We start from the raw sequence: 72,089 nt of genomic DNA, 5'->3' as shown, positions 1-72,089 counted from the left end.
AAATAGTACTCAATAAAGAAGCTCGGGGACTCATATTCGCCATAAATATATAAATGCCTTGGTTCAAAACCTCGCAAATATATAAATACGAAAGAGTCACCGAAAGACTCGGGGCTAGACGAACAGAGAAATATAATGATTGCTTTACAATATAGTCATGGATTACAAAGAAGAAGTATCTACAAGAGGAAAATAACTAGTCTTGATTCAATATGTCATCAAGAGTAACTCTGTTTTCTTCAGAGCAGCACCAAGAAAATCGGCATAATGGCCATCGGCAAAAAAGTCGGCGTCCATCCGAAGAAGGTCCTCAATCATTTCTTCGGCTATAGGCGTAACCTTCGTGTTAATCCTGTCAACACCAACTCTTCGACGTTGTACCTTTTGATGAACTTTTACGACAACTTGGGTAAGGTCAAGATTTGAGTGGCAGATCTGGAGCATGATAAGAGCAAATGCGGCGCCACTACCGCTTGAGCTTTGACAAAATCATGGATATCGCGAGCATCCTTGAATCTTTCCATCAATTCAGGGAGAGTTTTTGGTTGGACGTTCCGAGGAAACATGGAGTTGTAAACCATGGACAAGGTCTTGGTACAGAAGTCAAGGAAATCGCGAGTTTGAGAGGTGCGATCTTGGAATCTGACAATTTGTCGGGTCCTCTCTGGGGTAGCCCAAAACAAAGAACCATGGTCCAGTTAAAGGTTAACAAGGAGGTTGGTGCTAGCATTTACCCTCTCTTCCTCTACAGCAGCATCGCAAAGGAACCTATCAAAACAACGAAGGGGAAACCTTTAAGAGACATAGCATGAGGATGAAAGATATCGGAGGATGAAGCAAGCATACCCGACATATCTCGCACCGGCTTCATTCATTAATTCGAGCATGAAATTCTCTCGAGTGGTTGCCTTTTCAGCCTCGGAAGCAGCAATTTCCTTAGCAGCCACGGCCTCGCGAGCTTGTCAAGAGCAATTTTTCGGCTTCGGATGACTTACGAGATTGTTCCATCATCACAAGTGTTTGCTTCTTCGCATACCGAAGCTGCCGTCGAAGCTCATCCAGTTCTTGCGACAAGGTATCGTCGACAGTGCGATGTCAAGAAAAGTTCTCCTCGCGCGAGAAGAAGAAGGCGAAACATCGGAAGGAGCGGAAGATGGAGTATAGTTATCAAATATCAACTGAAATTTAAACAAGACAACATCAAACAACAAGCAAAGATAGAGTTTTCATTGATCTCTCGGAATAATTACAAAGGCATTACAGTGGAGCTAAGGAAGTACGTGTCGCCAAATGGCTACTTTGGCGATAAGAGCAAAAGAAACATAGAAAGAAAAATAAAGAGGCATGCAACTAGACCTCCGGCCTTGATGAGCTAGGAGTCGACGCTGGATTGATCCCGAGATAGGCCAAGATCTTCTTCGTGTTGGGCTTGGCTGCCTTAATCAACGACCTCCATCTTGATTGCTCTATCTGCTCGGTGTCGCCAACTTTCATCCAGTCAATAGTCTGTCGACTGTCAGCAACCAACGCGACAGTGTTCTCAACGGCAACCTTCATATTCTCTTGGCGCATCTTCAGTCCAAGGTCTTCCGGTGTATTGAACATCTTGGCAAGGTTGAGGAAAGTCGCAGGCTCCTCTTTCTTCGGGAAGAAGTAGGGGAACAATGCCGACAACACTGCGCTAGCATTCGACACACCTTCACGAATCTCGGATCCATGAAGCTCCAGATAGGAAAGTGCGTCAAGGACAGGGTCATTGACAGGATTCGTCAGATCAAAATCCTGGTTTGTTTGGGCTGTCAAGGAAACAAAGCATTAGTGAAAAGACAAGAAACAACGATTCTCATAAAAATAGGAGGGATCAGCAAAATTACTGAAAGTGCGGCGACTCTGAGTTTTCAGGCGCTTGAGGATTCCTTCTTCACGAGAAGCTTAGCAGCTTTGTGCTCATCCAAGGCAGCCGTAGCATCCTCAAGTTTTTTCTCAGCTTCCTCGACACCAGCAGCTTTCGCCTTGGCTTCATCAGCTTCGGCCTTGGCTTTGCTAGCAGCGAGTTCGGCTTTCTTGCGAGCCGCCTCACTTTGCTCAAGTTTTCGAGCAAGTGCGTTGGCGCGTTCGTTGGCCTCTGCAAGTTTCTCTGTCGAGATATGGAAAAGAGAGAGAAGAAAGATCAAAATCGCGAAAAGCAACAGGAGTAAAAAATCAAGGAAAAACAGCAAGTACAAAAGTCGTTACCTTCGACTCTATTAGCATATTCACGGTATCCAATAAATTGGGAACCGATGCGGAGAAGATCTTTGATCATAGGCTGTTCAAGGTGAACACAGCAAGAGAAACATCGGCATGAAAAAGAGAAAATGTGTGAAAAAACAAAATAAGGAAAATATAGATGTCGACAAGCTTACATCATCTAAGAGCAGAGTCGACGAACTGCCCAACTGAGGGGCAGGTTCAACAATCTTTTCAACCCTTGTCCTTTTTGGTGAAGGAGCAAGGGGGCTTGATGGTGGAGTAGTGGTGACGACGTTTTGTTGAGGAGGCGAGTTTTCTTCTCCTTCAACTAGCGTGTCTGAAGCAAGTACAGTACGTGACGTGCTTGTCCGAGGAGCCACGTCGCAGTTGGTACTTCTTCCTCGTCATCACTGTTGATCAAAAAATCGGCAGCATAAAAAGCAAGACAAGATAAATATTTCGAGTAAAAAAAAAAAAAAAAAAAAAAAAAAAAAAAAGGGGAGAAATAAAGACGACTTACGAGCTGACGAGGGATTCAACATAAGGATCGTAAGCTGCCTTCGGATGAGAAGGAACAACTTCTTCAGCCTTAGAAGTGCCGGAATCCTCGGCATCAGTCCTTTTCCTTTTGTTCCTTGGAGAAACAGTAGGAGGAAGGGATTGCGTCGATTCACTGGCTTCAGACTCAACTTCTTTTTCGTGAGAAGCCGCAGATTTGTGAGAACCCGCGACTTCACTTTCAGGAATAGAAGAACCTTGAGTATCTTCGGCAATGATGGCCTGTTCTTCGACTTCTCCATCCTCAGGAAGAGGAGGAAGGGAAGCCATAGTAGGATGGTTCTGCAAGAAAATAGCGACAAAAGAAAATTAGCGAGATACCAATACAATGAGATGCAAGGAAAAGTTTGGAGCAAGACAGAAACTCGAGAAGACAAAATACCTCGGGAAGAGGATTGGAAGCACTGTATGGTTCTACTCGACAAGAGGAGGGAATAGGATCCTTCTTGGCTAGTCGAGAAACTCTTCGAACCAATTTCTCCAAGTCCTTTACGTAAAGATCGTTGGAGATTCTGTTGGCGTCGTTTTTGCCAGAGTACGTCCAAAGGGGATTTTTGCGAGCCTGAAGAGGCTGCACTCTAATCCTAAGGAAGTAGGCAGTGATTTGAACACCAGACAGCTCTTTGCCTCGAGTGTTTTGAAGCTGATGAATACGAGACATGAGTGCCTCTGTCGCCTTTTTCTCTTCCTCAGAAGCTTCGGCATCCCAGGAGCGGCGGCGCTGAATTCTGGCATTTCCGTCGAAAGGAACTATGTTGTGTTCAACGGAGTTGGCGCTTTCTTCGTGAATGTAGAGCCACTTTTTGCGCCATCCTTGGACAGAATCAGGAAATTTGACGTCGAAATAATCGACATCGCATTTAACACAGATAACAACGCCACCTATGTTATAAGTGACGTTGTGGGAGCCATTGCGGCGGAGGCAGAAAATGCGTTTCCACAGAGCCCAATTGGGAGGGATTCCGAGGAAGCATTCGCAAAGTGTGATGAAAATAGAAATGTGAAGGATGGAATTGGGGGTCAACTGGTGCAGTTGAATCCCATAAACAAAGAGAAGGCCGCGGAGAAAATCGTGAATTGGGGTCGAAAGACCACGGATAAGGTGATCAACAAAACTAACCCGGTACTCCATTGGAGGCTTGGGGTAGCTTTCTTCGCTAGGAAAGCGGATGGCGTCTTCCTTCTTCATGAGGCCAAGCCTCTTCAGCGTGTTGATGTCCTGGTTGGAGATTTTAGATCTCTCCCACTCAAGATCCTCGGCCATCTTGGATTCCGAGTACCGTGGCGAGTGAGTCGCGTGCGCGGTGGCATCAACGGCAATGGGCGAGCAATGCTCGTGAGTGCGGATGATCGTAGAGAGTTGGGCGCAAGGGAAGCTTTTGCGAAGAGGAATGATGAGCGGCGCAAGCGAGGGGATGAACGGAGGTTGAAGAAAGGTTTATATAAGAATCGGGTGAAGCAAAGGCGCCGTTGGATGAAGAAATCGTGTGGTGAAAAAAGATCTCCTAGATACAAGGGTAAAAAGGTATTTTTACCGAGATAGGCGTTACCGTACGTGCGCCGAAAAAGCGGAGGACGTGTGTCCCCCACTTGCACGACGTGTCAACGTGGTGGAAGCAATGGACCCACAGGGCAGAAAAATCACGACTATTCAACAGGGATGAAGTAAATTTGGTTAAGGGAAGCATGTCGACAAGGAAAATAAAAGAAGATTGGCGACAGGGAGAATTATTAAATACTTCGGGAGCCTTTGATCAAATACAAGTTTTTGCCCAAATGCTCGGGGCTACTTCGACAAAAAGTAAAATTTCGAGTATGGCAATATAGAAATTGCGGGAGCCTACAACCAAGCACAAGTCCTTGGCTGTAGCCTCGGGCTACTCCCATCGGGAGCGCTGTTCGCGCACCCGAGAGATAAAAAAAGAAGAGAGAGATCATATTGGGAAATAATGACAATATAGCGACAAGGTGGACTAAAATGTCGAGCCTACAACCAAGCACAAGTTCTTGGTTGCAGCCTCGGGGGCTACTCCCATCGGGAACGCTGTTCGCGTGCCCGATGAAATTAACAAAGGAAAAATAGAAAAGCAAGAGAGTATATTTCGAGTTATAATTAACTCTACATATACTCCCATCGGGAGAACAATATAAGTCAAAATTGACTCGATAAAATGTGCCATTCCAACAGCCGGAAAAGCACTCGACAATATATTCTCAGAACGCCGAAGTTGCGATCAATTTCTGAATGCCGCAAATTTGCGAAGGTAAGACCCCAGATCCGTTCTGCTGGGCGTGGCATCGCCAAAGACTGCGCTCTGCTACCTTTATCCGTATCAACAGATACGAAGAAAAATCCTAACGGACGCGTTAGGTACCCGATAAATTTGACTGGGACTCGACAGAATGGTAAGACCTTAAGCGGCACCTGTCGAAGTTTACACCAGTATCCCGAGATCATGTCCAGGGACGTGATCTTGAAGTAGGTTTTTGCGGATTGCCACTAGAGCAGTTAACTAGTACCTGATCCGTCAGATGAACTAGCCCCAATTACCATTATCCCTGTACAATATAGAATTTTATGTGAAGAAATATAAAAAAGTTGAAGCTTTCGAATAAAAATAAACAGTGGAGATTTTCCCTGATTCTACGATTCAAGCAAAATCTCGGGGGCTACTGACATAGGCATCCCAAATGGGCCTGCCGAAGATAGTACCCGGTTTATCAAGGCCCACTACCCGAAGAATAAGAAGATTCGGGAGCCCAAGATATATCAAGGAAAGTCAAGAGTTGTAATAGGAAGTGTTATTTGTAATCTGGCGGGATGAGTTAGAAACCGTCCCGGACTCTGTAACTTGTACAGCACGAATCCCTCGGCTCCACCTCCTATATAAAGGGGGAGTCGAGGGACGAAGAAAGAATCGAATCATTGTCTACAAACCTTAGTTTTCATAATCGTCGAGTACTTTTCGGCTGAAACCTTCGAGATCTACTTACCCTCTACTTCCAACTAAACCCTAGCCTACAATCCATAGGCATTGACAAGTTGATACCTTGTCACCGAGCAATAACCAATAGCGGGATCTGGAGATCCATAATGGCTCCCACATATTCAACGATGACTTAGTGATCGATTGAACCATTTACATACGATGCAGATTCCCTTTGTCACACGATATTTTACTTGTCCGAGGTTCGATCATTGGTATCTCCATACCTTGTTCAACCTCGTTACCAACAAGTACTCTTTACTCGTACCGTGGTATGTCATCTCTTATGATCCAATCATATGCTTGCAAGCTAATCAGACGACATTCCACCGAGAGGGCCCAGAGTATATCTATCCGTCATCAGGATGGACAAATCCCACTATTGATCCATATGCCTCAACTCACACTTTCCGAATACTTAATCCCATCTTTATAACCACCCATTTACGCAATGGCGTTTGATGTAATCAAAGTACCCTTCCGGTGTAAGTGATTTACATGATCTCATGGTCGAAGGATTTAGGCAACTATGTATCGAAAGCTTATAGCAAATTGAACTTAATGACTTGATCTTATGCTATACTTATTTGGGTGTGTGTCCATTATATCATTCACCTAATGACATAACCTTGTTATTAATAACATCCAATGGTCATGATCACGAAACCATGATCATCCATTAATCAACAAGCTAGTTATACAAGAGGCTTACTAGGGACTCCTTGTTGTTTACATAACACACATGTATCAATGTTTCGGTTAATACAATTATATCATGGGATGTAAACATTTATCATGAACACTAAGATATAACAATAACTAATTTATTATTGCCTCTTGGGCATATCTCCAACACGCCGCCCGCGTTCAGGCGCCAGCCTCCGGGCGCGCGAAAGTCCGGCGGCGCGGGGTAGCCCGCCGCGTGCAGTAGCCTCCCCTCCCATTGGTGGAGAGAGCGATGGACGAAGCCGTTGTTCGCCGTACCGTCGACGGAGTTCGCCATTGTTCGCTCGTGAGATTGGGGGAGAGAGGTGGTGAGAATAGGGAGACGGCGTGGTGAATGCGGCCAGACGTGGTAGTTCCGCGATAAATAGAGGGCGACGCACGTGAAACCGAGGCGACGACATTAACCCGCCGCGTGGAAGCTCCGTGTCCGGCGGCAGGCTTTACAGCGCGTGGAAGACGATGCGATGAGGACGACGATCGGTCTTTTCTCGCCGACAAGTTGGGGCCACCAGCCGCGCGGGAAGTTTTCTCGGTGTTTCCCGCGCTTTCGTTTCGTCCAGACTCCCCGTGCGCTCCCCGGGGGGGGGGGGCGGAGATGATCTAGGCTCCCCGGATGGATGAAAGCCCAAATCCAGACGAAAACAAGGATCCGGGGGCGCGACTGGGCCGTTTTCGTTCATCCGGATGAAAAAAAGTCGTCCTAGGAGCCTTCCCGGGGAGATGGCTGGAGATGCTCTTAGGGCCAGACGCTCGTTCCCACCCGACAAACGGCAGGACACACGATGTTTGACACATGTCGAGTAGGAACCGCGTGCTCACGTATACATGTGATCACCGGGCTTCATCCCTTTTGCAAAAAGACTATAGTTTCTGTAAAGCGGCTATGGATTTTGCATACAACATCGAATGAAACAAAGTTATATGGAAAAGCATATAAAGAAAAATTTACATCTGAATTCAACGGTTTACTGTTGTTCATATTTTTTTAGAATGCTCAAAGTCGAAAGGGAAAATAGAGTTTTCGTCGCCAAAAAAAATCGAAGCAGCCTAACTTCGGCCACCTACCCCACTAACTCCACCATATCCCCATCCACCCATCCCTTATCTCTCTCTCTCACTAGCCTCTCTTCTTCATCCATCTCTCTCACCCGAGCTCAAAGGCCCCTATCGAGCTCCTCCGCTGCACATGGAGCTCTGCAGCGCTCCTGCCTCCTCTTTGGCAACCCGACGCCGCCTTCCTCGGCCGTCCTAGCTCTGATCCCCATTCCCTGTCCCCTCCCTCCCATGCTCATGATCATCGATGCCCCTACCTCCTCTTCTCCAGGTCACCGCCTCCTCTTCTCCCGATACCTGAACTCCTCCCCCGGCGCACCTACCTCCTCTGCTACCGGTCGCCCAGGCTACCCCTTTCCATTAAGTGTTGGATCTCCTCTACGCTATGGGGCGAAGATCTACTTCCACCAAAATTCTAGCATATACTCCCTCCATCTAAATTTAGGTGTTTTAACTTTACCTAGATATGGATGTATCTCTAACTAAAATATATTCGTATCTAAATAAAATTGAGACACCTATTTTTAGACGAATGTAGTAAAACAATTCAAGAAGCCATTACAAGCACGAAACGCCAATAAAAAGACACACTATGTGATAACATCCACACAATCGAACGAATAGAAAAAGAGCTATATGTAAGTGGCTTACCTCTAGCACACGGAAATGGTGGCTGGTGCGTCATGAACTATAATTTACCCATGGCGCACCGTTAAAAGTGGTGTGCCACGGGTACTTGATACGTCTCCGACGTATCGATAATTTCTTATGTTCCATGCCACATTATTGATGATATCTACATGTTTTATGCATACTTTATGTCGTATTTATGCATTTTCCGGCACTAACCTATTAACGAGATGCCGAAGAGCCAGTTGTTGTTTTCTGCTGTTTTTTGTTTCAGAAATCCTACAAAGGAAATATTCTCGGAATTGGACGAAATCAACGCCCAGGGGCCTATTTTTCCACGAAGCTTCCAGAAGACCGAAGGAGAGACGAAGTGGGGCCACGAGGCGCCGCCACAACAGGGCGGCGCGGCCTGGGCCTTGGCCGCGCGGCCCTGGCGTGTGGGGCCCTCGTGTGGCCCCCTGACCTGCCCTTCCGCCTACTTAAAGCCTCCGTCGCGAAACCCCCAGTACCGAGAGCCACGATACGGAAAACCTTACTGAGACGCCGCCGCCGCCAATCCCATCTCGGGGGATTCAGGAGATCGCCTCCGGCACCCTTCCGGAGAGGGGAATCATCTCCCGGAGGACTCTTCACCGCCATGGTCGCCTCCGGAGTGATGAGTGAGTAGTTCACCCCTGGACTATGGGTCCATAGCAGTAGCTAGATGGTCGTCTTCTCCTTATGTGCTTCATTGTCGGATCTTGTGAGCTGCCTAACATGATCAAGATCATCTATCTGTGATGCTATATGTTGTGTTTGTCGGGATCCGATGGATAGAGAATACTATGTTATGTTGATTATCAATCTATTACCTATGTGTTGTTTATGATCTTGCATGCTCTCCGTTATTAGTAGAGGCTCCGGCCAAGTTTTTACTCTTAACTCCAAGAGGGAGTATTTATGCTCGATAGTGGGTTCATGCCTCCATTAAATCTGGGACAGTGACAGAAAGTTCTAAGGTTGTGGATGTGCTGTTGCCACTAGGGATAAAACATTGATGCTATGTCCGAGGATGTAGTTATTGATTACATTACGCACCATACTTAATGCAATTGTCTGTTGTTTGCAACTTAATACTGGAAGGGGTTCGGATGATAACCTGAAGGTAGACTTTTTAGGCATAGATGCATGCTGGATAGCGGTCTATGTACTTTGTCGTAATGCCCAATTAAATCTCACTATACTTATCATATCATGTATGTGCATTGTCATGCTCTCTCTATTTGTCAATTGCCCGACTGTAATTTGTTCACCCAACATGCTATTTATCTTATGGGAGAGACACCTCTAGTGAACTGTGGACCCCGGTCCATTCTTTTACATTAAATACAATCTACTACAATACTTGTTCTACTGTTTTCTGCAAACAATCATCATCCACACTATACATCTAATCCTTTGTTACAGCAAGCCGGTGAGATTGACAACCTCACTGTTTCGTTGGGGCAAAGTACTTTGGTTGTGTTGTGCAGGTTCCACGTTGGCGCCGGAATCCCTGGTGTTGCGCCGCACTACATCCCGCCGCCATCAACCTTCAACGTGCTTCTTGGCTCCTCCTGGTTCGATAAACCTTGGTTTCTTTCTGAGGGAAAACTTGCTACTGTGTGCATCATACCTTCCTCTTGGGGTTCCCAACGAACGTGTGTGTTACACGCCATCAAGCAATATTTTTTGGCGCTGTTGCCGAGGAGATCAAGACACGCTGCAAGGGGAGTCTCCACAATCCAATCTCTTTACTTTGTTTTTGTCTTGCTTTATTTTATTTACTTTCTTGTTTGCTGCATTATATCAAAACACAAAAAAATTAGTTGCTAGCTTTACTTTATTTACTGTCTTGTTCTCCATATCAAAAACACACAAAAAAAAATTAGTTACTTGCATTTTACTTTTGCTACCATGTCTAGTTCTGCACCTGTTACTTCTTCACCTGAGGAATTAGTCTTCACTTTTAAACAAGGGGATGAGGAGAGTTTTAAAGATGCTTGGTCCAGAATTTTTACTTCTTATCGTAAAGCTGAACCTCAAATGACTCTAAGTTTGCTCCTTAGTAATTTTTATTTTGGTCTTATGATTCGCTATAGATATGCCTTGGATGCTGTAGTGGGAGGAGATTTCCTTCATTGCAATGGGGATCAAGCTTTTAATGCCATAAAGAAGTTGGTTGCATCACATGATTCAGCTAATAACTTTGATTCAGCCCTTATTAGCATTTATAATAGATTAAACACTCTTGAGACAAGTGCATCTCGCTTGAATGAAAATTATAGATATGTTCGTAACCGTCTTGATCAAGTTTTAGTGAACTCTGAACCTTCATTATGGGATCCTACTATTAAAATTGTTATCGGTGACCAAACTCTTCATGCCAATTGTGATATTATGTCTGAATTTTGCTTAATGCCTAAGAGTATTCATGAATCTTTGAAACTTTGGGGATTCGTTGAAGGGGGAGAAGGAATAACTCTTATTGATAACTCTGTTATAATTCCTAAAGGAATAGCTGCGGGTGTGCATACAACCGTTCTTGGGAGAACAATATCCATTGATTATCTTGTTATTGAATGTGCAGGAACAGGACAAATCACACTCGGAAGATCCCTGCTGAAACTATTGGGAGCCGTCATAGATATGGGAGAAGGCACCCTAAAATTCACCTCTACATATACTCCCATCGGGAGAGCAATATAAGTCATCTTTGACTCAATAAAATGTGCCATTCCAACAGCCGAATAAGCACTCGACAATATATTCTCAGAACGCCAAAGTTGCGATCAATCTCTGAATGCCGCAAAACTTTGCGAAGATAAGACCCAGATCCGTTCTGTGAGGCGTGGCGCCGTCTTTGACGTCGGTCTGCTACTTTTATCCGTATCAACAGATACGAAGAAAAATCCTAACGGACGCGTTAGGTACCCGATAAATATAATTGGGACTCGACAGAATGGTAAGACCTTAAGCGGCACCTGTCGAAGTTTACACCAGTATCCCGAGATCATGTCTAGGGACGTGATTTTGAAGTAGGTTTTTGCGGATTGCCACTAGAGCAGTTAACTAGTACCTGATCCGTCAGATGAACTAGCCCCAACTACCATTATCCCTGTACAATATAGAAATTTATGTGAAGAAATATAGAAAAGTTTTAAGTTGTCGAGTAAAAATAAACAGTGGAGATTTTCCCTGACTCTACGATTCAAGCAAAATCTCGGGGGCTACTGACAGAGGCATCCCTAATTGGCCTGCCGATGATAGTACCCGGGGTTTACTGAAGGCCCACTACCCGAAGAATAAGAAGACTCGGAAGCCCAAGATATTGTTAAGGAAAGCTAGAGTTGTAATAGGAAGCATTATTTGTAATCTTGCGGGAGGAGTTAGAAACCTTCCCGGACTCTGTAACTTGTACAATACGAATCCCTCGGCTCCGCCTCCTATATAAGGGGGAGTCGAGGGACACAGAAAGGATCGAATCTACTGTCAACACAACCTTAGTTTTATATTCGTCGAGTACTTTTCGGCTGAAACCTTCGAGATCTACTTGCCATCTACATCCAACTAAACCCTAGTCTACAATCCGTAGGCATTGACAAGTTGATACCTTGTCACTCGGGGGTAGACATATATTCCCTAAATCAAAGAGTAAGAAAAAGAACAAGAAAGGTAAGGGTAAAGCCCAAGGTAATGTTGATGCTTCATCTCTCGATAACACTTGATATACACTTTTTGCGCCTACCTGAAAGGCGTTAAAGAAAAGCGCTTATGGGAGACAACCCATGTTTTTACTACAGTACTTTTATTTTATATTTAAGTCTTGGAAGTTGTTTACTACTGTAGCAACCTCTCCTTATCTTAGTTTTGTGCATTGTTGTGCCAAGTAAAGTCTTTGATAGTAAGGTTCATACTAGATTTGGATTACTGCGCAGAAACAGATTTCTTTGCTGTCACGAATCTGGGTCTAATTCTCTGTAGGTAACTCAGAAAATTATGCCAATTTATGTGAGTGGTCCTCAGATATGTACGCAACTTTCATTCAATTTCGGCATTTTCATTTGAGCAAGTCTGGTGCCACTTTAAAATTCGTCTTTACGAACTGTTCTGTTTTGACAGATTCTGCCTTTTATTTCGCATTGCCTCTTTTGCTGTGTTGGATGGATTTCTTTGTTCCATTAACGTCCATTAGCTTTGTGCAATGTCCAGAAGTGTTAAGAATGATTGTGTCACCTCTGAACATGTGAATTTTTGATTATGCACTAACCCTCTAATGAGTTTGTTTTGAGTTTGGTGTGGAGGAAGTTTTCAAGGGTCAAGAGAGGAGGATGATATACTATGATCAAGAAGAGTGAAGAGTCTAAGCTTGAGGATGCCCCGGTGGTTCATCCCTGCATATTTCAAGAAGACTCAAGCATCTAAGCTTGGGGATGCCCAAGGCATCCCCTTCTTCATCGACAACTTATCAGGTTCCTCCCTTGAAACTATATTTTTTTCGGTCACATCTTATGTACTTTACTTGGAGCGTCTGTGTGCTTTTATTTTTGTTTGTGTTTGAATAAATACATGCTTGCGTGGGAGAGAGACACGCTCCGCTGTTGCATATGAACACATGTGTTCTTAGATTTTAATGTTCATGGCGAAGGTTGAAACTGCTTCGTTCATTGTTATATGGTTGGAAACGGAAAATGCTACATGTAGTAATTGGTAAAATGTCTTGGATAATGTGATACTTGGCAATTGTTGTGCTCATGTTTAAGCTCTTGCATCATATACTTTGCACCTATTAATGAAGAAATACATAGAGCTTGCTAAAATTTGGTTTGCATATTTGGTCTCTCTAAAGTCTAGATAATTTCTAGTATTGAGTTTTGAACAACAAGGAAGACGGTGTAGAGTCTTATAATGTTTACAATATGTCTTTTATGTAAGTTTTGCTGCACTGGTTCATCCTTGTGTTTGTTTCAAATAACCTTGCTAACCTAAACCTTGTATCGAGAGGGAATACTTCTCATGCATCCAAAATCCTTGAGCCAACCACTATGCCATTTGTCTCCACCATACCTACCTACTACATGGTATTTCTCCGCCATTCCAAAGTAAATTGCTTGAGTGCTACCTTTAAATTTCCATCATTCGCCTTTGCAATATATAGCTCATGGGACAAAATAGCCTTAAAAACTATTGTGGTATTGAATATGTACTTATGCACTTTATCTCTTATTAAGTTGCTTGTTGTGCGATAACCATGCTCCTGGGGACGCCATCAACTCTTTGTTGAATATCATGTGAGTTGCTATGCATGTTCGTCTTGTCTGAAGTAAGGGAGATTTACCACTCATTAAATGGTTAGAGCATGCATAATGTTAGAGAAGAACATTGGGCCGCTAACTAAAGCCATGATCCTTGGTGGAAGTTTCAGTTTTGGACATATATCCTCAATCTCATATGAGAACATTAATTGTTTCTACATGCTTATGCATTAAAGAGGAGTCCATTATCTGTTGTCTATGTTGTCCCGATATGGATGTCTAAGTTGAGAATAATCAAAATCGAGAAATCCAAATGCGAGCTTTCTCCTTAGACCTTTGTACAGGCAGCATAGAGGTACCCCTTTGTGACACTTGGTTAAAACATGTGTATTGCGATGATAATCCTGGTAATCCGAGCTAATTAGGACAAGGTGCGGGCACTATTAGTATACTATGCATGAGGCTTGCAACTTCTAAGATATAATTTACATGATACATATGCTTTATTACTACCGTTGACAAAATTGTTTCATGTTTTCAAAATAAAAGCTCTAGCACAAATATAGCAATCGATGCTTTCCTCTTTGAAGGACCTTTCTTTTACTTTTATGTTGAGTCAGTTCACCTATCTCTCTCCACCTCAAGAAGCAAACACTTGTGTGAACTGTGCATTGATTCCTACATACTTGCATATTGCACTTGTTATATTACTTTACATTGACAATATCCATGAGATATACATGTTATAAGTTGAAAGCAACCGCTGAAACTTAATCTTCCTTTGTGTTGCTTCAATACTTTTACTTTGATTTATTGCTTTATGAGTTAACTCTTATGCAAGACTTATTGATGCTTGTCTTGAAAGTACTATTCATGAAAAGTCTTTGCTTTATGATTCATTTGTTTACTCATGTCATTACCATTGTTTTGATCGCTGCATTCATTACATATGCTTACAATAGTATGATCAAGATTATGATGGCATGTCACTCCAGAAATTATCTTTGTTATCGTTTACCTGCTCGGGACGAGCAGGAACTAAGCTTGGGGATGCTGATACGTCTCCGACGTATCGATAATTTCTTATGTTCCATGCCACATTATTGATGATATCTACATGTTTTATGCATACTTTATGTCGTATTTATGCATTTTCCGGCACTAACCTATTAACGAGATGCCGAAGAGCCAGTTGCTATTTTCTGCTGTTTTTGGTTTAAGAAATCCTACAAAGGAAATATTCTCGGAATTGGACGAAATCAACGCCCAGGGGCCTATTTTTCCACGAAGCTTCCAGAAGACCGAATGAGAGACGAAGTGGGGCCACGAGGCGCCGCCACAACAGGGCGGCGCGGCCTGGGCCTTGGCCGCGCGGCCCTGGCGTGTGGGGCCCTCGTGTGGCCCCCTGACCTGCCCTTCCGCCTACTTAAAGCCTCCGTCGCGAAACCCCCAGTACTGAGAGGCACGATACGGAAAACCTTACTGAGACGCCGCCGTCGCCAATCCCATCTCGGGGGATTCAGGAGATCGCCTCCAGCACCCTGCCGGAGAGGGGAATCATCTCCCGGAGGACTCTTCACCGCCATGGTCGCCTCCGGAGTGATGAGTGAGTAGTTCACCCCTGGACTATGGGTCCATAGCAGTAGCTAGATGGTCGTCTTCTCCTTATGTGCTTCATTGTCGGATCTTGTGAGCTGCCTAACATGATCAAGATCATCTATCTGTAATGCTATATGTTGTGTTTGTCGGGATCCGATGGATAGAGAATACTATGTTATTGAAGGAGATATGCCCTAGAGGCAATAATAAAGTGGTTATTATTTATATCTTTATGTTTATGATAAATGTTTATATATCATGCTATAATTGTATTAACCGAAACATTAGTACATGTGTGATATGTAGACAAACAAGAAGTCCCTAGTATGCCTCTTAAACTAGCTTGTTGATTAATGGATGATTAGTTTCATAATCATGAACATAGGATGTTATTAATAACAAGGTTATATCATTATATGAATGATGTAATGGACACACCCAATTAAGCGTAGCATAAGATCTCATCATTAAGTTATTTGCTATAAGCTTTCGATACATAGTTACCTAGTCCTTATGACCATGAGATCATATAAATCACTTATACCGGAAAGGTACTTTGATTACACCAAACACCACTGCGTAAATGGGTGGCTATAAAGGTGGGATTAAGTATCCGGAAAGTATGAGTTGAAGCATATGGATCAACAGTGGGATTTGTCCATCCCGATGACGGATAGATATACTCTGGGCCCTCTCGGTGGAATGTCGTCTAATGTCTTGCAAGCATATGAATAAGTTCATAAGAGACCACATACCACGGCATTTAGTAAAGAGTACTTGTCAGGAGACGAGGTTGAACAAGGCATAAAGTGATACCGAAGATCAAACCTCGGACAAGTAAAATATCGCGTGACAAAGGGAATTGGTATTATATGTGAATGGTTCATTCGATCACTAAAGTCATCGTTGAATATGTGGGAGCCATTATGGATCTCCAGATCCCGCTATTGGTTATTGGTCGGAGTGAGTACCCAACCATGTCCGCATAGTTCACGAACCGTAGGGTGACACACTTAAAGTTGGATGTTGAAATGGTAGAAATTGAATATGGAATGGAGTTCGAATATTTGTTCGGAGTCCCGGATGAGATCCCGGACATCACGAGGAGTTCCGACATGGTCCGAGAATAAGATTCATATATAGGATGTCATTTTATGTGAATTAAAATGTCGCGGAAGGTTCTATGGAAGGTTCTAGAAGGTTCTAGAAAAGTCCGGAAGAAACCACCAAGGAAGGTGGAGTCCACATGGGACTCCACCTCCATGGCCGGCCAACCCTAGTGGGGGAGGAGTCCCAAGTGGACTCCCCCTTAGGGGGCCGGCCACCCCCCCATATGGGAGGTGGAAATCCCACCTTTGGTGGGAGTCCTAGCTTGGCTAGGTTTCCCCCTCTTATGGGAAGTTTTTGGTTCGGGTCTTATTCGAAGATTTGGAGACCAACTCTTGGGAATCCACCTATATAATGAGGGGCCAAGGGAGGGGGCCGGCCACCCCAAGACCACAAGCTGGCCGCCCCCCTTGAAGTGGCCGGCCCCCCCCTCCCAAACCCTAGCCGCCCCCCTCTCCTCCATATCTCCCGCGTAGCTTAGCGAAGCTCCGCTGGACTTCTCCACCGCCACCGACACCACGCCGTCGTGTTGTCGGATTCAAGAGGAGCTACTACTTCCGCTGCCCGCTGGAACGGGGAGGTGGACGTCGTCTTCATCAACAACCGAACGTGTGACCGAGTACGGAGGTGCTGCCCGTTCGTGGCGCCGGAACCGATCGTGATCAAGATCTTCTACGCGCTTTTGCAAGCGGCAAGTGAACGTCTACCGCAGCAACAAGAGCCTCCTCTTGTAGGCTTTGGAATCTCTTCAAGGGTGAGACTCGATAATCCCCTCGTTGCTACCGTCTTCTAGATTGCATCTTGGCTTGGATTTCGTGTTCGCGGTAGGAAATTTTTTGTTTTCTATACAACGTTATCCTACAGTGGTATCAGAGCCGTGTTTATGCATAGATGGTTGCACGAGTAGAACACAATGGTTTGTGGGCGTTGATGCTTTTGTTATCTTTAGTTGAGTACTTTGCATCTTTGTGGCATAGTGGGATGAAGCGGCTCGGGCTAACTTTACATGACCGCGTTCATGAGATTTGCTCCACGCTCGACATGCAACTTGTATTGCATAAGTGGCTTTGCGGGTGTCTGTCTCTCCTACTATAGTGAAGATTCAATTTATTCTTCTATTGACAACACTAGTATCACCGTTGTGGTTCATGTTCGTAGGTAGATTGGATCTTACTCGAAAATCCTAAACCACGTAAAATATGCAAACCAAATTAGAGAACGTCTAACTTGTTTTTGCAGGGTTTGGTGATGTGATATGGCCATAATGTGATGATGACTATGTATGAAATGATCATTATTGTATTGTGGCAACCGGCAGGAGCCTTATGGTTGTCTTTAAATTTCATGTTGAGTAGTATTTCAAAGTAGTTGTAATAGTTGCTACATGGAGGACAATCATGAAGACGACGCCATTGACCTTGGTGCTTCGCCGACAATGATGGAGATCATGCCCATTGATGATGAAGATCATGTCCGTGCTTTGGAGATGAAGATCAAAGGCGCAAAGACAAAAGGGCCATATCATATCACATATGAACTGCATGTGATGTTAATCCTTTTATGCATCTTATTTTGCTTAGATCGCGACGGTAGCATTATAAGATGATCCCTCTCACTAAAATCTCAAGATAATAAAGTGTTCATCCTTAGTAGCACCGTTGCCAAGACTTGTCGTTTCGAAGCATCTCGTGATGATCGGGTGTGATAGAATCAACAAGTGCATACAACGGGTGCAAGCCAGTTTTGCACATGCGGATACTAAGGTGGCCTTGACGAGCCTAGCATGTACAGACATGGTCTCGGAACACGTGATACCGAAAGGTAGAGCATGAATCATATGATTGATATGATGAACACTTTGAATGTTCGCCATTGAAATCACACCTTGTCTCGTGATGATCGGACTTAGGTGCGGTGGATTTGGTTCGTGTGATCACTAAGACAATGCGAGGGATATTGTTTTGAGTGGGAGTTCACCTAGTTTTTAATTAAGTTGAATTAAAATTTGAACTCAATTTGTCATAAACTTAGTCTAAACTATTGCAAATATATGTTGTAGATATGGCGTCCTCAATCAATTTTAACCAGTTCCTAGAGAAAGAAAAGCTTAAGAGCAACGGTAGCAACTTCACCGACTGGTTCCGTCATGTGAGGATTTTCCTCAATGGCAGAAATCTGCAATATGTGCTTGATGCACCGCTAGGTGACCCTCCTGCAGAAACTGAAACCGATGAAGTAAAAGCTGTTTACGCAACTCGGAAAACTCGGTACTCTCAAGTTCGGTGTGCCATCTTATGCAGGTGAAGCCGATCTTCAAAAACGTTTTGAGCACCACGATCCACATGAGTTGATCAATGAGTTGAAGACTATATTTGAGACTCATGCGGCCGTGGAATGCTATGAAGCATCGAAACACTTCTTCAGCTGCATGATGGAAGAAGGCAGCTCCGTTAGTGAGCACATGCTCGCCATGACCGGGCATGCGAAGAAACTCAGTGACTTAGGAATAGTGATTCCTAATAGACTGGGGATTAATCGTGTCCTTCAATCACTGCCACCTAGTTACAAGAACTTTGTGATGAACTACAATATGCAGAACATAAACAAAGAGTTACCTGAACTCTTCTCCATGCTAAAATCTGCTGAGATTGAGATCAAGAAAGAGCACCAAGTGTTGATGGTCAACAAGACCACCAGCTTCAAGAAACAGGGCAAGTCTAAAGGCAAGAACAGGAAGAGTGGCAAGAAAGCTGCCACGCCTCCTGTGAAACCTAAGACTGGCCCTAAGCCTGATGCTGAGTGCTATTCGCAAGGAGAAGGGACACTGGAAGCGTAATTGCTCCAAGTATTTGGTGGATCTCAAGAGCGGCCTTGTCAAGAAGAAGAAAGAAGGTATATCCGATATACATGTTATAGATGTTTATCTTCTTTGGTTCTCGTACTAGTACTGGGTATTTGATACTGGTTCGGTTGCTCATATTTGTAACTCGAAACAGGAACTAAAGAATAAACGAAGACTACTAAAGGATGAAGTGACCATGCGCGTTGGAAATGGATCCAAAGTCGATGTGATCGCTGTCGGCACACTTCCTCTACATCTACCTTCGGGATTAGTTTTAAGCCTCAATAATTGTTATTTTGTACCCGCGTTGAGCATGAACATTATATCTAGATCTTGTTTAATGCAAGACGGTTATTCATTCAAGTCTGAGAATAATGGTTGTTCTATTTTTATGAATAATATCTTTTATGGTCGAGCACACGAAAAGAATGGCTTATTTCTCGTTAGATCTCGATAGTAGTGATACACATATACATAACATTGATGCTAAGCGAATTAAATTGAATGATAATTCTACTTATATGTGGCACTGTCGTCTTGGTCATATTGGAGTGAAACGCATGAAGAAACTCCATATCGATGGATTACTTGAATCACTTGACTTTGAGTCACTTGATAGATGCGAAGCATGTCTAATGGGAAAAATGACTAAGACTCCATTCTCTGGTATTATGGAGCGAGCTACTGACTTATTGGAAATCATACATACCGATGTGTGCGGACCAATGAGTGTAGCATCGCGCGGTGGTTATCGTTATGTTCTAACCTTCACAGATGATCTGAGTAGATATGGGTATATCTATTTCATGAAACATAAATCCGAGACTTTTGAGAAGTTTAAGGAATTCCAAAGTGAAGTAGAAAATCAACGTAACAAGAAGATTAAATTTCTACAATCTGATCGCGGAGGTGAATATCTGAGTTATGAGTTTGGCATGCATTTAAAGAAATGCGGAATACTTTCACAATTGACACCGCTGGGAACACCACAACGTAACGGTGTGTCCGAACGTCGTAATCGAACTCTCTTAGATATGGTTCGTTCTATGATGTCTCTTACTGATTTGCCGTTATCATTTTGGAGTTATGCATTAGAGACAACCGCATTCACTTTAAATAGAGCACCATCAAAATCCGTAGAAACGACACCGTATGAATTATGGTTTAATAAGAAACCTAAGCTGTCGTTCCTGAAAGTTTGGGGTTGCGAAGCCTATGCAAAGAAGTTACAACCGGACAAGCTAGAACCCAAAGCGGAGAAATGCGTCTTCATAGGATACCCTAAGGAAACTATAGGGTACACTTTCTATCACAGATCCGAAGGCAAAATCTTTGTTGCTAAGAATGGAACCTTTCTTGAGAAAGAATTTCTCACTAAAGAAGTGACTGGAAGAAAAGTAGAACTCGATGAGATTGATGAATCTATACTCGTTGATCGCAGTAGCGCGATCTGAAGTTGTACCAGTACCGCCTACACCGACAACAGAGGAAGCTAATGATAATGATCATGAAACTTCGAACGAGGAAACTATCGAACCTCGCAGATCGACAAGGGAACGTGCCACTCCTGATTGGTATGATCCTTGTCTAAATGTCATGATTGTGGATAACAATGATGAGGACCCTATGACGTATGAAGAAGCGATGATGAGCCCAGATTCCAACAAATGGCAAGAAGCCATGAAATCCGAAATGGGATCCATGTATGATAACAAAGTATGGACTTTGGTAGACTTACCTGATAGCCGAAAGGCTGTTGAGAATAAATGGATCTTCAAGAGAAAAACAAATGCTGATGGTAATATTACTGTCTATAAAGCTCGACTTGTCGCAAAAGGTTTCCGACAAATTCAAGGAGTTGACTACGATGAGACTTTCTCACCTGTAGCAAAGCTAAAATCTGTGAGGATTTTGTTAGCAATAGCTGCATTTTTCGATTATGAGATTTGGCAGATGGATGTCAAAACGGCGTTCCTTAATGGAGACATTGAGGAAGAGTTGTATATGGTACAACCCAAAGGTTTTGTCGATCCTAAAAATGCTGACAAAGTATGCAAACTTCAGCGTTCAATTTATGGACTGAAGCAAGCATCGAGAAGTTGGAACCGACGCTTTGATAAGGTGATCAAAGACTTCGGGTTTATACAGTGTCATGGAGAGGCCTGTATTTACAAGAAAGTGAGTGGGAGCTCTATAGCATTCCTGATATTATATGTAGATGACATATTATTGATTGGGAATGATATAGAACTATTAAGCAGTGTAAAGGGTTATTTGAATAATAGTTTTTCAATGAAAGACCTTGGTGAAGCATCATATATATTAGGCATCAAGATTTATAGAGATAGATCAAGACGTCTAATAGGGCTATCACAGAGTACATACCTGGACAAGATTCTAAAGAAGTTTAGAATGGACGAAAGTAAGAAAGGATTCTTACCTATGTTACTAGGCAAGGTCTTGAGTAAGACTCAAGGTCCCTAAGCACTACGAAGAAAGAGAAAGGATGAGTCAGATCCCCTATGCCTCGGCAGTAGGCTCTATCATGTATGCCATGCTATGTACAAGACCGGATATAGCACATGCCGTTAGTTTGACTAGCAGATATCAAAGTGATCCAGGAATGGAACACCGGACGGTCAAGAATATCCCGAAGTACTTGAAAAGAACTAAGGATATGTTTCTTTGTTATGGAGGTGACCAAGAGCTCGTTGTAACAAGTTACACCGATGCAAGTTGGAACAACCGATCATGATGACTCTAAGTCACAATGCAGGTACGTGTTTATATTGAATGGTGCAGCAAAGAAGTCGGGCAAGCTCGAAGCAGTGCACGGTGGCGAAATCCTCAATAGAATCGGAGTACATAGCGGCTTCAGAGGCTTCATCAGAAGCGGTATGGATGAAGAGGTTCATTATAGAGCTCGGTGTGGTTCCTAGTGCATTGGACCCACTAGTCATATATTGTGACAACATGGGTGCCATCGCCAATGCACAAGAACCAAGGTCACACAAGAGGCTGAAGCATATCAAGCTGCGTTACCACTCGATTCGCGAGTACATCGAAGATGGAGAAGTAAAGATTTGTAAAGTACACACCGATCCGAATGTAGCAGATCCAGTTGACTAAAGCTCTCCCTAGGGCAAAGCATGACCAACACCGTAATGCCATGGGTGTTAGGTATATTACAATGTAATCTAGATTATTGACTCTAGTGCAAGTGGGAGACTGAAGGAGATATGCCCTAGAGGCAATAATAAAGTGGTTATTATTTATATCTTTATGTTTATGATAAATGTTTATATATCATGCTATAATTGTATTAACCGAAACATTAGTACATGTGTGATATGTAGACAAACAAGAAGTCCCTAGTATGCCTCTTAAACTAGCTTGTTGATTAATGGATGATTAGTTTCCTAATCATGAACATTGGATGTTATTAATAACAAGGTTATATCATTATATGAATGATGTAATGGACACACCCAATTAAGCGTAGCATAAGATCTCGTCATTAAGTTATTTGCTATAAGCTTTCGATACATAGTTACCTAGTCCTTATGACCATGAGATCATATAAATCACTTATACCAGAAAGGTACTTTGATTACACCAAACACCACTGCGTAAATGGGTGGCTATAAAGGTGGGATTAAGTATCCGGAAAGTATGAGTTGAAGCATATGGATCAACAGTGGGATTTGTCCATCCCGATGACGGATAGATATACTCTGGGCCCTCTCGGTGGAATGTCGTCTAATGTCTTGCAAGCATATGAATAAGTTCATAAGAGACCACATACCACGGTACGAGTAAAGAGTACTTGTCAGGAGACGAGGTTGAACAAGGTATAAAGTGATACCGAAGATCAAACCTCGGACAAGTAAAATATCGCGTGACAAAGGGAATTGGTATTATATGTGAATGGTTCATTCGATCACTAAAGTCATCGTTGAATATGTGGGAGCCATTATGGATCTCCAGATCCCGCTATTGGTTATTGGTCGGAGTGAGTACTCAACCATGTCCGCATAGTTCACGAACCGTAGGGTGGCACACTTAAAGTTGGATGTTGAAATGGTAGAAATTGAATATGGAATGGAGTTCGAATATTTGTTCGGAGTCCCGGATGAGATCCCGGACATCACGAGGAGTTCCGGAATGGTCCGGAGAATAAGATTCATATATAGGATGTCATTTTATGTGAATTAAAATGTCGCGGAAGGTTCTATGGAAGGTTCTAGAAGGTTCTAGAAAAGTCCGGAAGAAACCACCAAGGAAGGTGGAGTCCACATGGGACTCCACCTCCATGGCCGGCCAACCCTAGTGGGGGAGGAGTCCCAAGTGGACTCCCCCTTAGGGGGCCGGCCACCCCCCCATATGGGAGGTGGAAATCCCACCTTTGGTGGGAGTCCTAGCTTGGCTAGGTTTCCCCCTCTTATGGGAAGTTTTTGGTTCGGGTCTTATTCGAAGACTTGGAGACCAACTCTTGGGAATCCACCTATATAATGAGGGGCCAAGGGAGGGGGCCGGCCACCCCAAGACCACAAGCTGGCCGCCCCTTGAAGTGGCCGGCCACCCTCCCAAACCCTAGCCGCCCCCTCTCCTCCATATCTCCCGCGTAGCTTAGCGAAGCTCCGCCGGACTTCTCCACCGCCACCGAGCACCACGCCGTCGTGCTTGTCGGATTCAAGAGGAGCTACTACTTCCGCTGCCCGCTGGAACGGGAGGTGGACGTCGTCTTCATCAACAACCGAACGTGTGACCGAGTACGGAGGTGCTGCCCGTTCGTGGCGCCGGAACCGATCGTGATCAAGATCTTCTACGCGCTTTTGCAAGCGGCAAGTGAACGTCTACCGCAGCAACAAGAGCCTCCTCTTGTAGGCTTTGGAATCTCTTCAAGGGTGAGACTCGATAATCCCCTCGTTGCTACCGTCTTCTAGATTGCATCTTGGCTTGGATTTCGTGTTCGCGGTAGGAAATTTTTTGTTTTCTATACAACGTTATCCTACAGTTATGTTGATTATCAATCTATTACCTATGTGTTGTTTATGATCTTGCATGCTCTCTGTTATTAGTAGAGGCTCTGGCCAAGTTTTTACTCTTAACTCCAAGAGGGAGTATTTATGCTCGATAGTGGGTTCATGCCTCCATTAAATCTGGGACATTGACAGAAAGTTCTAAGGTTGTGGATGTGCTGTTGCCACTAGGGATAAAACATTGATGCTATGTCCGAGGATGTAGTTATTGATTACATTACGCACCATACTTAATGCAATTGTCTGTTGTTTGCAACTTAATACTGGAAGGGGTTCGGATGATAACCTGAAGGTGGACTTTTTAGGCATAGATGCATGCTGGATAGCGGTCTATGTACTTTGTCGTAATGCCCAATTAAATCTCACTATACTTATCATATCATGTATGTGCATTGTCATGCTCTCTCTATTTGTCAATTGCCCGACTGTAATTTGTTCACCCAACATGCTATTTATCTTATGGGAGAGACACCTCTAGTGAACTGTGGACCCCGGTCCATTCTTTTACATTAAATACAATCTACTGCAATACTTGTTCTACTGTTTTCTGCAAACAATCATCATCCACACTATACATCTAATCCTTTGTTACAACAAGCCGGTGAGATTGACAACCTCACTGTTTCGTTGGGGCAAAGTACTTTGGTTGTGTTGTGCAGGTTCCACGTTAGCGCCGGAATCCCTGGTGTTGCGCCGCACTACATCCCGCTGCCATCAACCTTCAACGTGCTTCTTGGCTCCTCCTGGTTCGATAAACCTTGGTTTCTTTCTGAGGGAAAACTTGCTACTGTGTGCATCATACCTTCCTCTTGGGGTTCCCAACGAACGTGTGTGTTACACGCCATCAGTACTCCTAGGTTGGACTAGCAGGGTGGCCACTATTAGCCGCAGGTTTGGGCATCGATCGAGCAACCATGATGAACACGGAGCGTCGACTCCAAATGGCTCGCCGTCTCCAGCGACAAGGCAACGGTGCACGTCTTCAAGGTCGCCGACTCAGACCTCACGAGCTCTACGCCAGAACCTAGGGTTGATCAAAAACATAATGCACCGGAGGAAGGCAGCCAAGCTGCTCCGGCGGTGGCGGCACTGCCGGCAGAATCTCCGCCTACGCGGCAAAAGCCAACAAGGGCTCATCACTGTCATTCTTGAAAGGTACACGACTGACAGACGCTCCCACAAGAATCGATGACAATCTTGTTTCTGAAAAGCTACTAATTTAAGATGTTTTCTACTACATGCGACATTTTGTTGTGCAGGCTACTTGTCGAGCTACTTCAGTTCAGAATGGTCGCTGGCTCAGTTCCGGCTCCCCGAAGGCGTCAAGTACTCGGTGGCGTTGGAGCTTCCCCCTGTTTTCTTCACAACTGAAATGTTGACAATGTACTCTCGGAACCAGATCATGTATCTACCCCCTAACCCTAAGCATTCAAGTTGATAAACAAGATCTAGACATATTTGAACCAGAAAAATCATGTATCTACCCCCTAATCCTAAACTTTGTCTTACGTCTAGCATGAAGAGAAATTATTTTTAGTTTCAAACATAGAAATTTCAAAAACCTTCCAAGTGCTTCATTTTGGAGTGACTAAGAAGGATAAATGCTTACTTTTTCGTATTCATGTTTTAAACTTATTTTGTCATCAGCTCCTTTTAATCTTTGTTTACATATTGGTTACTCCACATGCTGTGCTTTTTTGGAACTTACAAATATGATTTTTAAAGTTTTGAAAATAAAAGTCTATTTGTAGCTAGCTCTCCCGTAAATACAGGATAGAGATTTGGTGTACATGGGCACCAGTGATCTCGTTTTTTTTTAAAAAAATCGAAAATCATATTTTCGGGTGTTAAAATTTTTTAGAAAAAAATCTACACATAGTCAATGATGTATCCCACAAACGTGCAAAAAATCAATTTCAAATACTTAATATTTTGAGCTACACAAAAATGATAAAATTGTAGATCTGAGTAGTCATTTTCAAATCTCAAAAATATATCAGATTTTGTCATTTTTCTCTAGCTCAAAATAAAAAGAATTTCGGACTGGGATTTTGCATGATTGTGGGATGTATCAATGGCATTCTTCAGAATTATTTTCATGATTTTTATAACTTGCGAAATATTTTTAATTTTTTTTTAACATAGCGAGAGCACTGGAGCTCGAGAGCTAAAAGCATTTTTCGGTAAATACATCAGTATACAGAAAAAGTTGTTGAGTCAACTTATTTTAGGAGTACACGAGCAATTTGCTGTGAATGCCCACCGTTGAATTTTTCTGATCCGACTCATAAAACCAACCGAATAGCCACGCGACTAACCTAGCCTCCGCTCCCAATCCCCACCGCCGCTTCGCCCCCGAACTCCGCCGCCGCCGCCGCCGCCTGCGCCATGAGGCCGCTGGACGAGAAAGAGACCACCATGGTCTTCGAGAAGCTCTTCAAGTTCACCGGCCCCAACCCCTAAGGCACCTCCTGGACCGGCCCTCCGCGGAGGGCCCCGACCCGGAGCCGGGCCGCTACAGCCTCCGCGCGCCTCCACAAGAACCGCGCGTGTCTTCTACGCCTCCGAGTCGCTCGTGCGCCGCGCCACCGCCGTCTCCCGCGCCCGCCTCGCCGGGGTGGGCACGCCCGTCGGCAAGTTCACCCACGCCGGCGCCTTCCACCTCACCGTCCACGCGCTCGATCTCCTCGCCGCGCACGCGCGCCGCCGCGTCTGGCTCAAGCCCGACACCCAGCGCTCCTTCCTCTTCGGCAACTCCGTGCCCAAGTCCGCGCTCGCGCGAATCACCGAGAACACCACGTCCGGCGACGGCGTCGTCGTCATGTCCATGGCGGACGTGCCGCTCGGGTTTGGGGTCGCTGCCAGGGGCGCGCAGGACTGCAGGAAGGCCGACACCAACGCCGTGGTCGTTTTGCACCAGTCGGACGCCGGCGAGTACCTCCGCAAGGAGGAGGAGCTCATGTGAGGTCAGGGTCCAGGCTTCCTTGTTACAATATGTTTACTGCTTGGACCATACTCCGTATGAGTGAATTCAGTAGGGGTCTAATTTCTGACTACTACTTGTATGAGGCTTTATCCGTATGACATTTCGATGAGATGAGATGGTTGCCAATTTATCCTATGCCATTGCTAAGGAGATGTATGGATCATATTATTTGTTTCTGTGTGAAATCGAATCACACAAAGCAATCTTAGATTGAACGGTTCCGTTGGTTTCTTCATGGTTAGACAGTGCCTGGGTATCTCTGTTCAGAACCTTTGAACTGATTCACTCGACGAGAAAGAGACCACCATGGTCTTCGAGAAGCTCTTCTGAGATTTGTTTCTCACCTCTGTTCTACACCAACATGTCGGTTTCTCCTTAATACCATCTTCTGAAAATTACTAAGAGTTCAGAGAAGTTTCTCTTGAGATTAGTGGGCCTTTGTGTGTACGTAAAGTTGTTGCTGCTTCAGTCTTCTTCGCATTTGAAGTTGCAATCTCTTGAAGTAGTAAATAACCCTGATTACTTGGTTATCGTGAATTGTAGAAAGTTAGACGAGTCAGGAACAGTTTGATGTTTATAGAGAAGTTGTGCTTTTCCATCATCAACTTAATATGCTTAGTGGCCTGGTGGTAGACTGATTTGTACAGATTATGTGGTCAATTGAAGGAATATGCCTCATTGTTTTCTCTAATAAAACAGCATAAGAGGCCACTCTGATCTTTAATTTGACAGTCTTGGTAGTGTTGCCTTATACCATGGTGATGTGTGGACTTACCTCGACTATCAAATCAAGGACAGAGTGCTTTGTTTCTCACCTCTGGTCTATACTAACATGTTTGTTTCTCCTTAATATTACTGTTTGAACACACTTCAAATATGTTTCACATGAGACTAGTTGAGCCTTTGTATTTACGTTAAGTTGTCGCTGTTTCAGTCTTATCCGCATTTGAAGTTGGAACCTCTTGACAGTAATAGTCCTGATCATTTAGATATTGTGACGAGTAGGTGTTGTATGCTCTTTGTACAGAAGTGGTGCTTTTCTACAATGAATTTGATGCTTAGTGGTCTGGTGGTAGATTGCATTGCAGGTTTCATTTTCAACATTGATCCACCTTTCCTTCCTACTGTTACATGTGGTGGCTGTTAGGTTATCTGTGCTGCTATAACCACATATGGATCATGAAATTCTGCTTCCTCAGTTGTGCTAAAATTAGTACTCTACTACACAGAGCAGAAAATAATCTGCATGTTCACTTTTCTCTATTGCCATGTCATATGATTTATAGTGAAACATTTCTGTAACAAGCAATAGCAAGCTTCGCTTAATCATGCGGTCTATATATGCTTCTCTCATTTGCTGAACATGGCATTTGTATGACGCATTTTGTTTGCACCCTGTGGTTCTGATTTACTGTATTCCTGCTTGCAGGTGTGGTGTGGCTGTGATACTGAAAAACGTGTTTCCTCCGTGGTTACTAAAAGGCGTTTTTCATCTGTCCCCTACTTGCATTCAGTGTGGAGTTCATCCACCATTCTGTATTATGCAAAAAAAATCCTAGGGCAAGGAAAAGCGGATACAAAGAATGGGTGTCTGGTCTATTAGCTGTCATAGTATACTAGTAGTACTCTTATGAGGGAATCGCATGGTTAGTCATACAACTTACCATCGATGAGCACTTTGGTCACAAAATTTAAGTTTAGGAGGGTGTTGGTCACTCCCGTCAGATTTATGAGCAACGAGATCACTCCCGTCGGAGCACCGCTAACGGTGGGTGGCGTGGCATGTTGACCAGGCAGACCGGCCAGTTAACCATATATTGTTGTAAGAGGGAATCGTTTGGCCTAATATATGTCTGCTATTGTCTATTAAATCATCAAGAGAATGATCAGCTATGCAATGAACTTGACATTCCACATGACACAGATAATGAACGATTCAGTCATAGATAAACTTGACATTGCACGGCAAAATAAGTGTAGCGACTATCTAGTTCGCAGACACACATGATTTGCATGATATGGTTTACAAGTGAGTACACAAACAGATCAAAAAGAAGTGCCCTGTCTGTTTGGTTACTAACTTGAATATGCAGTAGTTCTAGTGATCAGGCTTGAGAAACATCCAGTGGTGGTGCCTGGGATGTGTCAACGTCCACATCAGCAGCAGCTTGACCCTCTCCCCACAGCAGCCATTCTGCCCTTCCTCTTCCTCTAGGGGGAATGTCAGTAAGTGTTTCTTCTGGATAGTGTGATGCTCTAGGTTCTTCGCAAAGGATTTCAGTGATAAATTCTCATTATCCCTAATCTCTTCCAAGTACTCTTGTGCAATCAAAGGAGCCGTGAGCTCCTTCACCTCCCACACCCTCTCACATGTGTGCACATCATTCAACTTTGTCACAGCAAATGAACCTTCTGTCCTTGTCTGCTTTGTGGCAATTAATTTCCATGGACACTTAGGTTGGCACACAACTTCAACTCTAATTGCATTATTTCTCACCTTCTTGAGCTTCCTTCTATTCCTCACACAGTACATGGAAATTGCAGCTCTCAACTCCTGGACATTGGAGAAAATCATTCCAGTTTTGAATGTGGGATTTTGCATGTCTGTCAGCTTGTTGAACATTTTCCACTTGTATGTGATTTCTCCCTTGTGGTCTTCAGGCAGCTCTAGCTCATCTTCTTCTCCAATATATTTCTCAGGTTCTCTCATGGATTTCGATGTTGTCTTCTCCATTAAATCATCTTTCACACCTTCATCAACATTCTTCTTGAAGTGCTCGTCATCTTCTTCGAACTCATAGTCTGAATCTGCAAAATCACTGTCCAAGTCTGAAGAACTAGCACTACAGCAAGACATGACAACATCCTTCTCATCACCGTTGCCTACATCATCAACTTCTGATATGTGCTCGTAACCTTGTTTTGGTGGACTCATAACATCAGGCAGTGGCACATGCTGCTGATTGACATCATCCCACCTTTGTTTCTCCAGCAAATTGACATGATCAACATACATGATCAGTTTCTTCTCTTCTACTACACAATTCTTCATCATATCTGCATCTTTCTCCTGTTTGATTGCCACCAGACCATCTCCAATTGTCTTCCCAGGCTTGCACCAGTACACCCTTATGTTTAGATCAGCAATACTGTATCCCAATTCCTTCAAAATGTAGCCCAAACTTGCACAACAGAAACTACGTCGGCTGATATCATCAAACAAGTCGACTTTTGTATCCAAATATACCCTATTCATTCCTAATCCACAGAAAAAACCTCCATGGTTCACTTCAATGCTGAAAAGATCATCACTTCGACCTGCATTGCAACAACGAAAACGAATTTCATTAACTTGCTACACGGCAGAACACTACACAGTAAGAACACAGGAAACAGTACCAGCTCGTACTGACCAAAATCACATATGATTCCACGTAAGAGCAGTAGCCCTACCAATTTAAGCCAACTACAAGACAATGAATTGACAGAACAACAACTAAACTCTACCAAAAATCGAACCGCCAATCAAACCCTAAGTAGAATCCCCAAATCGGGTCATAGACGGATTACTTACCGTAATCTGGAGTTTCCATCCATGGATCTCGTCGACGCGGCTGTCCTATATCTTCTCCCATTCGCCGATGATCCCCGGAGGGCCTGCCGCCCCCGTCGCTGTTGCCGGCGGCGTGCTCACCCGTCGCCTGCATGTCGGCTCGCACGGGAGACGAACCGAGCAACTCTAGTGTGGACGGATGAGTTCAGATGATGTAATTGTGGAGGGGGTTTCTGCAAATAAACTGGCTAGTCCGCCTGGTCAACGTGCCACGCCACCCACCGTTAGCGATGCTCCGACGGGAGTGACCTCGTTGCTCATAAATCTGACGGGAGTGACCAACGCCCTCCTAAACTTGATTTGTGTGACCATAGTGCTCATCGATGGTAAGTTGTATGACTAACCATGCGATTCCCATTAGACACTCCCTCCGTTTATTTGAACAGACTGATAGATCCGGTGACTATAAGCTGTGTCACGCTGTAGTTCATTTGAACTCCCAAAACATCATATATTTAGGAACAAACAAATAGATCCGGTGAGTATAAATTGTGTCACGCTGTAACTTATCTGTGATTTACTAATACAGCCTGATAGCTACTGCATTGTATGATGTGAACTAAGATTATGATCAAAATGTTACTTTCTGTGCATTGTATGTGTGAATTGTGAACAAAGATTGCAATCAAAACGAGACATTCTCTTCTATCGTGGAGGCCTCAATGTATGAATATTCATTATTTTTAGTTGACAAATTACAACGATGAGCACTTCTGAATATTGTTAGAGTAGTCTTACCAATTAGCTAACCTGATTGCATTATTTTCAAACATCTGTCACTGATATCATTTGAACCTGTGGAAGTCAACCGTTTTTATGTTAATTTAGTTCTTGAATAAGGAAGCATAAGCAGGAAAAGTGCGATTAAAAAAGGGCAAAATGATGTTCGGTGATGAAACATACAAAGAGTTTAATTTAGTTCAAAAATTGCGCATCCAGGGAATCGAACCCTGGTCAGTACCGTGGGAGGGTACTATGATACCACTACACCAGATGCGCTTCAGTGATATTTCTTCTTCAGAAGGAGTAATGTACCCAACTAAGAACAGACTGTGATATTCAGCATTTTCAAGATTCTCAATATTATGGTTTGCAGAATTGAGATTCAGATTCTAGTTAATATACCACCGAACTGATATTCAGATTTCAAGTAGTTGAATGGTAGTTATAAGCTATTATTGAAATATAGGATAAAGATTATAGCCCTCCTGAATATAGACTAGCAGCTGGAAAACTAAGGTCTAAAACAGAATCTTTTTATACGGTGGTGTATATGGAGATATATAGAGGACCAAATATAGATCTTCCATTAAAGATGCACTAATCGTGCACATTTTGTTTAGAAACGGAACCAATCTGTAGACTACATTTTGTTTTGAAACCGAACCAATAGTGCACACTACTAAGGAGTACAACTGCAACCGGATATCAGGATTTGAATCTAACAACATCAGGACAAAAGTTAACTCAGTCTTTGAAGTGGTAGTACAAACTACAAATGTAGAATAAAATAGACTTTTGCTCATAGATGAATAGGATAGTCAGCAGGTCCCCATTGGAGCCTTCACTTAAGAGCCGGAACACAGCAGCTGCCTCTAGAGCCCTCATCCTTGAGCACGACGTTGAGCTTCGTGTTTCAAAAGTACTTCCCGCAGTTCCTGCATCTTCTCTTCAACACGGTGATCACGTTGGGACCTGGAGGGTTCTCCTCGCCGCTAAACCCATCAAAAAGAAGATTAGTCAGCTACCGTATTTGATTGATGCATAAAACACAATGAAGAGTTGGAAAGCTTTCTCACCATATCTTGAGGTTTCTTAGGAGCTAAAAACATCTTGACAGGTAGTGCTACTGACAGCGCGAGAACAGCCATGGAGACAGAGATGATACTGACCGCCGTTGTGGTCCTGACAAACAGGTCACCAACCCGCATACAGCGCTGCAACCAAGAAATTGTTAATCACATAAGCAGGTTTTAACAATATAGATACAATAGAATAAGTTAGTGATGGATCCAGTAGTAAGAGCAACTTGGCACGTCAGCAGCTCATTCGAGTTTTAGACTTTTAGTAATACTACCTCAAAGGTCCCATACTGGCGAGAATAGCCCAGCGAACCGACACCGCGGATGGCCGTCGGTAGTGGCATCTGTTGTCCCTCCGCAGCAGCCCTATGAATCCCCTGCTGCGGCAGCTTGCCAGTGAGGAGCCTTCTTCCCGCGGACCGAAGAGCCATTGCCATCGCAGAGTAGCTAGATTATTTATGGACAGCTTCAAACATAGTAGTCAAGATGAGCTATTTAGCAGCAGCAATACAGATATATCAACTGAGACAACACAGAATTATACACAAGACAAAAAATTCAATCTGGAAGTTAAAGCTTACCAAAAGCTTCCTTAAATAGTGATAATTTGCAGCCACCTAGCTAGCAAACAAAATCCCAAAGTTCACCAGAAGATATTCAACGTTGCTTACACAACCATGCCCTACAGATCTGAATAAGAAATAAGATCAGAATCACTCAACATGGCAAATGCGCTAATCTGTTCAAATACAACATGGGGAAAACAATCCTTGTGATTTAAAATTAGATCTCAGGAATGTAGTATTTCCTTTTTCTAGATGAATATAGTTTATATTTCCATAAGTGACAGCATAATTATGCACTACAATATAAATACGAAGAGAAGCAAACAATGCTTGCTACTATAACCCAAGTTTCCATATAAGCATTACATAGTCAGAGAGTGAGCCGAATCCAGTCCAATGACAAGAGAGAGAAACTAAGATAATGCCCTAAGCGCACCAGTTGTTCCAACAAAAGACAAAAGTTGTTTAAGTACATATCCTGCTAATACCCCTAAGCACTAGTTGTGCCAACAGAAGACGAAAAAAAATGTTAAGTACACATCCTGCTAATTCCCAATGAAAAAGAAATTACGTTTGTACTAAAGCCCCTAAAATTTTTGGACAAGCAATTTCAGGTTAATATAGGGCACCAGGAGCAATAATACTTTGAAAAAATAACGCCCAAGTAAACTGGAGTTAGAAGAAACAATTATGCAGTACAATATATATAAATACGAAAGAAGCTAACCCAAGTTTCCATATAGGCAATACATAGTCAGAAAGTGAGGCGAATCCAGTCCAATGACAAGAGGGAAGAATTAAGATAACGCCCTAAGCACCAGTTGTTCCTACTAAAGACAGAAGTTGTTTAAGTACATATCCCGCTAATGCCCTGAGCATTAGTTGTGCCAACAGAAGACAAAAGTTTTTGAAGTACATATCCTGCTAATGCCCTGAGCACTAATTGTTCCAACAGAAGACATAAAAGTGTTAAGGACATACCGTGCATCTAATGAGAAGAAATTAAGTTTATACTAAATCGCCTAAAATTCTTGGACAAGCAATTCTAGGTTAATATAGGGCACCAGGAGCAATAATATACTTAGGACACAGGTGGGGAAGTCACCGGAGATGGAGAGGGCGATGGTCGGTAGAGGGAGGCGACGACGGGGAGGCTGCGGTCGGGGCGGCACGTGGGCGGGGAAGGGCTGGTGACGGCGCCAGTCGAGCGGCGAGGACAGTCACCGCGGCAGCGCGGATGGTGACGGCGGCGGTGGAGTGACGGAGGTGCGGAGGACAGTCACCGCGGCGGCGAAGGATTTGGGGCGCAGCCGGAGCTCGGGTGGGGTTTGGGAATAATTGGGGAATTTTTGCGACCTGGGGCTTACATTATTTTTCTTTTGTTGAGAGAATACTGGGCCTCAAGTTCCCCAAGAGAAAACTGGGCTTCTCGTCAGAACTTCAGGGCCCAACACCAACTCCGATGGTGCAAGGGTGGAAGTGAGTGGAACCCTAATTAAAAAAAAAGAGGAACACTCTCAGATCAGCAACTGAGACTCGGGCGATCGATTTCCAGCAAACGCTCGGGCGATGGCGACGCTCCGACACGCGGCGAGGAGGATGCTCGCCAGCCAGGCACCGCAGCCGATCTACAGGGCGGCCGTCGCGGAGCAGCAGCGGCGCCTACTGCCGACGGTAACCCCCGGCAGTTCGTCCGCCTACCCTCGCCGGTTTTCCTCGATGCAGGTACGCAAGTCCTTCCGTCGCGTAGCAAATAGCACAGAAACTGTGTAGCATATAGTAGTAGCAACACCTCGCAATGCGGTTTTTAATGCATGCGCTTTTCAAGATAGAGTACAAGCTTAGCAGGCTTTGCTGCAATCAGTAGCAGCTAGCTTAACAGGCTCGCAGATCGACAGTCTTGCAAAGCACAATCTGAAAGAATTTCTGAAAGCTGTGTGATTTTCTTGTTTGAACCATCACTCTAGCTTTGCCGTGAAAGGGGCCAATTTTCTGTTTATCATGGTTGCTCTAACTTATTACGTTCATGCTGTTTTCTGATAAAAACCATGTGATCTTGAGACCCCACTTTCGCGAATAAATCTTCAAACAGCCAGGTCCTCGACAGAATCGGAACATGCCGTCGCTTGAACCAAAATAGTAGGCAGTACGGGTCTTGAGCTCGTGTAACAAATACTAGAACACGTTACAATGTGTATTTTATGAATTGTTCAAGGTAGAATCCGAGATTAACAGCATCATCTGCATTTAGTAGCCAAACATTCTGAAATAATTTCCCAAAGCTGCAATTTATTCATCAGAACCATCACTATAGGTTTGTGTTGGATTACTGGAAGTGGATTGAAGAAATCTCAGCTTTCTAGGATCTTGGGTTCGAGATGCACAAGCGAGGCTGGGAAAAGTCTGGAGCCTTCTTGCTCCTTCTTCGTTCCTCTCTTATCTTTAACAGTGAGGATTTTTTCCTTTTACATTTTACACCCTCTACTATTTACTAAACTACACCTAAGTACACATACACATACAAACACAACTCTACACTCCCCCTCAAGATGGGGCGAAAACATCAAAAAGGCCCATCTTGCGACAAAGATTACAAAAAACTCTTTCTGGTAATCCCTTGGTTAGGATGTCCGCTACTTGGTCCGAAGAGCTTACAAAGGGCATGCATAGAATTCCATGATCTAGTTTTTCCTTGATAAAGTGTCGATCTATTTCGATGTGCTTGGTTCGACTATGTTGCACTGGGTTATGGACAATATCGAGAGCTGCCTTATTATCGCAATATAGCATTAGAGGCTTCGACTGAAATAGGCCTAGCTCCAACAGTAGGATTTTCAGCCACAACACTTCACAAACTCCATGTGCCATAGCCCTTAATTCCGCTTCAGCAGTGGACCTTGCGACCACACTTTGTTTCTTGCTACGCCATGTAACGAGGTTGCCTCCAACAAACGTGCAATAACCAGAGGTTGACCTCCTGTCATCTAATGACCCGGCCCAATCAGCGTCAGTATAGCACTCTACTTGTAAATTACCATTTGACGTATATAATAAGCCTTTACCAGGACATCCTTTAAGGTAGCGAATAATCCGCATCACGGCATCCATATGGTGGTTTTGTGGATTATGCATAAACTGACTGACGACACTGACAGCATAAGCAATGTCAGGTCGAGTGTGTGATAGATAAATCAAACGCCCAACAAGTCTTTGATATTGCTCTCTATCTACAGGAAATCCCCCATCCTTAACAAGGCGCAAGTTGGACTCAATTGGAGTGGACGATGGACGACACCCAGTCATTTTAGTTTCAGCCAACAAGTCTAAAATATATTTACGCTGAGAAAGATAAATACCTCTGGCACTCCGAGAAACTTCAATTCCCAAAAAATACCTTAGTTGTCCAAGATCTTTAACTTCAAATTCTCGTGTCAACTGCAGCTTCAACCTTTCAATTTCCTTGTAATTATCTCCTGTGATAATAATATCATCAACATAGACAATAAGGATGGTTAATTTATCATGGTTACGTTTATAGAATAGAGTATGGTCAGCATTACTTTGCTTATAATCCATTTGTGTTACAGCCTGACGGAAACGACCAAACCATGCACGAGGAGATTGCTTTAACCCATACAAAGAGCGATGCAATCTTAGCACCTTGCCCTCAGTTTGAGCTGTACCAAAACCTGGTGGTATATGCATGTATATCTCCTCTTGGAGATCTCCATGTAGAAATGCATTTTTTACATCTAGTTGATGTAGATCCCAATTCAGATTTGAAGCACATGATACTAGAGTTCGTACAGTGTTCATCTTGGCCACAGGAGCAAATGTTTCCTCATAATCTACCCCGTATGTCTGTGTATATCCTTTTGCAACTAAACGGGCTTTGTATCGTTCCACTTTTCCTTCAGGATTGTGTTTAACAGTATATACCCACTTACACCCCACTGGTTTCTTACCTGGCGGCAACTCTGCTAACTCCCAAGTGTTATTCTTTTCTAAAGCATTCATTTCCTCTAACATAGCAGCTTTCCACTTAGGGTCCTTCATGGCATTCTCCCAATCCTTTGGAATATAAGTGGAATCAAGTGATGTCATAAATCCTTTAAATGATGGGCTACATTTTTCATAAGTCAAAAATTTAGCAATATCATGTTTATAACCCACACAATCTTTGAGACGTGCCGGCAATTAGTACGTCTAACAGGTTTCCGTAAGGCAATTGGATGATCAACTTCTGGATTATTATGAACTGTTAGAGGGATCTCAGTACCTTCTTCCTCGATTGTGGTAGCTGTGGGGTCGTCCACTGGAGAGCAACCTTGCAGAACAGGGGCAACATCTTCTTCTTCCACATTATCATGTTCTGCCCCACAAGGTGATGTACTAGAACGTGATGAAGACATATCAGACATATTCTGTTGCAATACTTGTTGAGGTGAACAAGTTTCCCGTACCTCATGATCATTTGAGCCACCATTATCTTTGTTGATATTTGTATTCTCCTCCCCCTCTGTTTCATCATTCTGTTGTGATGTGTTGATCATAGGAATCAACATTGAGCCTTCAACGATGGGTCCTTTACTTGGCATCTCCCCCTTGCTACCAATGCTAATAGCAGATCTTCCGTTTGGAGAATAAAATGGTTCATTCTCATGGAATGTCACATCCATACTAACAAAGAATTTCCTTTCGGTAGGACTCCAGCACCGGTATCTCTTCTGAGTAGGAGAATATCCGAGGAAGATACATTTAACCGCTCTTGGATCAAGCTTCCCCACCGAGTTCCTGTAATCATGGACAAAACAAGTGCAACCAAAAACTTTGGGAGGTACTATAAAAGAGTTAGTACCACTCAAACACTCAATTGGTGTCTTGTAGTTTAGAACTCTAGATGGCAGACGATTTATCAAATATGCTGCTGTTTTAACAGCTTCACCCCACAGGAACTTTGGCACATTCATCATAAACATGAGGGAACGAGCAACTTCTAGAAGGTGCCTATTTTTTCTCTCTGCAACACCATTTTGTTCAGCGGTGTTCACACATGTCGTCTGATGGATAATACCACGAGAGGACAGAAAATTATTGAACTCTCTATTAATATACTCAGTTCCGTTGTCGGATCTGAATATTTTTACACTAGCATTGTATTGGTTGCATACGAGAGTATAAAAGTTTTCAAAAGCACACAACACTTCAGATTTTTGCTTGAGCAGATATAGCCAAGTACACCTGCTAAATCCATCAATAAAAGTTACGTACCACCGCTCTCCTAAAAGAGAGGTTACATTGGAAGGACCCCAAACATCTGAATGCACGACTTCAAAAGGTACTTTGCTCCTCTCACAACTACTAGGATAATTAGTTCGCGTGTGTTTAGCTAATTCACACACATCACATACAAGCTTCTCTTTGCGGCATGACTCCAATAAAGAGGGAAACATACGACTTAAGGACTGATATGAGGGGTGTCCAAGTCTATAGTGTAGTAGAAGTAACTCATCTGTAGACGTGGCATTCTTTGTGTTGAATGCAAGTGGAGTTGAAGCATTATCAAGGTAGTACAAGCCATCATGTTCAGTTCCAGTCCCAAGTACTCTTCCTGAATCCAAATCCTGAAACATACACCATGTTGGTTCAAACCAAGCTCCACAGTTTAGAGACTTACTAATTGAGCTGACTGACAATAAATTCACAGGAAACTGGGAACATGTAAAACAGGGTTTAATTGTATAGATGGTGTACATCTGATGGTCCCACTACCCATAATAGCAGCGGAGGATCCATCAGCAATACGGACTTTTTCCCTCCCGGAACATGGTGTATAAGATGAGAATTTTCTTGGTGAACCAGTCATATGATTTGTAGCCCCTGAATCAATTATCCATGGGAGGGACGAATAATTCTCACCTTCTGCAGTATGAACATTAGTAATTTTACTTGAACCTTCGGCAGAAGCAGCCATTAATTTTTCCTTGAATTCCTCTAATGCTTGCGGAGTTATCACAGGTGCTTGTCCCTGTGCTGATGAAAAGTGGACTCTGCCATGTTTCTTCTCTCGATTGTGACTAGCATAGGGCTTGTTCTGTTGCCTCCGCTGCCAACTAGGAGGAAAGCCGACCAGTTCAAAACAATCTTCTTTAATATGACCGGGCTTCTTACAGTGATCACATATCACTTTGCTCTTTCGTTTGTAATCGACACCCATGGCATTTGCCTTAGGATGCGGTTGAGAGACCGAGGGCAAAGCTGCCCGTGTCTCTGCATTTACTTGTGGTGATGTTAGATTATTGGCCAAGCGTGTTTCTTCCTCCAGGATACTTGCGACTGCCTCCTCCAGGGTAGGCCATTTTGGTATAGCCATTATCAGCTCAGCGTAAATGGAATTCTGGATTTAGTCCATCTAGAAAAGTTTGAACAAGTAACGGCTCAAACCATTCTCGGAACAGAGGCAGGTCTCTTGGATCATGTGGTTTAATTGGCCTGAAAAATTCCAAGTCCCTGTACAATTTCTTGAGTTCACCCGCATATTCAGTCACCGACATTTGTTCCTGCTTAATGCATCTCATTTCTTGAAGAATTCTAGAGACCTGCATCTTATTGGACTTCCCGGAGAATTGTTTCTCAATGTCCTTCCACACTTCAGCTGCATTCTGAAAATTCTCAACTTGTTCCCTAACAGCCCTTTCCATTGAACTAAGAAGCCAAACCATAACCCATTTTTGGTTTTGTTCCCATTGGTCCTGTGACATATCTTCTGGTTTTTTTTCATCTTCTTCCAGGAAATTCTGTAGACCATGTGCTCCCAGAATTAAGGTGGCATTCCGAGCCCAACTAAAATAATCACCTGGACCGGTTAATTTAACTGGATTTGGTTCCAGGGTGATCTTCAAAACATCAGACGTATTACTTGTTTTTGTCTTTACTTGTTCCATTAATTTAACAAGCATATGGTGCATACTCTCGCAGAGTTTGTCTACACTAGAATCACCCATGGTTCTCTGAACCAAAGTGCACAACCGAACAAGCTAAATAGCAGCACACCACCAGACAAACAAACTTCTCTTCACCGAGCCTTTTCACACCAAGATGACTAACCAGACTGTCAGACAACAACAATCAGCAGAGTAGATGCATGTAGACCTCGAGCAAAAGATCAGTCTATACCTTCACCGCCCAACACAGAAACAGCACCACATTCAGTAGGCCATCTTCAGCTTGACAAAGAGGTGACAGTGTCGGGTTCTTCAGCCTGACGAAGAGGAGACAGTGCACAATGCACAACTTGATGTAGCCCGGACAGCGAACCAGCACCTTGATGGCCCCAATCTCCACAACACGGCGACGAGAGGGCACAGCAGAAAGCGGCCACAACAGCGAAGCTCAAAGGCGACGAACTACAGCGGCACAGCTCAAAGGCGACGAATCCCCGTGGCTATAGGGAGCGATGTAGCTCGATTTTGTACAAAAATTCACTCCAGATCGAAGAGCTCTGATACCATGTTGGATTACTGGAAGTGGATTGAAGAAATCTCAGCTTTCTAGGATCTTGGGTTCGAGATGCACAAGCGAGGCTGGGAAAAGTCTGGAGCCTTCTTGCTCCTTCTTCGTTCCTCTCTTATCTTTAACAGTGAGGATTTTTTCCTTTTACATTTTACACCCTCTACTATTTACTAAACTACACCTAAGTACACATACACATACAAACACAACTCTACAGTTTGCCACAAAGGGGCCCATTTTACTGTTATCGTGATCACTCTAGCTTACTTTCTTGTGTTTATGTTGTTTCAGCATGGGGAAGCTGACCTGCTGACCGTTGAGGAGAAGATCAGGATCTTTAAAAGAGGCACCCACTTGCTCTACAGGGCAACGAAGGCAGTTGCTAAAATTGTGGGTTGCTGTTATGCTTTGAAACTATCGTTCATTGTGATAATCACACCTATACCAGAGTTGATTTCTAATCTCGAGGAATCGAAGAAGAAAGCACAAGATATGGTGAGAAACTACGGATTCGGATATATTTTTAAGTACCAAATATGATCTGCTTCTCTTTGATGGCTAACTTATCCGAGTCTGATATGTGATGGTTCAGCTGCAGGAACTGCGGGGCAAGGCTCGTGAAGCTTAAAGCATGGTAGTAACAGATGAGCAGCATTGAACTACAGTTATGGAGCTGGCAATTGATTTGTTCGGCCTAAATTATACAGCCCAGAGTTACCAGATGTGCCATTTTTGAACTTTTGGCATGCTGTCCATGTTGTCAGATCCAGCTCTACTCCTTCTAAGCACTATTATTGGTTACTGCACATGTTGTGCTTCCTTTAGCTGTTAACTCTTTTAAATTAGTTTTGCCCAACGGTTAATTTGTAACAGTGTGGTAGACTCTATGGAGCAACCTCATAGAGTTACTAAGTTATTAACACTACATGCATCAAGTTATGTCCCATGAAAATCTGAGGTCGGAGTTTACTTTCTCACAATTTGGCACCATCTTTTACTGAATGGATGTTTCTTCAACAACATTGAGTTTGTGCATGGTGATGGGTCAGCAGTTATATTTGTATTTTTCTTAACTGTCTCTTGCTAATGTTTCATTATCATATTACTATATAGTGCCCACTAGGTCATACTTTACCCAAGAAAACACATAGCCCGCCCATTTCTAAATATGTTGCGCCTGCAAATTGTGGAGTCCTTTTTACTCCTCTTGGATTCTCTTGGACACAGCATGCACAAAACCTCTGGAAGGAATGCTAGATGGTTTGGATATAAAACATTGAGAAGGAATGCTAGATGGTTTGGATATAAAACATTGAGAGGTCAATTCCAGAACTTCATGAAATCTCTGAAGAACAAGACTGATAGTGGGTGCAAAGCGTGGCAACTATCTTTCAGAAGATGACTATTTGACTAGTTCTGCATTCTCGTGCAGGAGATCGTTAAAGTTGACGAAGCCAGTTCTAGCTGTACATGCTCAACGGAATGACCAGTGAGGAGCGGTATCCCTGAGCATGTTGACCTGCGCATCCCGAGAGTAGTTCCTGCTGCAATCCTTGAGCACCGGGTTGGCCTCAATTTCTCGGATTAGTGCCGTCAATTCCCACCGCAGTGCTTGCAGACGTTCTTGAGTGCTGGGTAGACCGCTTAGCTTGAGTATATCGGGCGATTCTGACCGGTATCCTTGAGCACGGGGTCGACCTCCGAATTGCGAGATTGCTTCATCAAATTCGCGCCTCAGTTCTCGAATACCGCCATCTCTTTCGTAGGGCTGTCTTCGTCGCGTCTAAAGCCATCACAAAGCACACACCGATTAGCCAGAAAAAATACAATCGGAATAGTAGCTATTTCGAGAATGAAAAACGATCTCTCACCATATCTTGAGGTTTCTTGACCAGAGGCGGGGCAATGGAGATGGACGCAGACTCGCTCGCTCTTGTAGTACGCAATGTCGATTGGAAACAAATTGGACCTTCACGATTGATGGTTAGACGGGACGGCTTTTATCTAGGCAATCGTATCCATCCGAGTCCGTAACGATGTCGTCTTCTTGTTTGAATCGATCACGGGATCTAGTGCCTCCATCAGGACCTGGCTCTGCCCTGGACGAATTCGTATACCTATCGAACATGTCCTCCGTTCCTCCATCAGGTTAGGCTTCCTAGCCGCCGTCACGTTGATCTGATATCCCCGTTCGACGCAGCTGCTTCTGTGTGGAAGTTGGATCTTTGTAGAGAGTTCGCTGTGCAACTACGTACTCGCGCGCAGCCAGTCGTTCCTCGATCCGAAATTCAAAACCTGTACGAGTATGGGTTTGCTGAACTTCGCTACAAGGTAGTAGTAATTGGCTAATATGTTTGGTAATTGCCTCGATGGTGTTGATAAGAAAGATGAAGTCAGAATACGAATTGGTGTCTCGGTTTTGTGTTGGTCTATTTGAACCACCAAAAATGATATGATTTTTAACAAATAGAAGGGAACAAACTTTTTGCAGGTTATTCGGAGACCACACTGGATTCAAAAATGGGTGTACTTTCTCCTGGAGAACCAGCGGGAGGATATGGATATTGGATGCAACCGTCTGTTAACGGTTACTCAGAACTTCTATTTCCGAGCTACTCAGTGGCGTCATACTAGTAGGCTATATAATGGATAGCTATATGTTGCTTTTCATTTTGGAGGGTTGATACATGTCTCAATCTTCTTTGTTTCCTGATGTAAACTTTGGCATTGCAGACTTTTAAATAAATAAAAAGGCCGTGTGCATCGATTGATGCAGAGGGCTGGGTATGCTCCCATTTCAAAAAAAAAAGTGTAGTAGTTATCTGGTTTGCTGAACTAGTGAACTTCACTGTTATTATGTGTTCATCCTTTCATCTCGTAGTTCGAAGCCATGTCCCACCTCGACACACTAGTAGAAAATAGGCCTATTGTCTTGGTCCGTAAGAGGCTTTTGTCCCGGCTGACCAGCCGGGACAACGAAAACGGGACAAAAGGGGTACCTTTTGTCCCGGGCGGCTTACCAGCCGGGACGTAAAGTCCACCACGTGGCCGCTGCGGGCGCGTGCAGAGGTCACCCCTTTTGTCCTGGTTGGTAACACAGACCGGGACAAAAGGTCCTCTACGTGGTACGCACATGATGCTGCTCCTTTAGGGTTTAGGGGCCGTTCGACAGGGGTGCAGCCTACCCCCGCCACCGCCTCCCCCCCTTTTATTTTATTTTTTTATTTTAAAATAATTTTCATATATTTGTATGATATTACAAGTTGTACATGTTCCTGCATTATAAATAGGTCGAGCAAACAAATATTCAAAGCAAAAGTCTATTCATGAAGCAATCCAATGGTTCAAACGTTTTTCCTCAGCTGCGTCCCATGCACAACTGGAAAAATCTCAGTAGCAATTTACGTTGCAACTAATGCTGGCACAAATCACGGTGTAATTCTATGGATGGTTCACAACCGGCTGAGCATTAAGTTAATTTTAAATAGATTAAGAATTAGCAAAACCGTAAAATTAAATAGAGATCCTGGATTCATAGAAAAAGCTGCTATGCGCGTGCCTTTGGAGAAAATAGCCGATAAGCAGATGGATGGATCGATCCATGTCCACCACCCCAACCAGATGTTTTCTGCCCTTGATGCTTGATCGCCCTTCTACTTCAAAGCTCCACCACTCCAGCCCACGATATTATCTGCCGATCACGCTTGGTCACCGTTGAGCGACGCGGCCGTAGTCCATGTGTGCAGGCCAGGTAGACGCCCTCACGTGCGGGCAGCGTACTGTTCATGCGAGGACACGGTGTGTAGCCGTATCTACCGCGCGCAGTGGTATTCGCAGCACACACTCGTAAAACCGAGCTTTCAGCCAAGGGGAGTGCTGGGCGTCCCCCGGGGGATTAGAATTCTAATCCCCCTGGTCCCCAACCGTCCGATCAACAGATCTGGAACGTTTCCGGCCGTCCGATCAAACCAACCAGCCCTCTCTCCCACTTTTGCTACCATAATGCACCAAAGTAGCAAAAAACGGTTTAATTGTAGCAAACTCTATTTTCACCTAATAACACAGACCTCGCCGGAGACCCGCCGAAGACTCGCCGGAGACTCGCCGGATACTCGCCGGAGATGTCGCCGGAGACTCGCCGGAGATGTCGCCGGAGACCCACAGGTAACCTCACCGGAGACTTAGTAGCAAAAAAAATATGCTATAGTAGCAGAAACACACAAAAATTGTAGCAACCTTTTTTTGCTATAGTAGCAAAACCAACATCGTCGGAGACTCGCCGGAGACCTCGCCGGAGAATTTGTAGCAGAAAAATATACTATTGTAGCAAACACCTATAACAAATGTAGCAAAACCTAGTTTCAATGGATTCTCACCGGAGAGATTGTAGCAAAAAAACAGAATATTGTAGCGAAACCACAAAACCAAAGTAGCAACAAAAAATATTGGTATGTAGCTGGCGGAGGCGCGAGCTGATGAGGGGGAAGCTCGGGGATGGAGCTCCATGGCGCGGCGGCAGGACTCCAGCGGCGCGCGGCGGTGCGAATCCAGGGCGCGGCGGCCGGACTCCAGTGGCGCGCCGCGGTGAGAATCCAGGGCGCGGAGGCCGGACTCCGGTGGCGCGGGCGGTGAGAATCCAAGGAGCGGCGGCCGAACTCCGGTGGCGCACGGCGGTGCAAATCCGGTGGCGCGCGATGGAGATAGGCGGTGGCGCGGAAAACCGGCCACGATTCCGGCCGCGCCTCCATGGATGCACGGGGAAAAGCGGCGGCGTTCGCGGAGGAGGATCCGCTCGGTGGAGCAGCTAGGCGGGGCGGCGGAGCAGGGCAGAGGCGGAGGCGGCGACGGCGGCGCCTGCTGTGGCGTTGAGCCACGGCGGCGTGTGCGGATGGCGGCGTGGCCCGTGCGGAGTGGCCTGCTCGCACGGAACAGCGGTGGAGAAGAAGATGGGGATTTTTCTGTCTTGGTTCGGTGGGACCCACCCATGTGTGTGCGTGGACCACGACAAAGGGAGGCAGCGCGTGAGTGGCTGGAACCGGACGATTTGATCGCTAATCCCCCGGGTGATCCCCAGCCTTTTCCTTCAGCCAAGTAACTATCGCTGGGGTCGACGACGGGCGGTCAGTCTCTTCCACTAGCTAGTCTCAGAATCTTTGGTGTCGCCGTCGGGAGACCTAAAACATCTCCAACCGCGCTCCTTCAAAACTTCTTTAAGAGCATCTCCAGCCGCGTCCTCCAAAGCGTCCCCCAAAGAGATTTGGAGCGCGCCGGATAAAAAATGCGTTTCAGTCGCGTCCCCCAAAGCCCATTTTTGTCCGGCGCGGTCCGATACGGTGTCCGGCGCCCCGAGCCCGTCCCCGTCCCACAGGGGACGCACCGGGGACGCCGGACACACCGAAAAGCAAGGCGAACCGACGCGGGCCCGGCGCGTCAGCGGCTCAGTGAAAAATCGTCTCCCACTCCCGCCAAATCCTGCCCCTCCCGCCATATCGCGCCTATCCCGCCGCGCATTTCTGGCCTCCCCCGCCGCCGATTCATTTCTCATTTCCCCGCCGCCGATTCATTTCTCCTATCCCCGGCGATTTGTTTCTCCCTCCCGCCGTCCACCCGCCGCCGCTACCTTCTCCCCATTCCATGGCGCCGCCGGTAGCCCCCAAGAAGATGGCCAAGAAAGCGGCCAAGAAGCCGCCGGGCAATGCGACGAAAGGGGCGAAAGCGCCTTTCGCGAAGCCGCGGAAGGCGCCGGCCCCGAAGAAGAGGCCGGAAGGATTGACTGATGATCAGTGGCATGAAGACTGTCTGCGCCGGAAGATGTCGACGGCGGAGCGGAAAGGACGGAGGGCGGCGGAGCAGGAGAAGAAGGCTCTGGCGGCGCGCCAGCACCAGCACCGCCTTGGCCGACGCCGCGTCGTGTGAGAAGACGCATGCGTCGATCACGAAATGCCTCGCGGACGTCTCCTCGACCTTTCTCTCTCGCGCCAAAAAGAACGACGAAAGGTGGGCGGAGCTGCTCAAGAGGCAAGAGGAGAAGTTGGAGCTCAAGAAACGCAGGGACGACATGTCCCTGCTGAGAGCGTCGACAGAGGGAATGTCTCCCCGGACGCGGGCGGCGCACAACTTCTTCAAAGGCCAGATCCTTGATGACATCGAAGCCAAAATGGCGGCGGCCGACGCGGCGACCCAGGAAGCGGAAGCGGCAGCGGCAGCGGCAGCAACTGCGGCGCAAGAGCCGGCTGCCGCGTCTTCGACTGCTACACCATCGTCGGCCTACGTGACAGCGGCGGAGCAGACGGAGCATGCACAGTACCAGGCAGATCGCGACGAGGTCATCGTGATCGACGGGCCTGCGTCCACTCAGGATACGTCGCCATCGATCAACCCCTTCTTCTAATTTAGCATGCACTATGGTCTGTAATATGACCGCGCGCCTAGTACTTTGATCGCCGCTACTCTGATCGCGACGATTCGGCGGGAACGATCTCTTTTGAATGCAAAATTTGAATTCTTGATTGGGGCGGCGTTTGCGGGACGCGACTGGGGAGCGACGTCCCCCAAAGGCGGCACGAACAAAACACGTCGCCCAAACGCTCAATCCGGCGCGGTTTGGGGGACGCTTTGGGGGACGCGGCTGAAGATGCTCTAAACGGTGTATTAAGTATTTGGAGAACACTTTTTCTTCATGCCACTTTTGAAGAACGTTGCTCTCTAGCCGTGACCCTAAACGCGTTCCTAAAATATTAAAATAATTTTTTTAGTTTTATTTCAATAGAGAGAAGGAATGTGTAGGTACAATCGAGATTTTCAAAGTAGTGCAACATATTGTAACAAATTATACATAAAAATTTCGAAAAATATGAACTAAATTTTAAAACTACTTCTTTGATGGCCCGCATCCTCGTTCTCACGGAAGCGCTTCCTGCTCGTCCCCTCTTCCGAAGAGTTAGTGGCGTTTGACGCGTCCGAGTAGCTTGTGCCTCCCTACAACGCGTAGTCCTTGATGTATTCGTCGTCGTTGGTGCTCGCCGGCTACGCCTCCGCCTTCGCCTGGGCCCTTGCCTCCTTCTTTGCCGTTGCCGTCTCCAGATGTCTCCACCTGGCATCTCCATCCTCTTCCTACTCCTCCTCATGGCCGTTGTCAGCGATGGCGTCCACCCCATCCTTATGGACGTCATCGACGACGGCCTCCACCTCCTCCTTATGGCCGTCCTCGGTGACGGCCTCCTCCTCCTCCTGGCCGTCGTTGGCCTCCCACTCCTCCTCGTGGCCTTCCGTCGGCGGGGAACTAGAGCTGCTAGGCGTGGAAGCTCTTTCCCACCAATGGTGCAATCCCGGCGGCCTCCCCTCGCTATCGGTGTTCGATGGCAAAGAGGTGGCAGCTCTTTCCCACCAATGGCGCCATCCCGGGCGGCTTCCCCTCGCTATCGGTGTCCGATGGCAAAGAGAGGTTGCTCATGACATCGTAGAGATGAATGTCGCCGGCCGGTTGGAGATCGGAATGCGCAGACGTACGGGTCTTATTGAGCGGCGATGAATGGCGGCGCAGATATCGAAGAGGGGTACGGTTGCTCTTTCGCGGAGTTCGCGCTCCATTCTGGCGGTTCGCGCGTCGACCGCGACGGTTCCCCTTCCCGGCAACTGCACCGTCGCTAGGTAGGCGACGGTTGGACGTCGTTTGTGTGTCAATAACGCGTCGGGCCGCCACTCCCCGCCTCGCTTCTCATTGTGTCTGGCGCGCCCGAAGCATCTCATGTGAACCGATGACGGACTCGGAGCGCCGGACACCGTATTGAGCCGTGCTGGGCAAAAAGAACTTTTGGAGTGCGTTTTTTCCAAATGCTTGATCTGGCGTCGGTTAAAAAAAGAGGAAACCAGCAGCGGGAAGAACCCACTGTTGTATTTGATAAAGTAGGTGGTGAGTCTCGAACTATAACTATTTAGTACAGCTTCACTTTTACTAATCAGTAAGCCTCAGAGCCTTAAGGACACTTCGGAGACGTGGCTGGAGACGCTGAGTCATGGTGGTGGTGATCAGATTTGGCATGCCGCACACACCGGCGCCCTCGTGGAAACCCATTGGCTTTGCCCCGACGGGCGGACCGGACGGGGGAGGCAAGTGGCAGCGGTCTGTACTGTGCGGACGCCGAGGCGCGCGGCCACGTGAAGCCCCTCGTGCGCGCGATAGCGCCGCCTCCTCCCCCCCTCGCCTGTATTCCTTAATTAGTCCACGTCACGCGCCACCGAACATTGTTATCTGTTGTTCATGTGCGCAGACAGCGCCGTCGAATATACTGATAACACAGACGACACATCCTCACTTGCAACTTGCTCCGTCCGTGCGCCTATATAATGAACAACTGCTCACACCAGCAGCAGATAACCAACCTGCGGGTGAAAGAAACAATACCAGATCGATCGAGCCTAGGTATCCAGTTCCAGCTAGCGCAACAATTAATCAGGAGATCGTACGTCGTCTAACATGGCGGCGGGAGGCGTGTGGGTTTTCAAGAACGGGGTGATGGAGCTGGAGCCGGAGGTGACGAGCAGGAAGGCGCTGGTGTACGTGCCGGCGAACGAGACGATTAAGTCGCTCCAGGCGCTGGAGCGGAGGCTGGGCTCGCTTGGGTGGGAGCGCTACTACGAGGACCGCGCCATCGTGCAGCTCCACAAGCGCGACGGCGGCGTCGACCTCATCTCCGTGCCCCGCGACTTCTCAAGGCTCCGATCAACCCACATGTACGACGTCGTTGTCAAGAACCGCGACCACTTCAAGGTCGTCGACCTCTAGACATCCACGACCTACGTACCCTCTCCAAAGCTAGCCATCTAAAATTATCATTCGCCACGCTCAGCCACCCAGTGTTATACATGCATATGCAGAAGTCATATACAAATAAATAAACGTGTGTGTAGCCAAGCGTTTGTGTTATGTAATTATATACTGTGTTTGTACGTACATGACCCACAAGTGAATACGTTTACGCAGGTACTATCGTGTTTCCTAAAACCTTTGCCTAGCTCGCTTCGATTTCATTCTTCTTTTCTTTTGACTGGAACAGGAGGAGCTCTCCTTTTGCATTATATATAAGGGAAGAAGTTTACAATGGCAAACGCCAGATCAAAAAAGAACAACAAGAAAAACTACTCACCGTAGGCAGCCTTCAAGCTGGCCAAAACCATCTCTTGTCTGATACAAACAGCTCTCCGAAAAATCAGAGATATTCTGAAAGATTAGAGCAACTCCACTAGCAGCTGCACAAGAGAAGCGGTTTTGATGAAGGGGTTCATTATCAATCTAGGTGTGGTTCCTAGCGAATTGGACCTGTTGGTCATCTATTGTGACAACACTGGTAACATAGCTGATTCCAAGGAACAAAGGTCTCACAAGAATTTCAAGCATATCAAGCGGATTCAACTCTCCCAAGGGACGTAAAAATTTGCAAAGTACACACGTATTTGAATTTGGCGGATCCGTTAACAAAACCTCTCCCAGGGAAAATCATGAACAACACCATAAATTCATGGGTGTTAGATTCATCGCAATGTAATCTAGATTATTGACTCTAGTGCAAGTGGGAGACTGTTATGCCGGAGAGGCAATAATAAAGTTGTTATTATAATATCTTTGTGTTTATGATAAACATTTATTTCTCATGCTATAATTGTATTAACTGGAAACACTAATAACATGTGTGTTTTATAAACAAACTGGAGTCCCAGGTAAGCCTCTTGTTTAACTAGCTCGTTGATCAAACTATTGATCAAGGTTTCCTGATTATGAATATTGGGTGTTGTTGATAACGAGATCATGTCATTAGGAGAATGATATGATAAACACGCAGACAAATTAAGCATAGCAATAAGATCGAGTCATTAATTTCGTTTTGATGTAGCTCTCAAACACAAAGTAACATAATCCTTAGACCATGAGATCACGCTAATCACTGACACCGGAGGAGTGCTTTGATGACATCAACGTCACACCATAAGGGTGATTATAAAGGTGGTATTGGGTATTCTAAAATTCATATTTGAGGCACATGGATCAAGAGTTGGATTTGTCCATCCAAAGATGGAGAGATATACTTTCAGAGCCCTCTCGGTGAGATCACGTCCAAGAAGCTTGCAAGCACGTGACTAGGTCACATGGATTTCATATAACGGAATGAGTAAAGAGTACTTATTGGTAATGAGATCGAACTAGGTATGGTAAATACCATCTTGGATAAGTAAAGTATCACGAAACAAAAGGAATTGATCACAACATTTCTGGCTCATTCGATCATAAGGTCATCGCTGAATATGTAGGAGACATTAAGAATTTCTAGATCCAGCTACTAATTATTGATCGGAGAGGTGTCTGAATCATGCCTGCATCATTCACGAACTGTAGGGGTGACACACTTAAGGTTCGTTGATCCTTAGGGTAGATGCGGGAATATGAGTTGGAGAATGAATGTGGTCGGAGTATCATATTGGATCCGGGAGATCACGAAGAGGTTCGGAATAGTCTGAGGGAATAAGATTCATATAACGTAAGTCACTTTCCGGGTTTCAGAAAACTTTGAGGATTTTCTGGTGTTGGACTGGATGGTTTTTAGAGTGTTTGGGAGGAGCCAGCAGTGGGCCCACTACCATAGGAGGGGCCACAGGAGCCGAGGGGGTGCATCCTAGCCCACATGGGCCAGTCGCACCATGCCCAAGGCCTAGTCAGCCAGCCCCCTCCCCCCAATGGATAATCATGAATCCCTAAAAGGTAGGGGACAACTTGCCCCCCATAAGCCGGATCTAGGGGTGGAGGAGGGGCCAAGGAAGCCCTGGCCATATTGTCCCCTATATAAAGAGGGGAGGGGGTAGGGAGCCGGTCGTCCATTCCTTCCAAGCCCTGCGGAAATTCTCCTCCACCACCACCACCTCGACCGCCGTTGTGCTGGTGGGATTCCCGAAGGATCTACTACATCCTTCCCACTAGAGTTGGGAGAGGATGTCTTCATCAACATCGTATGTGTGTCTAAGTAAGGAGGTGTTGCCCATTTGCAGCGCTAGAAGGATCTTCATCGCGATCTTTAGATCGGCATGTAAACAACCACATCATCCGTGAGATCTGATATCGTTACCGGTTATTTGTACCTTGTTTCCTCCATCTAGTAGATTGAATCTTCGTTTTTGCAGTAGAATTTTTTTATTTTCTATGCTACAAACCCATCACTTTAGACACAAATCTATTTAGGGCCTAGTTGTTGTGTTTCGATCTCTTTCATTCTCGAAATATATCGTGTTGATCACTTGCCTAGCAACTCTATCAATTGTGTCTTTCCGTTGATGTAACTCTATCGAAAAGCTTCCCGATCGTTTTGCTAGAATTCTACCGGTGAATCATTTCCTTGGAAATTCTATTGGGTACATGTGTTGACCTACGAAGAACAACCGACTTGCGTGTGTGCATGCATTTGTATCTTCGATCCTTCCGCCCTTTTTGCCACGTTTTCTTCGTGGTCATCCTTGTGTTCATCACCTCCACCTCGTAAATCCAGGAGATCAGGCCAAACCCCATGGTTGACCGACATCATCCTCCCATACTACTAGGCACACTAACCACTTCTCCTTCTTTTTTTCGAAATGGGGTTGCCCCAGCCTCTGCATTAAAATGATGCATATGGCCGCTTTATTACTTTATTTTGAGTGAGTGCAAGACCTTATTACAAATCAAGTATCATTCATGGTGGATACAAAGATCACTTAAGATGTCAATGTGTAGGTTTACTCATCTATTGATACCCAACGATATAGTGTGGCTTGTCTCCTTAAGCCATGCCATATTCTTCCACCAGCGTTCACATCCCGCGTGTATGTTCCACATCCTATATAACCGTGTTTGATTTTGTTCTTTCTTACGGTTCCTAAATGTTCTTATCCTTTTTAGATCATGTGGTGGATGAAGAGACATCAAGAAATCCATGTACAACTAGGATTTTTTTTTTCATAATTATATGTACACTTCCTAATAAAGTGTGCCTCTAATTTCATATTTGGATTTTCTGGATGGAGGGGAGCTCTTAAATCTTTCTTTTAATTTTTGAACTTTTTCTTTATTTCAGTGCAGTTGGAGGGTTCTATGGTATAACTACACTAGTAGATATTTGTGTGTATGAATTTTAGCTTGTATTTACATACTCTGTATCAGGAACATGACTAATTACTTCACTCTTCTAGTACTAAACAAGGTGAATTAATTAGACGAGGCGTTGGCACCTGGAAACATGTCTCTTAAGCGTAGTTGAAAATGTTTCCAAACAAAAAATTGACGTGTACATCTTGACGTCATATGTGCTTAGAAAGTCGTTTCGTGGAAAATTGACATTCGTTGTGTCGTTTGCAAAAAAGACAAAATTTAATGCTTAAAAAAACTTTTTACAAGACATTTTCCTTTGTCTTTTTTACACAGGACATAAAAATGTCAGTTTCACATATATCATACTATCGAATATGCTTTCATGTTCAAAAGTGGATTTCTGAATTAATGTAACTTTGTTTCCTTGAAACGATAGGAAGATTGTATCCAATCCGTGGCCCACCCAAGATTATTGCCAAATCTAACCCATTTGCACTAGCAGACCAGGAAAGCAATGTGCAAAGATGCTTACATGTATAATGGTAGAAAAGACATGTCTTCTTTCAGTAGTCCACGTCATCTTGAAAAGACGAGAAATATTAGGGCATGTGCAATGGTTGATAAGATTATCTTATCTTAATCCTGTCAAGTAATCTAGATATAACAATAAAACATGATGTATAATAGTTTGTTTTTTAGTCTTATCTTTAGTAACGAGATATCCTAAATTTGTGGTGAGCGAGATTGAGCTAAGAGCTGATATCTTAGCTAAGAGAAGGCAAAGTCTTTTTTTATCTTTCTCTTTCATCCACCTCAGCATTTATCCTACGTGGCACTGCTAAGATATTATCATTGTACATGCCTTTATTATTTATCCTAGCCGAATTAACACAGCCCACACGAGCAAGCCTACTAGACAATCTGCCCAAACTGCTGAATCGCTGGTCCTTTCTCTTTTTTTTTTTGGCTAGCTTGAAAACTTTTGATACTGAAAAACAATCTGTTGTTCTTTAGATGGGCCCACCCAGCAATTCGTATGAAGCTCCCCCATGGAGATTATCCGCTGCATCGAGATAAGAACCTCATCGATTCAAAATAACCAACCACCGGCACTCTATAGAATTTCAACATGATAATGCAAATAAAAGATGAGCAATATATGCTCTGATGAGAACCACACAGGCACACAGCTAGCACAAAGCACACATCACACACAATTATGGCCAACGCAGTGTTTCCTCTAAGAGAGACGGTTATATCTACACTAGTAGAAAACCTCTCATCCATCTAAGCCTTTAGTACCGGTTCCCTTACGAACCAGTACTAAAGGGGGCATTAATACTGGTTCCGTGCGTGGGACATCAATACCGGTTCGTTATGGACCTTTAATACCGGTTCGTAACACGAACCGGTATTAAAGGGTTTGGGCCCGATTTCCAGGCGTTGGTGGGGCCAGGGTTGCACCTTTAGTACCGGTTCATGTAAGGAACCGGTACTAAAGGGTCTGTGCCCTATATGAGCGCGCGGCAGCGCCCGAGCTCCCTGCATATCTCATTCTCACTTCTCCTCTCACATTTCCAAATATTTTGCACCTCTCACACTCCAATAATCTTTATTTTTCTCCACCATTTTAACAAGATTAACGGCACACATCTATCCAAGGGTTAGCAATATCATCCTTCCTTCCGGCGTTCCTAATTTAGCTCAGTTCTTTGGTAGTTTTAACTCGTACTATTTTTGTAGTGCAAGCAAGGTGTTCGATGAAATGCCTAAGTTAGTGATTTTATTTTTTTATATGCAATTTGAGCTGAAATTATGGTATGTTTTGTAGGTTTTAATTAGTATCATCCCCGTCCTTACCGCTGTCGATCGTCCCCTAGCCGGCACGGTACCACCTCGGTGAGCCCCTCTTCTTTTTTATAAAAAAAAATTAGTTTTATGTGATGAACTTGAATATTAATTAAGTTGGTCACTCATATATCCATGATGTTGTGTATTTAATGATTTTTGATATACATATAAAATGCAGATGAGTCGACAATGGATGTACGGTGACCGGTGCCATCCCGAGTTCATTACTGGCATGCATTATTTTCTCAACGTGGCTGAGGCAAACAGGCGGTCGAATGGTTTCATGTATTGTCCATGTAGTTCCTGTAAGAATATGAAGGATTACTCTACCTCGAAGACCCTTCACGTCCACCTGCTGGAGAACGGTTTCATGCCCAGCTATAATTGTTGGACCAAGCACGGAGAAAGAGGGGTTATATTGGAAGACAACGAAGAAGAAGAGGATAGTGACAACTATCCCTTATTCACTGAAGACGGTGGTAGTAGAATGGGGGAAGACGAAGCTGAAGAAGAGCCCATTTTCGATGAGCCGATTTTTGATGACCCGGATGACGATTTGGGTCGGGCCATTCTTGATGCGAAGATGAACTGCGGAAATGAAAAGGAGAGGTTGAAGTTGGAGAAAATGTTAGAGGATCACAACAAACTGTTGTACCCAAATTGCGAAAATGGTCAGAAAAAGCTGCGTACCACGCTGGAATTGCTGCAGTGGAAGGCAGAGAATGGTACTTCTGACAAGGGATTTGAAAAGTTGCTGAAAATAATAAAGAAGATGCTTCCAGGGGAGAACGTGTTGCCCTCTAGCACGTACGAAGCAAAGAAGGTTGTCTGCCCTCTAGGATTAGAGGTGCAGAAGATACATGCATGCATCAATGACTGCATCCTCTACCGCGGGGAGTACGAGAATTTGAATGCATGCCCGGTATGTAGCGCATTGAGGTATAAGATCAGGCGAGATGACCCTGGCGATGTTGAGGGTGAGTCCACCCCCAGGAAGAGGGTTCCTGCGAAGGTGATAAATTTGTTTTGTTATCATAAGTTCTGCTGAGTTTCAGTAATAGTTGTTTCATGTATTCATTTGTATCTTATTCTTTTATAGTTGGCAAGAAAGCGGAACAAGCTCTCAATCGATGACCGCTTCATAGCAATAGGCGAGGAATTGGCGGGATTTTTCCTTCGGGACGTCATACCACCACTCGCAGAGTACCACTATGAATGAAGATGTACATGTTACATATATAGTTGACTCGAAGAGTACCACTATGCTACATGTAATAGACATATATAGAGTACGCCTCAGAGAGTACCACTATGCATGAAGATCGATCTTCATGCATAGTGCTACTTAATTTGTGATCTTATGCAATAACATGTGTGTTATATTATATGCACCAACTTGCTATGCATCATCTTGATCTTCATGTACTACCTAAACCCAAACGCGTTTCTGGTGCATCGACGCGATATGAAACAAACCGATATCCCTAAACCCCTCCAAAAACCCTAAAAAACCAATTCTCTGCCGCGGCAGAGATTTGGGCAAATTCCCTGCCGTGGGTGGGAACCTTTCGTACCGGTTCGTATTACCAACCGGTACCAAAGCTCCTTGGCCCTGAGCTCTCCTGGTGGCCCACGTGGAGGGCCTTTTATACTGGTTCGTAAGCAACCGGTACGAAAGGGGGGGGCCTTTAGTGCCGGATAATTAATACCGGTTGCTCAACTGGTACTAATACCCGTACTGATGAGAGATTTTCTACTAGTGCTAGTTAAAAACCCGTAGCTCTCAGCTGGCGCAATCACAGTGCATCCAATTGGCACATAAAGCTAGCTTTGAGCTTTCTTCCCTATGGAAGTAGAATCTGGATATGTGACATGCATGGCGCTAGTAACATCCAGAGACAATCAAGACCTTTGCAGCCCCATATGCAACTCGCGAGCGACTCCAGACGACCAAGACCTTTACGGCCATATGCAACTCGCGCGCAAGAGACTCCATACAATCAAGACCTTTGCAGCCATTATGCAAATTCGAAGGAGACGGCGCCGATAAGTCAGATCCAAAAAGTGCATGCACGTATGCGTGCAGCTTCGCCACGTACAGTTACTAGTAGCCATGCATGAACAGTAAGCAATTTATCAAACACAAGCGAAACCAAATATAACTGTATAATGCCTATATACCACAACATCCGCAGCACATTCACGATTGACCCCACCACGTTAATATATTCCAATTTTGTTTCACGGCAAAGATAACTCACTAGATTTTGAAAAAAAAACGAAAATGAGGAGCTCCCCGAGGGTTCCCATCCATCCTGAAAAAGATGCCACAACTTTTTCTAGATTATATGTCTGTACACACTAAAATATGTGTAGATACATGTAAATTTAGATAAAGTTGGGACAACCTTTTCAAAAGTACAAGTATTTACAAGCTACAACATGGCAAACGTGTTTTCACATGGAACATGCACAAAAAGAAACCTACTCCCTCCGTTCAAAAATAAGTGTCTCAAATTTTTCTAGATACAGATATTCTACAACTAAAATGTGTCTAGATACACAAACTAGCACATATATTTTAGAATGAAGGTAATATATATCATTATCATATGCCGATATGCGCAACACTCTCCGCAAGGTACAACTCTAGGCGTCTCACGCAATAGCGTGGCCAATGACCTGTCAGAGTCATAAAATGTCGACCAGGCATACCATAAAGTTAGGCACACGTTCCATTGAAGATGTGTCTAGCTAGTTACTTCTCTCTTTCTAGGTGCAGCTATTCAGGGACAGTTGCATTGAGTATCTTCAACTGATATGATTGGAGACCTAATAAGACTAGTCATAGTGGGAAGTAACATGCACATGTTACTACTCTATGTTACTATCTTCATAATGGTTACTAACATCAAAGTAGTATCATACTACCTCCGATTCAAGGAATAAGACGCCCTCGTTTTACGTGCTTTTCGTTTGACTAAGTATTATTTTAAATATATAAAGATTGTTTGTATGAAATTAACATCATTAGAAAGTGCTTTTCAATATGAATCCAATGATACTAATTACATATAATATAACCAAGATTTTGTTGCTCAATTTTTATGGTCAAAGTTCGTCTTGAAATACGCGTTCGCCTTATTCCTTGGGACGGAGGTAGTATATGTCTTCATTAATTAGCTTATAGACTCATTGTATCTTGAGAAGTGTGATGTTACAGTAACTAGCTATGTTACTCCATCCTCCTCTCTCCTCATTAACTCACTGCCACATAAGCAAATTTGCTGAGTTGGACACTTAGTTACTAGTGAAGTTACTCCCACTATGAGTAGTCTAAGAGGATTAATTATGCATAAGTTTTTATTGTAGCTTTCGTGTGACTCTTTTTTCTCTTTGCGGAGCATGCTTAACCATGTATTCGAATGATATTTTCTGACGATACAGAGTATGTCTGTGTACATCCATCGGTGCAGAGTAGGGGGTTTTCCACCTTTTTGGGAAGAAATCTCCCACCACCACGAGTAAAGAGCTGTGTTGTCATGCGATTGGGAGAGGGCTCCCCGTACTAGAGGTTGACAGGGATCTATATATTAGAATGGTACTCCCTCCATATATATCGATTTATTAGTCTTATGCGTAGTTATAGGTTATCCATTTGACCAACTTAAAGGTATATAAATAACAAAAAGTACATCACTAGAAATTATAGATGTTCTACTTTCTATCGGTATAATTTTTGTTGTATATAGTTTGTGTAATATATGTTAAATTAGCGACCTAGGTACACGCGTAAGACTATTGAACCGATATGGAGAGAGTAGGGTGTATGGTCATTCATTAAACAAGTGGATGCCCGTTTCATATTTTGTACTTGCAAGGTAGAGCCGAAAAATTGGTCTATGGGGTCATGGGATCATCCCCTCATAGGAAGGATGCCTCTTTGTCAAGAAGCGAAAAAACTGGAACAACATGGAGCACGAGCCATGCTAGGATTTTACCATAGTTAAAAACTAATTCCTATTTGATACTCTCCCCATTTCAATAAATAAGATATCCTCATTTGCCATGTGTTTTCTTTGACAAAAAATATTTTAACTGTATAAAGATTATTGGTATAAAATTAGCATCATTAAAAAGTGTTTTCTACTTCCTCTCCATCTGAAAGTTGTCTTAGATTTATTAAAATTGATATGTATCTATACACTATATTTAGTACAGTACATAGATACATTCAAATTTAGTTAAATCTTCGACAAGTTTCATGAGATGGAGAGAGTAATAAGAATCTAACGATACTAATTACATATAAAATAATCAAGATTTTGGTGCTCAATTTTTCAGTCAAAATTTATCTTGCAATATGTGTGTGCCTTACTCATAGAAAGTAGGACTCAACATAGATTAGGACCCACAAAAACAAATGACAGCCTCTTTAGGCAAAACATAAGATCAACATTGATAAGGGGTGGCCCGATCTTCTCAGTAAGCAACGGTGATGATGATGATCACGGGGTGGTAGCAGCGGAGGAACACGACGATGTAGTAGAAGATAACTTGTATGACGCAACGAGATCTCTCGATTGGTCCCTGTCGCCAATGCAACAGCTCTCAACCCTGCAAGATATTCGCAACTCCACACACTTGCGCACGTAGCCGCCGACCACGAAGCGGTAAGTTGCAACCATCTAATTCCCAATGGAACAGCAGATCACACAAGACTTTTTCAGGTTCTACACAATATCAAGCAATATGGTGTAGGGATTCAATAGTTTTGCTAGAGCAAACAACTAAGAACTAGGGTTTATCTTAAACGTGGTCTAAAACATCTAGGGGGCGTCCTAGGCACTTATATAGGCGTCCGGGACGAGTTCTGGTCGAAAAGATACAAAAATAACCGACCCAGAATAGATCTGGTCGAGACAGACTCGGACGAATCCGGTCTGGAATCCGGTCAACCGGGCCAGGGACCGGATCGGCCGGTCTGGCGTCCGGTCAACCGGCCGGCAACCGGAAACTTCGCAACTTTCCGGTTTTTGCCCGGTACGATGCATCCCATCCGGTTGGCGGTCGGTCAACCGGGCCAGGGGCCGGGCTGGCCGGTCTGGAGGCCGGTCTAACCGGGCGCTGGACTGGCCTGGACGTCGTCTTCTCCTCTCGCGCATGCCTCCCGCTCCTCCCTCGCGCGACCATGAGATATCTTCATGTCCAGCTCCATATCCAGCTTCACGTCCATCTTGACGTCCGTCTTCATGTCCAGCTGCTCCTCTACTCCTCGTGCGACGCTCGTCTCCTCTTGATACCTGATGATACATAAGTAATAGGACTTAGGCAGTATAAAGTTCTCATCAATCAAAGTATCGTTTAGAAACAAGTTCACATGTTGTTTAAGTAGCTTCGCACGAGCCCTTGTAATTGGTCCAATCCAAACTTCATTGGACTTGAGCTTCACAGCAGGTTCATCTTCATTTATCAATGACGGAGGTAGTAGTGTAGTAGGGATGTCCTCATCATCTCCCCCCCCCCCCCTCAAAAGGCGTCGACCTCGACGCTCCAAGGTCTTCTCCGTCATATGGTGTCAAATCAGCAACATTGAAAGAATTACTGGAAGATCTATCGAGTATGCATTATCATTGATCTTGGCAAGCACTTTGTAAGGACCAGCACCACGAGGCTTCAGCTTAGATTTCCGCAGCTTCGGGAACCTATCCTTGCGAAAATGTACCCAGACCATATCACCAGGCTTGAACAATATCTCTTTGCGCTTCTTGTTCATCCTTGCAGCATTGCTCTTGCCTTTCTTCTCTATCAACTCTTTAGTCTTCACATGGATCTTACGCACAAAATATGCCCTCTTGGATGCCTCCATATTAACTCTCTCATGTATGGGCAAAGGCAACAAGTCAAGTGGAGTAATGGGTTTGAAACCATACACCACCTCAAAAGGACACAGCTCCGTGGTAGAATGTACCGCCCTGTTGTAAGCAAACTCGACATGCGGTAAACACTCTTCCCACTCCTTCAGGTTCTTCTTGATCATGGATCTCAGCGGTTGTGACAAGGTTCGATTCACCACCTCAGTTTGACCATCAGTTTGGGGATGACAAGTAGTACTGAACAGTAGCTTTGTCCCCAGCTTTCCCCAAAGTGTCTTCCAGAAGTAGCTCATGAACTTCACATCACGATCAGAAACAATAGTCTTCGGGACTCCATGTAGTCGAACAATCTCCCTGAAAAACAGGTTAGCAATATGCGACGCATCGTCGCTTTTGTGGCAGGCAATAAAGTGTGACATTTTAGAAAATCTGTCCACTACCACAAATATAGAATCATGGCCTCTTTTAGTACGCGGCAAATCCGACACAAAATCCATACTAATATCTTCCCAAGGTGTAGTAGGTGCCGGTAACGGAGTATACAAACCGTGAGGCTTCAGCTTGGACTTGGACTTGTTGCAAGTAATGCACCTCTTCACATACCTGTCCACATCCCGCCTCATCTTTGGCCAATAAAAATGATCAGCGAGCATGAATAGCGTCTTCTCACCCAAAGTGACCCATTAAACCTCCAGCATGTGATTCCTGCAATAAGAGCAAACGCACAGACGATTCTGGAACACATAGTTTGTTAGCTCGAAACAAGAACCCATCATGTATGTGATATTTATCCCATGATTTACCAAGAGCACATAAGCGATATGGTGCAGCAAAATCATGATCCGTAGCATACAAATCACATAGCACTTCTAATCCAGGAATTTTAACATCAAGTTGAGTTAATAGCATATTCTTCCTAGATAGAGCATCAGCAACAATATTATCTTTTCCTTTCTTATGCTTAATAATGTATGGAAAAGACTCAATGAACTCAACCCACTTAGCAAGACGCCTATGCAAAGTAGATTGGGCTTTCAGATATTTCAAAGCTTCATGATCAGAATGTATGATAAATTCTTTTGGCCACAAATAATGTTGCCAAACCTCAAGAACTCTAATTAAAGCATACAATTCTTTATCATAGATAGGATAGTTCAACTTAGCACCAGAAAGTTTCTCAGAAAAATATGCAATTGGGCGACCCTCTTGCATCAACACACCACCAATTCCAATACCACTAGCATCACATTCAATCTCAAATTGCTTATTGAAATCAGGAAGTGCAAGCAACGGTGCAGAAGTTAACAATCGTTTAAGTTCATCAAAAGCATGATCTTGGGCAACGCCCCACTCAAAGACAACACCCTTTTTAGTCAATTCATTCAAAGGGGCAGCAATAGTAGAAAAATTGGGCACAAAACAGCGATAAAACCCAGCTAGACCATGAAAACTTCTTACTTGACTCACATTCATGGGAGTAGGCCAATTTTGAATAGCTTCAATTTTAGACACATCTACTTCTACTCCATGCTTAGAGACAACATATCCCAGAAATATGACCTTATCTTTGCAAAATGTGCACTTCTCAAGATTACCATAGAGTTTACTATCACGCAACACTTGCAAAACATGTCTAATATGTATAATATGATCGGATTCATTGCGGCTGTAAATTAATATGTCATCAAAATACACAACCACAAACTTGCCAATAAAATCTCGCAAAACATGGTTCATCAGTCTCATGAAAGTGCTAGGTGCATTAGTCAAACCAAAAGGCATTACTAACCACTCATATAAACCAAATTTTGTTTTAAAGGCGGTTTTCCACTCATCCCCTTCTTTCATCCTAATTTGATGATAACCACTACGCAAATCAATTTTAGTGAAAACAGCAGCACCACTCAATTCATCTAGCATATCCTCTAAACGGGGAATAGGATGATGATATCGAATAGTAATGTTGTTTATCGCTCTACAATCTACGCACATACGCCATGTACCATCTTTCTTAGGAACAAGAATAACGAAACGACACAAGGACTAAGGCTTATGCGGATATAACCTTTGTCGAGTAGCGCTTGTACTTGCTTCTGTATCTCCTTCGTCTCTTCGGGATTCGTTCTATATGGCGCCCTATTGGGCAGCGATGCTCCGGGGATCAAGTCAATTTGATGCTTGATACGCGTAAAGCACACGCCCGTTGGGAACCCCAAGTGGAAGGTGTGATGCGTACAGCAGCAAGTTTCCCTCAGTAAGAAACCAAGGTTTATCGAACCAGTAGGAGCCAAGAAGCACGTTGAAGGTTGATGGCGGCGGAGTGTAGTGCAGCGCAACACCAGGGATTCCGGCGGCAACGTGGAACCTGCACAACACAATCAAAGTACTTTGCCCCAACGTAACAGTGAGGTTGTCAATCTCACCGGCTTGCTGTAAACAAAGGATTAGATGTATAGTGTGGATGATGATGATTGTTTGCGAAGAACAGTAAAGAAAAATTACAGTAGATTGTATTTCAGATGTAAAGAATTGGACCGGGGTCCACAGTTCACTAGTGGTGTCTCTCCCATAAGATAAACAGATGTTGGGTGAACAAATTACAGTTGGGCAATTGACAAATAAAGAAGGCATAACAATGCACATACATATATCATGATGAGTACTATGAGATTTAATCAGGGCATTACGACAAAGTACATATACCGCTATCCAGCATGCATCTATGCCTAAAAAGTCCACCTTCAGGTTATTATCCGAACCCCTTCCAGTATTAAGTTGCAAAAAACAGACAATTGCATTAAGTATGGTGCGTAATGTAATCAACACAAATATCCTTAGACAAAGCATCGATGTTTTATCCCTAGTGGCAACAGCACATCCACAACCTTAGAGGTTGCTGTCACTCCCCCAGATTCAATGGAGGCATGAACCCACTATCGAGCATAAATACTCCCTCTTGGAGTTACAAGTATCAACTTGGCCAGAGCCTCTACTAGCAACGGAGAGCATGCAAGAACATAAACAACATATATGATAGATTGATAATCAACTTGACATAGTATTCAATATTCATCGGATCCCAACAAACACAACATGTAGGATTACAGATAGATGATCTTGATCATGATAGGCAGCTCACAAGATCTAACATGATAGCACAATGAGGAGAAGACAACCATCTAGCTACTGCTATGGACCCATAGTCCAGGGGTGGACTACTCACACATCGATCCAGAGGCGATCATGGCGATGAAGAGACCTCCGGGAGATGATTCCCCTCTCCGGCAGGGTGCCGGAGGCAATCTCCTGAATCCCCCGAGATGGGATTGGCGGCAGCGGCGTCTCTGGAAGGTTTTCCGTACCGTGGCTCTCGGTACTGGGGTATTCGCAACGAAGGCTTTAAGTAGGCGGAAGGGCAGAGTCGGGGGCGTCACGAGGGGCCCACACACCAGGGCCGCGCGGCCAGGGCCTGGGCCGCGCCGCCCTGTTGTGTCGCCACCTCGTGGCCCCACTTCGTATCTCCTTCGGTCTTCTGGAAGCTTCGTGGAAAAATAGGACCCTGGGCGTTGATTTCGTCCAATTCCGAGAATATTTCCTTACTAGGATTTCTGAAACCAAAAACAACAGAAAACATCAACTGGCTCTTCGGCATCTCGTCAATAGGTTAGTGCCGGAAAATGCATAATAATGACATATAATGTGTATAAAACATGTGAGTATCATCATAAAAGTAGCATGGAACATAAGAAATTATAGATACGTTTGAGACGTAAAAAATGCTCAATACCTCGCAATGGTGGAAGTCCTGCGGATACCTCGTCCGGAAACACGTCGCTGAATTCCTGCAAAACATTAGAAACACCAAGAGGAAGAGGGGTGATACGTCTCCGACGTATCGATAATTTCTTATGTTCCATGCTTGTTTTATGACAATACTTACATGTTTTGTTCACACTTTATATCGTTTTGATGCATTTTCCGGAACTAACCTATTGACGAGATGCCGCAGTGCCAGTTCCTGTTTTCTGCTGTTTTTGGTTTCAGAAATCCTAGTAAGGAAATATTCTCGGAATTGGACGAAATCAACGCCCAAGATCTTAAAATCCCACGAAGCTTCCAGAACACCCGAGAGCCACCAGGGGAGGGCCCTGTGGGCCCCAGATGATAGGCTAGCGCGGCCAGGGGGTGGGCCACGCCCCCCTGTTGTGTCGCCGCCTCGTCGACCTTCTGACTCCGCCTCTTCGCCTATTTAAAGGTCCCTGACCTAAAACTTCCAGAGCCGCCGCCATCGCGAAGCCAAGATCTGGGGGACAGGAGTCTCTGTTCCGGCACGCCGCCGGGATGGGGAAGTGCCCCCGGAAGGCATCTCCATCAACACCACCGCCATCTTCATCACCGCTGCTGTCTCCCATGAGGAGGGAGTAGTTCTCCATCGAGGCTAAGGGCTGTACCGGTAGCTATGTGGTTAATCTCTCTCCTATGTACTTCAATACAATGATCTCATGAGCTGCCTTACATGATTGAGATTCATATGAGTTTTGTATCACTATTCATCTATGTGCTACTCTAGTGATGTTATTAAAGTACTCTATACCTCCTTCATGATGTAATGGTGACAGCGTGTGCATCATGTAGTACTTGGCGTAGTTTATGATTATGATCTCTTGTAGATTATGAAGTTAACTATTACTATGATGGTATTAATGTGATCTATTCCTCCTTTCATAGTATGAAGGTGACAGTGTGCATGCTATGTTAGTACTTGGTATAGTTGTGTTGATCTATCATGCACTCTAAGGTTATTTAAATATGAATATCGAATGTTGTGGAGCTTGTTAACTCCGGCATTGAGGTGCTCTTGTAGCCCTACACAGCTAGTGGTGTTCATCATCCAACAAGAGAGTGTAGAGTGGTTTTATTATGTGATCAATGTTGAGAGTGTCCACTAGTGAAAGTACGATCCCTAGGCCTTGTTTCCAAAAACTGCAATCATCGCTTATTTACTGTTCTGCTGCATCTTTACTTACTACACGCCAGCAAGCACTTTTCTGGCGCCGTTTGTACTGCTCATATACATTCATACCACCTGTATTTCACTATCTCTTCGCCAAACTAGTGCACCTATACATCTGACAAGTGTATTAGGTGTGTTGGGGACACAAGAGACTTCTTGCATTGTGGTTGCAGGGTTGCTTGAGAGGGATACCTTTGACCTCTTCCTCCCTGAGTTCGATAAACCTTGGGTGATCCACTTAAGGGAAACTTGCTGCTTTTCTACAAACCTCTGCTCTTGGAGGCCCAACACTGTCTACAGGAATAGAAGCGCTGATGACCCACAAGTATAGGGGATCGCAGCAGTCTTCGAGGGAAGTAAAACCCAAATTTATTGATTCGACACAAGGGGAGGTAAAGAATACTTATAAGCCTTAACAACTGAGTTGTCAATTCAGCTGCACCTGGAAAATCACTAGTAACAGGGGTGATGTGAAAGCAGCAGTAATATGAGAGCAATAGTAATAGTAACACAGCAGCGGTAACAGTAACACAGAGGCAATGGCACCAGAAAATAGTTGATACTACTTCCAATGACATATAGAACGAGTATATGATGATGAGAGATGGACCGGGGTTCCCAGCGATCTACACTAGTGGTAACTCTCCAATAACAAGTGACAAGTGTTGGGTGAACAAATTACAGTTGGGCAATTGATAGGATTGATAAAGCATTAAGAAACAACATCAATTCATTAATCATGTAGGCATGTTTTCCATATATAGTCGTACGTGCTCGCAATGAGAAAAATGCACAACATCTTTTGTCCTACCAGCCGGTGGCAACCGGGCCTCAAGGGAATCTACTGGATATTAAGGTACTCCTTTTAATAAAGTACCGGAGCAAAGCATTAACACTTGGTAAAAACATGTGATCCTCACATCACCGCCATCCCCTCCGGTTGTCCCGATTTCTGTCACTTCGGGGCCTTTGGTTCCAGACAGCGACATGTGCATACAACTTGTAGATACAATCTAAGCAATAATTATAAAGCTCAAATCTAAGATCATGCCACTCGGGCCCTAGTGACAAGCATTAAGCATAACAAGATTGCAGCAACAATAACTTCACAAACTTTATAGATAGACTAATCATAATGTATCATCCATCGGATCCCAACAAACACAACACCGATTACATCAGATGGATCTCAATCATGTAAGGCAGCTCATGAGATCATTGTATTGAAGTACATGGGATAGAGAGTACCAACTAGCTACTGCTAGAACCCGTAGTCCATGAGGGAACTACTCACGGAGCATGATGGAGGCGATGGCGTCGATGGAGATGGCTTCCGGGGGCACTTCCCCGTCCCGGCAGGGTGCCAGAACAGAGACTTCTGTCCCCCGAATTGGAGTTTCGCGATGGCAGCGGCGCCCCTGGAGTCTTTCTGGAGTTTCGTCAATTGGTCTCGAGTTTTTAGGTCGAAAGGGCTTATATAGGCGAAGAGGCGGCGCAGGAGGGGCAACAGGGTGGCCCCACACCAGGCCGGCGCGGCCAGGGTGTAGCCCGCGCGGCCCACATGTGTGGTGGCCCCCTGGCTCTCCTCCGACTCTACTTCGGTGTTTTGGAACCTTCCGGGAAAAATAAGATCTTTGGCGTTGATTTCGTCCAATTCCGAGAATATTGCCCGAACAGCCTTTCTGGAACCAAAAACAGCAGAAAACAGGAACTGGCACTGTGGCATCTTGTTAATAGGTTAGTTCCGGAAAACGCATAAAAACATTATAAAGTGCAAGCAAAACATGTAAGTATTGTCATAAAACAAGCATGGAACATCAGAAATTATGGATACGTTGGAGACGTATCAGCATCCCCAAGCTTAGTTCCTACTCGTCCTCGAGTAGGTAAACGATAAAAAGAATAATTTCTGTAGTGACATGCTACTTACATAACCTTGATCATACTATTATAAAGCATATGAGATGAATGAAGTGACCCAAGGCTATGATCTATAGTTGCTAACAAATAGATAACATATAGCAAAACTTTTCATGAAGAGTACTTTCAAGACAAGCATCAAAAGTCTTGCACAAGAGTTAACTCATAAAGCAATAGATTCAAAGTAAAGGCATCGAAGCAACACAAAGGAAGATTTAATTAAGTTTCAGCGGTTGCTTTCAACTTTCAACATGCATATCCCATGGATAATTGTCAACATAAAGTAATATGATGAATGCAAATAAGCAAGTATGTAAAAATCAATGCACAGTTGACACAAGTGTTTGCTTCTAAGATGAAAGGAAGTAGGTAAACTGACTCAACATAAAGTAAAAGAAAGGCCCTTCGCAGAGGGAAGCATTGATTGCTATATTTGTGCTAGAGCTTTGGTTTTGAAACATAAAGAGAGCATAAAAGAGTAAAATTTTGAGAGGTGCTTGTTGTTGTCAACGAATGGTAGTGGGCACTCTAACCCCCTCGCCAGACAAACCTTCAAAGAGCGGCTCCCATGAATTATTTTTATTTTTGGGTGGCACTCCTTCCAACCTTTCTTTCACAAACCATGGCTAACCGAATCCTCGGGTGCCTGCCAACAGTCTCATACCATGAAGGAGTGCCTTTTTATCTTAGTTTTATTATGATGACACTCCTCCCCACCTTTACTTTCTCAAGCCATGGCTAACCGAATCCTTCGGGTGCCGTCCAACAATCACATACCTTGGAGGAGTGTCTATTTTGGTTAATTAATTTGGGACTGGGAATCCCATTGTCAGCTCTTTTTGCAAAATTATTGGATAAGCGGATGAAGCCACTAGTCCATTGGTGAAAGTTGCCCAACAAGATTGAAAGATAAACACCACATACTTCCTCATGAGCTATAAAACATTGACACAAATCAGAGGTGATAAATTTTGAATTGTTTAAAGGTAGCACTCAAGCAATTTACTTTGGAATGGCATTAAATACCACATAGTATGTAGGTATGGTGGACACACATGGCATAGGTTTTGGCTCAAGGTTTTGGATGCACGAGAAGCATTCCCTCTCAGTACAAGGCTTTGGCTAGCAAGGTTATTTGAAGCAAACACAAGTATGAACCGGTACAGCAAAACTTACATAAGAACATATTGCAAGCATTATAATACTCTACACTGTCTTCCTTGTTGCTCAAACACTTTTACCAGAAAATATCTAGACCTTAAGAGAGACCAATCATGCAAACCAATTTTAACAAGCTCTACAGTAGTTCTCCACTAATAGGTTTAAACTACATGAAAAAACTTAATCATGATCTACTTGAGAGCTCAAAACAATTGCCAAGTGTCAAATTATCCAAGACATTATGAGGCATTTTCTGTTTCCACCCAAATAACAATAAATGCTATAGCTTCCAACTTTTATCATTGAACATTAAAAATAAAACGAAGAACAAGTGTTCATATGAAAAAGCGGAGCGTGTCTCTCTCCCAAACAAGAATTGCTAGGATCCGAATTTATACAAACATAAACAAAATGAAAATAAACACACAGACGCTCCAAGTAAAGCACATATGATGTGACCGAATAAAAATATAGTTTCAATAGAAGAAACCTGATAAGTTGATGCAGAAGGGGATGCCATGGGCATCCCCAAGCTTAGACGCTTGAGTCTTCTTGAAATATGCAGGGATGAACCACGGGGGCATCCCCAAGCTTTGACTTTTCACTCTTCTTGATCATATATCATCCTCCTCTCTTGACCCTTGAAAACTTCCTTCACACCAAACTTCTCATAAACTTCATTAGAGGGGTTAGTACTCAAAAAAAACTTGAATCCACTTTTAGTCCTGTAGTGACACATTGCAATAACTCAATAAAACATTAGCTACAGCTCTCCATGTCTAGAAAACCTCGCTTAAAGTCCACAAGAGACAATGCAAAAAACAGATACACAATCTGCCAAAACAGAACAGCCAGTAAAGACGAATTTTAAAGAGGTACTTCCGTTGCTCAAATCAGAAAACTTAAAACTAATGAAAGTTGCGTACATGTCTGAGGAACACGCACGTAAATTGGCATATTTTTCTGAGTTATCTACAGAGAACACAGCCCAGATTCGTGACAGATAGAAATCTGTTTCTGCGCAGAAATCCAAATCTAGTATCAACCTTCTATTAGAGGCTTCACTTGGCACAACAATGCAATAAAATAAAGATAAGGAGAGGTTGCTACAGTAGTAACAACTTCCAAAACACAACAAAACAGTAGCAAAATAAAGACATGGGTTATCTCCCAAGAAGTTCTTTCTTTATAGCCATTAAGATGGGCTCAGCAGTTTTAATGATGCACTCGCAAGAAATAAGAGTTGAAGCAAAAGAGAGCATCAAAAGGAAAATTCAAAACACATTTAAGTCTAACCCACTTCCTATGCATAGGAATCTTGTACACAAATAAATTCATGAACAACAAAGTGACAAGCATAAGAAGATAAAACAAGAGTAACTTCAAAATTTTAAGCACATAGAGAGGTGTTTTAGTACCATGCAAATTTCTACAACCATATTTTCCTCTCTCATAATAATTTTCAGTAGCTTCATGAATAAACTCAACAATATAACTATCACATAAAGCATGTTTTTCATGATCCTTAGACATATAATTTTTATCAAGCTCAAAAATAGTGGGATTAAAACTTTCAAACTCACTTTTATCAATAACATAGCAAGATGATTGGTCAATCTCAAGAGATATGGGACTCCTAGATAAAGTAAAGACTTCTCCAATCACATTTTCATTAGTAGTAAAATTAATATTATCAAGTAACACAGGACCATCATCTAGAGCTTTATCATAAACATTTGCTAAGCAAAATTCTTTAGTACCATGCATTTCGACATCAGACACAAACAAAGCATTATCATAAGATTTATCAAAGTAGCATGGATTATCATAAATAATAGTAGCATAATTATTCTCACAAGTTTTACTCATAGGTAATATTTCAAGAGAATCCACAGGAACATAACATTCAACCTCTTTCGGTAAGCATGGAGGACAATCAAATAATGTAAGAGATAAAGAGTTACTCTCATTAGAAGGTTGGCATGGGTAGCTAATCCATTCTTCCTCCTTTTGTTCATCACTCTCCTCTTCTTTTTCATCCAATGAGCTTTCAGGTTCATCAATTTCCTCCTCTTTTTCATCCAATGAGCTTTCAGGTTCATCAATTTCTTCTTCCACAGGTTCCTGCAAATTGTGAGTGCATTCTTGTGCATTAATGAGTCTCTCTTTATAGTCAATAATATAAGGATTATCACTGTAGCTTTCTACGCAAAAATTAAGGATAGAAGAGACATAATCTTTAAGGTCCTTACAAACAACACAAGTTTCATAATTTTTAGCCATGCAGGATTCTATCTCAGAGGCTCCCATAAATATGAAAAATTGTTCTACTTCTTCGAACCCAAGATGAATATAGCTATTCCAATTATAGTTCTTAATTAAAACTTCTTCACTAAAGCGACATTGAAATTTCAGATGTTTAGTATCCTGTTGAGAGCAACAATTTATATCATGGCGTTTAAGCAAGATTTTAGCAATTTTATTCATTTTTTCTATCACAGCACTCATTACTTTACCAGTTCTTGATTCTCTATAATTATTATAATATACTATAAGCTCCAAGTAGGTTATGGGTTCTCCCATAACAGCAGTTTTTAATTTTTTGGTTTTTCAAATTTTTATGGATTTTTGGGTATATGAGAAAAGTAAAACAAAACAAAAAGAAACTAAGCAAAAGTAAACTAAGGAAAATAATACTAGACAGAAATAAACTAAGCACACATAAACTAGACAAAAGTAAACTAAGCAAAACAAAATAAAATAAAACAGAGAGAGAGGTAGAGTGTACTCCCCAGGTGAACTTATGAGTAGAGCTATGCCTCCCCGGCAACGGCGCTAGAAAACAGTCTTGATGACCCACAAGTATAGGGGATCGCAGCAGTCTTCGAGGGAAGTAAAACCCAAATTTATTGATTCGACACAAGGGGAGGTAAAGAATACTTATAAGCCTTAACAACTGAGTTGTCAATTCAGCTGCACCTGGAAAAGCACTAGTAACAGGGGTGATGTGAAAGCAGCAGTAATATGAGAGCAATAGTAATAGTAACACAGCAGCAGTAACAGTAACACAGAGGCAATGGCACCAGAAAATAGTTGATACTACTTCCAATGACATATAGAACGAGTATATGATGATGAGAGATGGACCGGGGTTCCCAGCGATCTACACTAGTGGTAACTCTCCAATAACAAGTGACAAGTGTTGGGTGAACAAATTACAGTTGGGCAATTGATAGGATTGATAAAGCATTAAGAAAGAACATCAATTCATTAATCATGTAGGCATGTTTTCCATATATAGTCGTACGTGCTCGCAATGAGAAACTTGCACAACATCTTTTGTCCTACCAGCCGGTGGCAGCCGGGCCTCAAGGGAATCTACTGGATATTAAGGTACTCCTTTTAATAAAGTACCGGAGCAAAGCATTAACACTTGGTGAAAACATGTGATCCTCACATCACCGCCATCCCCTCCGGTTGTCCCGATTTCTGTCACTTCGGGGCCTTTGGTTCCGGACAGCGACATGTGCATACAACTTGTAGATACAATCTAAGCAATAATTATAAAGCTCAAATCTAAGATCATGCCACTCGAGCCCTAGTGACAAGCATTAAGCATAACAAGATTGC

At 43.9% G+C, this 72,089-nt stretch overlaps 3 protein-coding genes, 1 non-coding gene and 1 pseudogene across 4 annotated transcripts; 3 read left to right on the top strand and 2 right to left on the bottom strand.

Moving 5' to 3' along the window:
* The first annotated feature begins 26,331 nt into the window (after window positions 1-26,331).
* LOC127331639 (uncharacterized) lies at window positions 26,332-28,906 on the top strand (annotated as a pseudogene).
* Window positions 28,907-28,963: 57 nt separating this feature from the next.
* Window positions 28,964-31,038, bottom strand: LOC127331638 (uncharacterized). The gene is made up of 2 exons (XM_051357811.2): window positions 30,610-31,038; window positions 28,964-30,353 (listed from the first exon to the last, which is right to left on the bottom strand). Exons 1-2 carry the CDS (start codon window positions 30,740-30,742, stop codon window positions 29,134-29,136), a joined length of 1,353 nt encoding a protein of 450 aa, XP_051213771.1. The 5' UTR covers window positions 30,743-31,038; the 3' UTR covers window positions 28,964-29,133.
* Window positions 31,039-31,576: 538 nt separating this feature from the next.
* TRNAG-CCC (transfer RNA glycine (anticodon CCC)) lies at window positions 31,577-31,647 on the bottom strand. The gene has a single exon. It is a non-coding gene; the product is annotated as a tRNA-Gly (tRNA).
* A 2,872-nt stretch (window positions 31,648-34,519) lies between these two features.
* On the top strand, window positions 34,520-41,548 carry LOC127331637 (uncharacterized). The gene is made up of 3 exons (XM_051357810.2): window positions 34,520-34,741; window positions 40,820-41,023; window positions 41,121-41,548. The coding sequence occupies exons 1-3, from the start codon at window positions 34,586-34,588 to the stop codon at window positions 41,154-41,156; spliced, it is 396 nt and encodes a 131-aa protein (XP_051213770.1). The 5' UTR covers window positions 34,520-34,585; the 3' UTR covers window positions 41,157-41,548.
* Window positions 41,549-48,906: 7,358 nt separating this feature from the next.
* Window positions 48,907-49,532, top strand: LOC127329848 (flowering-promoting factor 1-like protein 5). The gene has a single exon (XM_051356271.1). It carries the CDS (start codon window positions 49,005-49,007, stop codon window positions 49,311-49,313), a length of 309 nt encoding a protein of 102 aa, XP_051212231.1. The 5' UTR covers window positions 48,907-49,004; the 3' UTR covers window positions 49,314-49,532.
* The last annotated feature ends 22,557 nt before the right edge of the window (window positions 49,533-72,089 follow it).

The sequence above is a fragment of the Lolium perenne genome, chromosome 2, assembly GCF_019359855.2.
Source record: "Lolium perenne isolate Kyuss_39 chromosome 2, Kyuss_2.0, whole genome shotgun sequence".
Taxonomy (NCBI): Eukaryota; Viridiplantae; Streptophyta; class Magnoliopsida; order Poales; family Poaceae; genus Lolium; species Lolium perenne.
This window is presented reverse-complemented; position numbering and strand designations above follow the sequence as displayed.

Bases quoted from the DNA above. Each gene is read 5' to 3' on its own strand.
- LOC127331637 (XM_051357810.2), top strand. From the start codon at position 34,586: ATGGCGACGCTCCGACACGCGGCGAGGAGGATGCTCGCCAGCCAGGCA. The intron at 34,742-40,819 runs GTACGCAAGTCC...ATGTTGTTTCAG, and splicing joins GCCGGTTTTCCTCGATGCAG to CATGGGGAAGCTGACCTGCT. The intron at 41,024-41,120 runs GTGAGAAACTAC...GTGATGGTTCAG, and splicing joins AGAAGAAAGCACAAGATATG to CTGCAGGAACTGCGGGGCAA.
- LOC127331638 (XM_051357811.2), bottom strand. From the start codon at position 30,742: ATGCAGGCGACGGGTGAGCACGCCGCCGGCAACAGCGACGGGGGCGGC. The intron at 30,354-30,609 runs GTAAGTAATCCG...GTTGCAATGCAG, and splicing joins GATGGAAACTCCAGATTACG to GTCGAAGTGATGATCTTTTC.
- LOC127329848 (XM_051356271.1), top strand. From the start codon at position 49,005: ATGGCGGCGGGAGGCGTGTGGGTTTTCAAGAACGGGGTGATGGAGCTG.